This window comes from Miscanthus floridulus, chromosome 6 (assembly GCF_019320115.1).
Source record: "Miscanthus floridulus cultivar M001 chromosome 6, ASM1932011v1, whole genome shotgun sequence".
NCBI classification, from domain to species: domain Eukaryota; kingdom Viridiplantae; phylum Streptophyta; class Magnoliopsida; order Poales; family Poaceae; genus Miscanthus; species Miscanthus floridulus.
This window is the reverse complement of record NC_089585.1, coordinates 4,767,050-4,838,898: the sequence shown is the minus strand read 5'-3', so window position 1 is coordinate 4,838,898 and position 71,849 is coordinate 4,767,050. Positions and strand designations below refer to the sequence as shown.

The 71,849-nt window shown below is 44.6% G+C and overlaps 4 protein-coding genes, 1 non-coding gene and 1 pseudogene across 12 annotated transcripts; 4 read left to right on the top strand and 2 right to left on the bottom strand.

The window, feature by feature from the left end:
- Positions 1–4,498: 4,498 nt before the first annotated feature.
- LOC136462099 (small nucleolar RNA Z247) lies at positions 4,499–4,635 on the bottom strand. The gene has a single exon (XR_010760619.1). It is a non-coding gene; the product is annotated as a small nucleolar RNA Z247 (small nucleolar RNA).
- Positions 4,636–36,449: 31,814 nt separating this feature from the next.
- LOC136457465 (RING-H2 finger protein ATL39-like) lies at positions 36,450–37,380 on the top strand. The gene has a single exon (XM_066457494.1). The coding sequence runs from the start codon at positions 36,520–36,522 to the stop codon at positions 37,201–37,203; it is 684 nt and encodes a 227-aa protein (XP_066313591.1). The 5' UTR covers positions 36,450–36,519; the 3' UTR covers positions 37,204–37,380.
- A 2,027-nt stretch (positions 37,381–39,407) lies between these two features.
- On the bottom strand, positions 39,408–46,703 carry LOC136457464 (vacuolar-sorting receptor 4-like). 8 transcript variants are annotated; one of them, XM_066457490.1, is made up of 8 exons: positions 45,456–45,824; positions 45,224–45,330; positions 45,050–45,135; positions 44,870–44,952; positions 44,411–44,543; positions 42,106–42,905; positions 40,326–41,376; positions 39,421–39,740 (listed from the first exon to the last, which is right to left on the bottom strand). In XM_066457490.1, exons 3-6 carry the CDS (start codon positions 45,054–45,056, stop codon positions 42,820–42,822), a joined length of 309 nt encoding a protein of 102 aa, XP_066313587.1. In that variant the 5' UTR covers positions 45,057–45,135; positions 45,224–45,330; positions 45,456–45,824; the 3' UTR covers positions 39,421–39,740; positions 40,326–41,376; positions 42,106–42,819. The 8 variants fall into 8 exon arrangements, 5 of the variants coding, with proteins under 5 accessions (XP_066313586.1, XP_066313587.1, XP_066313588.1 ...); XM_066457489.1 differs by adding an exon at positions 40,099–40,179 and having other exon boundaries at positions 39,408–39,740; positions 40,326–40,404; positions 44,407–44,543; positions 45,050–45,824; XR_010759731.1 differs by having other exon boundaries at positions 39,418–39,740; positions 42,106–42,448; positions 42,555–42,905; positions 44,407–44,543; positions 45,050–45,824.
- On the top strand, positions 46,688–47,587 carry LOC136457463 (RING-H2 finger protein ATL39-like; annotated as a pseudogene).
- Positions 47,588–49,697: 2,110 nt separating this feature from the next.
- Positions 49,698–50,159, top strand: LOC136457462 (E3 ubiquitin-protein ligase ATL41-like). The gene has a single exon (XM_066457488.1). The coding sequence runs from the start codon at positions 49,698–49,700 to the stop codon at positions 50,157–50,159; it is 462 nt and encodes a 153-aa protein (XP_066313585.1).
- An 11,358-nt stretch (positions 50,160–61,517) lies between these two features.
- LOC136457460 (RING-H2 finger protein ATL39-like) lies at positions 61,518–62,740 on the top strand. Its single transcript, XM_066457487.1, has one exon. The coding sequence runs from the start codon at positions 61,791–61,793 to the stop codon at positions 62,316–62,318; it is 528 nt and encodes a 175-aa protein (XP_066313584.1). The 5' UTR covers positions 61,518–61,790; the 3' UTR covers positions 62,319–62,740.
- The last annotated feature ends 9,109 nt before the right edge of the window (positions 62,741–71,849 follow it).

Sequence of the window (71,849 nt, the reverse complement as noted above, 5' to 3'; positions counted from 1 at the left end):
GGAATACCTGTGCATTGTCAGTTGGCCTAGGGACCATGTTCAAAGAGTTCCCTGCCATCGATCTCTAGGATTACTTGAGCATTGTCAGAGGGCCTTGCCACTTTGTTCAAAGCACTCCCTGCCATTGAACCATTTTTGAGGTGCTCCATGGAATAAGAATCTCCAGAATCTGGAGGTAGTGCTGGATTTCCAATAATATCACATTATGTAGCAAGAACCTCCATGTTTAGAATAACAAATAGCCCTGTGATAACAATCAGCTTATCAGAAAGAGCAAATAGAAACCTGAAAATCCGTGCATAACCACAGCAGTAAAAGTGCAATGATCAAATCCCATCACATGATAGGGTAATGCTGTAGTGGATTGCATTTTCTTAGGCAATTTAAGTGTTATTCATTAGGCAACAATCTCTTCTTAAATGTGTGAAAATGGTTGGAACGTGATGCCCTCTCAGGCTCACGGCTTCGTGTTAATATAGCCAGGAAGAGCCCCTGGCGTGGCGGTACAACTTGTACAACAAGAAGAAGCTAACTACTTTGGTAACTCTAAATTACATCACAAGATTACATCAAACAGGAGATACCTATCCCATCTAACCGAAGCCGTGATACTTGCCTTCACCCGCAATCCAAGCCTGAGCGCACAACCAATCTTCAGGAGATATCAATCAACCATCAATCAACCATATATTGCAGTCATGTGATCCTATTGGATATTCTTAACATCACCCCTCAATCATAACTTATCAGCGAGGTTGAGATTGTCTCTGAACATGACCATTTGCTTCTCTAGAAGAGGCTTAGTAAAGCCATCGACGATCTGATCTGTAGTGCTAATGAATCTGATGTCTAGGCGCTTTGCTGCAACTTGTTCGCATACAAAATGAAAATCGATCTCTATATGCTTGGTGCGTGCATGAAATACAGGGTTAGCCAATAGGTACTTTGCGCCAAGATTATCACACCATAAACATGCTGCCAAAGGATGTGGAATACCTAACTCATCAAGTAATTTTTATACCCACATTACCTCTGTAGTAGCGTTGGCCAAAGACTTGTATTCAGCTTCTATACTTGATCTTGAAACCGTAGGCTGTTTTCTTGCGCACCATGACACTAGGTTGCAACCTAGGAATATAGCAAAGCCGCCTGTAGATCGTCTATCATCAGGGCAACCGGCCCAATCAGCATCTGAAAAAGCACTTACAAGCATAGAGTTAGATTTTCTAATTTTTAACCCTAGGCCGAATGTTCCTTGTACATATCTCAATATTCTCTTCACAACTTCCCAATGAACGGTCGTCGGCGAGTGAAGGAATTAACAAACTTTGTTGACCGAAAAAGACAGAACTGGTCGTGTGAGGGTGAGATACTAGAGAGCTCCAACAATGCTCGTGTATTTGGTTGAGTCCTCCACTCCTAACCTGAGTGCCACTAGTGACTGAAAGCTTTTTGGTAGTAGTAAGGTGTGTTTTGATGGGTTTACACAGCTACATATTAACTCTCTTGAGGATATCAGAAGCATACCGTTCCTTTGTCAAAAGCAATTCACCTTTCTTTCTTTGAACCTGTATGCAAAGAAAATAGTAAAGGTTCCCGAGATCTTTGATTGCAAAGTCCTTCTCTAAATCTCGAAGAAGAGCATCCACTGCTTCCTGTGATGAACTGGCCACAATTATATCATCAACATATACAAGCATAAAGATGACATGTTTTCCTTTCCGATAAAAGAATAATGATGTGTCAGCTTTGGAGGGAACAAAGCCTAGACTCTAAAGTTTACCACACAACTTAGAATACCAGGCCCGTGATGCTTGTTTTAAACCATACAGGGATCTATCAAGTTTTGCATAAGTGATGTGGTTTGGTCTTATCTTCATAACCTGGCGGCTGTTTCATGTATACCTCTTCTTCAAGGAAACTATGCAAGAAAGCGTTCTAAACATCGAGTTGCCTCAAACACCAATCCTTAGACATAGCTAGAGAGAGCACAAGACGAATTGTGGCTGCTTTCACAATAGGACTAAAAGTATCCTCATAATCAATGCCATATCGTTGTTTGAACCCCTTTGCTACTAGGTGGGCCTTATATCTATCAATTTTCCCATCTGATCTTCTTTTGATTTTATAGACCCACTTGCAATCTATCACATTTTTACCTTTTTTGAGGTAGAACTAGATGCCAAGTTTTATTCCTGATCAATGCATCAAATTCAACATCCATAGCACGCTTCCAATTATTATCGACTAAGGCATGTTGCAAATCAATAGGACCTTCAGTGGTGGCTGCTAACTGACCATATCGAATAGTTCCATCAGTGTAAATTTTTGGTTTGCGTATACCTTGTTGTAGACGTGTGGTGGGTCGCTGGAGAGCCGGTGCTGTAGGTGATGTAGAAGATCCGGTGGGTTGATCTGTGGCTGGCGCAGAGGATCCAGGCGAGCAAAGATCTGGTGGGTTGATCTGTGGCTAGCGCAGAAGATCCAACGAGCGGCAGACCCAAGGGAGATTCTCCACCACCGGTTGAAATATCATGTCCCCCCATCCACGGAGCCAAGCGAGGTGACTTCTAGACAGGTGGCGCACGCGGAGAGGATGCTGGTGGAGCTGACGCGTTCGTCATAAGCGCAGGAGCTGATGCCGTCGGATCCAAGACCGATCATGTCGGCTCCGTAGTGGAAGGTGTAGGTGAATCAGCCTGGGGATCGCCGCCTGTTCCTGCCAAAATGGGAAATTACTTGGGGAGCATGAAATGACGCCCGTCTCCAGCCAGATTTAGTTCGTTTGACACCAAATTTTTTTCATGTGTTGCACGCTTAGACATAGGGTTAGTATGTAGGGAATCATTATCAAAATGATCTGAAGAATTGTCGTCCCCAAAATCATGTGAAGGATTTGTCAAAGTTGGATGAAGGAGGAGAATTTCATATCGTAATCGAGCACCGACGTTTGGGTGGAGTTTGGCAAAGGGGAAGACTTCTTCATTCGAAGACCACGTCTCGGGAAATATAGACACGCCCTTCATTGACATCCAGACACTTGAACCCCTTATGTATGTTACTGTATCCTAGGAAGACACAACATTTGGAGCGGAATTGCAACTTGCGAGTGTCAATAGTACAAAGAGAGGAGTAGTCTGGTGTTTGATGAAACGGGCGTTCAAGAGGAGTTTGGTTATTGATAATTTTACTAGGGAGGCAATTAATAAGATAGGTGACAGTGATGAAAGCTTCATCCCAAAATTTTAAGGGCAGAGAAGCATGGGTTAAAAGCGAGAGACCTACTTCAACAATATGGCGATGTTTGCGTTCAGCGGAGCCATTTTGTTGATGTGCATAAGGGCATGAGACATGATGCGAGATGCCAATGCGCTGAAAGAAGGCATTCAACTTTTGATATTCCCCTCCCCAGTCAGTTTGCATAGCGAGAATTTTTCTATCAAATTGGCGTTCAACCATAGCTTGGAAATCATGAAATTTTTGAAAAACTTCAGATTTATGACGAAGCAAATAAATCCATGTAAACTTGCTGAAATCATCAATGAAACTAACGTAATAACTAGTTTTTGCCAACAAAAGTGGGCGTAGGACCCCATACATCAGAAAAGACAAGTTCTAAGGGACTCAATGAGATACTCGTGGATCTAGGATTGGGTAGCTGATAACTTTTGCCCTTTTGGCAAGCATCACAAATAGTTTCTTTATTCAAATTGGCAACAAAGGGAATACTATTTTTGCTAAGCACTTGCTGCACGACTGCAAAAGAAGGGTGGCCGAGACGACTATGCCACCTGGACAAAGGAGACTTGACAGCACCAAATGCCCCTTTATTCGATGACGGCCTAGACTTCAACGGGTATAGGCCGTCTTCACATTCCCCTCTAAGGATGGTTTTCTTAGTTGCCTAGTCCTTAATCAAAAAATAGTTGGGATGATATTCAATAAAAGCATGGTTATCGGATGTAAGACGATGAACAGATGCAAGGCTTTTGTTAGCTTCAGGAACATGAAAACATTGTTTAGGATGAGATTTTGATTTGGGGTACGAACAAAACTTCGACCAATTTGATTGATTCTCATACCTGCGCCATTAGCAGCATGAACCTTGTCGTTTCCATGGTACTTGTCCCTCACGGTGAGCTTCTCCAGCTCTCCCGTGGTGTGGTCAGGTAGCACCAGTGTCGGTGTACCAGTTGGTGTCGATCCCATATGACGCAGAGGAGGTAGATCAGGATTGCTCTGGTGGGCCGATGAAGGATGCATCAAAATGCTTGAAGCAGCAGAGTCCGGTGTGGCCCTCCTTGCCGCTAGAGCTGGCAGATGGGTTTATCGCCGTTGTAGTTCTACCGGGGGCACCCGCTATTGTTGTTGTTGCCACAGTTGCAGCCGCGCCCTGTGTCCTCGACCACCACCACCGTGGTTGAAATCGCCACGGCCGCCACATGTAGCCATGTTAGCAGATGAACCGGATCCACCGTGCAGGAGATCCATCCGATGTTCCCAGCTCACTAGTTAGGTGTAGAGCTCGCCCAAAGATAGCGGCTCCGTACGTGCCGTGACAACCGAGACAATCGGATTAAAATCCATGTCAAGTCCAGCTAGTACATAGGAGATGATCTCTTCATCTTCAAGATGTTTGCCGACAGCCACCATGTCGTCAGCAAGAGATTTCATCTTGTTGAAGTAGTCGGCGATTGTACATGAGCCCTTCTGCGCTGTGGCCAACGCCATGCGCGTGTTGATGATACGGCCCCAAGACTGGGAAGTCGTCATATCTGAGATCACTTTCTAGATCTCGGCCGATGTGGCATAATTGGAGACTTGCACCTGGATCTCCTTGGACATATTGGAGAGCAGATAGTTAATGATATGCTGGTCCTTCGCAAGCCAAGTTTCATACTCAGGGTTAGGGATGAGCTCCGTCGGCTTGTCGGATGCCTTGGGGATTTGCTTCATCGGTAGGCTCAAGACAGTGTGCTATCTACGCACCACGAAGAGTAGACAGCACCTGAGCGCTCCATAGGGGAAAATTCCCTTTGCCCAGCTTCTCGGTGATGGGACAACCGATCAGAGAGAATGATTGTTGAAGCGCGGAAGAGGAAGCCATCGAGAATATTGTGGACTAACCTAGCTCTGATACCATGTGAAAATGGTTGGAACATGATGCCCTCTCAGGCTCACGGCTTCATGTTAATATAGTCAGGAAGAGCCCCTAGCGTGGCGGTACAACTTGTACAACAAGAAGAAGCTAACTACTTTGGTAACCTAGATTACATCACAAGATTACATCAATCAGGAGATACCTATCCTATCTAACCGAAGCCGTGATACTTGCCTTCACCCGCAATCCAAGTCTGAGCACACAACCAATCTTTAGGAGATATCAATCAACCAGATATTGCGGTCATGTGATCCTATTGGATATTCTTAACAAAATGGGCAATTTATGTATTCTGAAAAAGCAAGTATAGTGTCTATGTTCATTTGCAACCCACAGCTCCACCCCACCCCCGATTTAAAAATAAGCAGAGACATATGACTGTATGAACCATCATGATTAGCATTGCTATAGAAAAATGACCCGTAGTACATATTTGGCATGTAGATCTCTCATGAATGTAGAACTGTTAAAACCTAGGACTGACTGTGGCCTCAATGCCATCAGGCCACCTAGAGCTGTCTAGGCAGGCTGATCCTTTAGCACAGGAATCCGCCATGCAGGGAAATGACAGATTAGTAGCACAAAAAGATTGGAGCAAGGGGCACTAGTTCATCAATCTGATGGTACCATGATGGTCTACCAGATAGATGGGTTGGTTAACAACAATTCAAGCCAGCAACATGTGTCTAAGTTCCTAGCTAATTCTGAAAACCCATTATCTAGTGAAAAAGATATGGGTATTGCCACCGAAAGCATTGACTTGAAAACAACGAACATGAACAAGGAGTAAGCATTGACTTTCCACTGAAACCCCATGATCTAGCGATCAAGACATGCTGGTCCGTTCATCGAAACTTAAAATATTGTAGTTGTTCTTTCACAATGCATCAAAAAATATTAAGTGATGGGAAGTAAACTACTACTACTACTAGAAGTTGCTAGACTAGAAGCTAAGGACCCCTGATCTATCTATCAGTAAATCATACATATATCAGTCTCTCTAAATCAGTGTACTCGCTTGTGGTGCAATTCAGTAATAGGCCAGTTAGTTCAATTCAATAGTAGCTACGCTAGTTCAACAAACTAGATTCAGCACCATTTAATAAATTTGTATATAAAAACAACAATCAAAGCAGGCAATTCTAGTGTCTGCTAAAAACAAGTTTAAATCAGCTGAAGATCTTACTTAGTACATATCTGCCACAATTTTCAATTCCTAATAAGATTGTAGTATGTCAACAGAAGTTATAAAGTGTTTCTTTCTGCAGGGTTTTCTACCTTTAGAAAGTTTCAAACTTGTAGTATGCAGATTAGTATCTTTAGCATGTTGGCTGATGACTGAAAATAGAGAAAACAGGATACAACAACAACAACAATATAGCCTTTCAGTCCCAATCAAGTTGGGGTAGGCTAGAGTTGAAACCCACCAAGAGCCCTAAGTCACGGTTCAGGCACTTCAATAGTTGTTTTCCAAGTACTCATATTCAAACATAGATCTCTAGGTATATCCCAAGCTTTTAAATCTCTTTTTATTGCCTCCCCCCATGTCAATTTCGGTCTTCCTCTACCTCTCCTCATATTATTAGCTTAGCTTAGGACTCCACAATGCACTGGTACCTCTGGAGGTCTCCTTTGGACATGGCCAAACCACCTCAACCGATGTTGGATAAGTTTTTCTTCAATTGGTGCTACCTCTAGGCGATCACGTATATCATCGTTCCGAACTCGGTCCATTCTTGTGTGACCGCAAATCCATCGCAACATATGCATTTCTAGAACACTCAGTTGTTGAACATGTCGAATCTTTGTAGGCCAACATTCTGCTCCATACAACATAGCCGGTCTAATCGTAGTTCTATAGAACTTGCCTTTTAGCTTTTTGTGGTACCCTCTTGTCACAGAGAATGCCAAAAGCTTATCGCCACTTGATCCACCTTGCTTTGATTCTATAGCTAACGTTCGCATCAATATCTCCACCCTCTGTAGCATCGATCCCAGGTACCGAAAGGTATCCTTCTTAGGCACTACTTGACCTTCCAAACTCACATCTCCCACCTCCTATGTAGCTCCACCAAAGTCGCATCTCATGTATTCGGTTTTAGTTTTGCTCAGTCTAAAATCTGTAGACTCAAGGGTCTGCCGCCATAACTCTAGTTTCCTATTTACTCCCGCCTGACTTTCGTCCACTAACACTACATCATCAGCGAACAACATACACCAAGGGATATTCCCTTGTATGTTCCAGGTAACCTCATCCACTACCAAGGCAAAGAGATATGGGCTGAAGGCTGACCCTTGATGAAGTCCAATTTTAATCGGGAAGTAATCTGTGTTACCATCGTTTGTTCTAACACTAGTCACAACATTGTTGTACATATCCTTGATGAGGGTCACGTACTTTGATGGGACTTTAAGTTTGTCCAAAGCCCACCACATAACATTTCTTGGTATCTTATCATAAGCCTTCTCCATGTCAATGAAAACTATGTGGAGGTCCTTCTTCTGCTCTCTAAACCGCTCCATAACTTGTCTTATTAAGAAGATTGCTTCTGTGGCTGACCTTTCGGGTATGAAACCAAATTGGTTTGTTGATATATGAGTCGTTCCTCGTAGGCGCTGCTCGATGAATCTCTCACATAACTTCATAGTGTGGCTCATCAACTTAATTCCCCGATAATTAGTACAACTTTAGATATCTCCCTTGTTCTTGTAGATTGGTACCAATATGTTTCTTCTCCACTCCTCAGCATCTTGTTCGATCGAAAGATATTGTTGAACATCTTGGTTAGCCATACTATAGCTATATCCCCAAGACATCTCACACCTTGATTAGGATACCATCAGGGCCCATCGCTTTGCCCCCTTTCATCCTTTTCAAGGCTTCTCTGACCTCTAATTCTTGAATTCTCTGCACAAAGCGCCTGGTAGTGTCATCAAACAAGTCGTCCAGCTAAACAGTGGTGTTCTCATTCTCACCATTAAACAATTTATCAAAAATACACTTGCCATCTATGTCTGATCTCATCCTCCTTCACTAAGAGCCGCTCCCTCTCATCCTTTATGCACTTGACTTGGTTGAAGTCCCTTGTCTTCCTATCGTGAGCCCTAGCCATCCTATAAATGTCCTTCTTTCCTTCCTTCGTACTCAAACGTCGGTAAAGGTCCTCATAGGCCCACCCCTTTGCCTCACTCACCGCTTGTTTTGCAGTCTTCTTTGCCACCTTATACTTCTCTATGTTGTTTATATACCTGTCATGATATAAGCGCTTATAGCACTCCAACTTTTCCTTAATAGCATTTTGCACATCTTCATTCCACCATCAAGTGTCTTTTGAGTTGCATCCACTCCCTTTGGTCACTGCAAGCACCTCTGAAGCAACCTTCCGAACGCATGTTGCCATCTTCTCCCACATGATGTTTGCATCGCCTTCATCATTCCAAGGGCCCTCTTCAATGACCTTTTCCTTAAAGACCTTTGATGTCTCCTCTTCTAATTTCCACCACTTCGTTCTAGCAACCCTAACTTGTTTGTTCCAACGAGCTTGCACCAGAAAGCGGAAGTCAGCCACCACCAGCTTGTGTTGAGCGACCACACATTCTCCCGGTATCACCTTATAGTCCACGCATGTTCATTTATCCCTCCTTCTTGTAAGGACAAAGTCAATTTGACTAGAGTACTAGCCGCTACTAAAGGTCACTAAATGGGACTGTCTCTTATGGAAGAAAGTGTTAGCTATCGTCAGATCAAACAGAGAAAACAGGATAGAGCTAAAATATTTATATACGTAATCTGATGACTGAAAAAGAAAGAACCACAGGTTGTCTGTAACATCAGTTTGGAAAATATATCCTAGCCATCCAGCAAAGGCAGGCACACACTAGTGACAGACACCCTGACTCAGCCTTTCAGTAGGGTTCCAAGTAAAAGTAAAAAACAAGTATATTCTACAAAAGCAAGTATATCGTCTGTGTTTATTTGCAACCCATAGCCCCCCAGATGACTAACTCATTGCTAGCGGGCAAAAAAAAGTACACCAATAATATAAAGAGAAAATTGGTTTCATAGCACTTAAAGATTACGACATCCGGAAAATACCATCCAAAGTTCGCCGTTATATAAAATATCCTCGCTGTTAACGGCATCCACCAAAGCCCACTCCACCTCACGCAGACAAAAGGGCCCCACTCCACCTCACCGCCGCTGCCGAGCACTTGGGATACGGCGCGTTGCTTTGTTTGGATAGTGGCCACACCCTGCACCGGGCTCGTCATGTCGGGCATCCGCCGGAGGAGACGGCCGTGGGAAAGAGCTACTGCACCAGGAGCAGCTCCTCCCAGATGCGGAGGAGGGCGGAGTGCTGATGTGCCACACAGGAGAGGCCACGGGCGACACACACGCCATAGCTTCTCGACTAGCGCGCACCCTAGGCATCATCGTCCTTGCATGCCTCGCATAGGCCCCCAGTGGCCCACTCGCATCAGGGCCACGGGGCCCATCTACAGCTGCTGCAACAATAATGCAATGGGTCATCGTGTAATGCGACAGCTGCCGCTGCTCCGCCGCGCTCCTCGGTGTGCCCGCGGCGGCGCCGTCTCCCAGTAGCTATGATGGTCGACTGTTTGAGGTTCATGACTAGCTTCAAGCGCACGTGAGTGATCCCTCTGCACATATATCCATTCATGCTCGAGTATATTGGTTCAAATTCGTGTTTACTTTCCATCGATTCATGTGCTTAGTTTTTTAGTTCATATGGATGTATCACAGGAATCCCAAAAACTTCTCCATCGCCTCCACGATCATCAACTAATTGATAGCTGTGCTGCTGCAGTAGTGACATTGCAGCTGGAATGGGAATTCCAGGCATGCAGGAGAGCCGAGAGCGTGGACGCGGTCACGCGGAGTGCGACATGCCGACACTCAAGCTACTCATCCCGGGCGGCAGGCGGGTCCGTCGATCTTCTTTTGGTGAACGCAGTGACGAACTGGATTAGAAGCTAGTAAGCCACTGGTTCATGGAGGTACCTGTGCATGGTGATGGTGGTCGGCGACGAGTACAGGACCAGCTGTCACATGAAGCCCCAGCCGAGCAGCCCATGTGGTGGCCGGCCGCCGGCGGTTGTCGCGCCGTTCAGCAGCAGCAGGCCCATGGGCATGTCCTTGTTCTACTACTGCTGCGCTGCGGGCTTGCCTAGGTTGATGCGGGCGTACAGGTTGTTCTCCACGTCCTCCCATGGCTCCTGCTCGATTTGGAGTGAAGCGGATGCATCGGACGAAGGCCAACAAACGACGTTAACAGCAAAAGTAACAGAGTGCTAGATTTCGGAACGGATGCTCACTTTCAATGGTATTTTATGGTTGGATGAACTTTTAATGGTATTTTTCGAATGTCGTGTTCTTTCGGTGGTATGAAACTAATTTTCCCTAATAAAGATGACTCACTCATGATGAGCACAGAGGAAAGGTTAATGCAACTGAAGCCAATAGTAATAACAAGGTCTATTACCTGAACAGTATTTTCTCCTCTCCCCAAAGCATACACCTACAGTGACCAAACAACAACAAAGCCTTTTAGTCATAAGAAAGTTGGCGCGGGTTAAGAGAATAAAAAACAAAATATGTGTACAATATGGATCAAGTTTGGAATTCTATAATTTGCAGAGTAATTCAACCATAGAATAGATATATAATCCTTGATACTAGCCGACCCCTAAGATGACTACCTTCTACCTGATCAAGTTCAGGCAGCAGATTACCAAACAAAGTGACAGCATGGATATGATGCAATTTGCTAAACCTACCGAGCACAATATGGATCAAGGCAGGACTAGCAACAGGCATCTAAGCATGAGCACCGATGTTTCGAGTCTATTTTTGTAAATCGCCCGAATTTGAGTGGGAGGTGTGGGGGTGGGGGAGAAACGGATGGGGAACGAAAGGACGAGGAGGGGATAAAAAAATGGTCGGTCCTCTCACAGGCTGAGCGTGGTGCACTCCATAGATGGTAGATGGACGCATGTGCGTGCGGTTGGCCAACCGCACGGCGTGCCAAGAAGAAGTCTTTACCTAAAATTGTTCTTATTATTATGTTTTATAAAATAAAAATTAAATCAACACAATATGTGATCGTAACTTCAAATCAAAATAAATAAACAGCTCAGAACCTTTTTGGAGTATCTGAACAAAGCCTATAAATGAACGAATGAATGACATGGAGGCTCTGTGTCTTGCTCCGTTCTCCTGAAACAACAGCTACGGGAATTGAACGATCCACATTTACCGCGGACCTTGATCTAAACTGCACTGGCCGACGATATTATTTGATGCAAAACTGACAACCAAATTGTTAAAACTATAGAATTTAGGGTCTATTTAGCATAGCTCACAATAGCTTTATCAACTGTTTTTTTTTACCAAACACTCATTTCCAAAACAGCTTCATAAGTGAAGCTGTTTTTCTCCTCTTTCACAAAGACATGAGTTGGGACGAAGCTAAAAAAAAATAGTTTATCCCAGCTCTCTCCCTCATTTCTCTCTCCCATCCATACGTGAAGCTATTGGTGAAGCTGTTTTATCAAACGGGTTTTCCAAAACAACCTAGCTTCATCTGAAAAGTTGATCATGAAACTCTTTTAAAAGAAAACAACTTTACGAGTGAAGTTGAACTGTGTCAAACAGGGTCTTACATCCTTTATTTGGACCAAAAACTTTGGGCTTATTTAGCACAGCTCACTGAGCTTTTTTTTTTGCGAAACGCTCATTTCCAAAACAGCTTCACGAGTCAAGCTGTTTTTTCTTCCCCTCTCACAAAGTCATGAGTTGGGATAAAACTGAAAAATAGCTTATCCCAGCTCTCTCCTTCATTTCTCTCTCATCTATGCATAAAGTTATTGGTAAAGCTGTTTTGCCAAAACAGCTCAACTCCACCTAAAAGGTTACTCATCAAGCTGTTTTGCAAAAAAAAAAAAAAAAAAAAAACTTTACTAGTTAAGGTAAGCTGTACCAAACAAGAACTTTATCAGCACAAGTACTTTTTCCTCGGTGCCCGAATTAAGGAAACAATATCGTGTGCCAGTTTTTTTATTCCTTTGGGTCGATAAACCAAAGCCCGTTAGATCTTCGTCTTGCAGTTACCGAGTCTTATACAAGCACAATGCGTCATCTTCTTCCAACGGACGAGGATCCAACGCTCTCCCCTCCAGCCCGCCTCGCGTTGTGTGACCTCCCGGCCTGCCTCCAGGGCCAGGCAATTACAGCCGAAAAAGTCCATATTACCTTCCTCAACTTCAACGAAAGTCCGTTTTTTCTCTCTAAACTTCAAAATCAGGCAAAACACCTTCCTCAACTTTTAAAACCGTTCATCTTACCTCTTTGACCCTGATATAAACAGTTTTGAATGCGGTTTTATCTTTTTCTTTTTTATTTATTTCGGCTGAATCTTTGAAAAATCATAGTAAAATAAAGAAAAATCATAAAATGTAAAATCTAATTTTGTTGGACTCCTAATGAGTAGATCTATACAGTGAACATATAATATGATATGCTTTAGTACAAAGTTTTTGCTATGGCTATAGATCTATGCTTTTCTATAATTAAATGGAATAATTCATAACTGCAGTTTCTATGGTCCAATTATAATGAATTTGTTTATGGTGGGCTAATTATTATATGCTTAAATTGTAGTAAAATTTTCAAACTCATTGGATTATGTATAACTTAGTTGTAGATTTTATTTATGTTTATGCTTGTTAAATATAAATAAATCTATAACTAAGCTATACACGATCAAATGAGAATGAAAATTTTACTACAGTTCAATCATACAATAATTAACTCATCATAAAAATTTCATCATAATTGGACCATAGAAACTGTTGCTATGAATTATTCTAATTAATTATATAAAATAATAGATCTAAAGCCACAACAAAAACTCTATACTAAAGCATACCATATGTGTCAGAACCGTCTAATCTAATACCCTCCCAAGAGTACTGATCTTCCATAAGACACTAAGTGTTGTTCCGTCAAGCAAACCTCAAGGGAGAACTCAAAAATCTATATTTTCCATCAGGATCATAAATAAGAGAATAAAGCTTACAACATTCTTAAGCCATTTCTTACATTACTTGATTACAATAACAAAATATTACTTCAACTGATTATAACATAGTGGACATTTTTATATAAGAGATGCTAGCAAATTTTATTTCTTTTCTTATAAAAATCTTTAGTGAGGGTTATAAATAAACACTACGGTCGTAGCGTAAAAGGAATTCTCTCTGAGCCTATCCAGGAGATTTCCATACACAAGAGTCAGCTCTAAGTATCATCTGATCACCTGTAACAGAGGGAATAAAATCCTGAGTACTCAATTGTACTCAGCAAGACTTACTCGACAGGAGGAAAGTAAAAGACTCCAACGATATACAAGGCTATCTAGATTGTGGGTTATTGCATCTGCGGAAGCATTACTAAACGTGCATCCTTATATTCAATTTTATTAACAGTTATTATTAGTTCATTAACTAATCATTCTATGTAAGCACCTATGCTACTTTCAAGCAGGTGGTAAGCAATCAGAACCATTTTATCACCTTTTAAATTCTAGTTCTTACTACAGTGTTAGACCATAGCCAAGTCGTATCATCTCACAGAAACGACGATTCATGAACCAATGTATCATAGCTGGGTACCCTAAAACACACGCCCCGTTTATACCCCAGACACAAAGAAGACCAACCCATTCCACTCCTATCGAGGAGTCGAGGTCCTCGTCTAAACTTGGACTTCAAGCCCCCACACTTGAGACCCGATCTCAGTATGGTGCTTAGTCCTCCACCTTTTCTCGCCTCTAATCAGTCAGTCTGAAAAGAGTCGGAACCCACGACAAGAGCGTAATGACCCTTCCCGCTCCCATAAGCAAGTATGTGCTTAGGATAATAAGTCTATGACATGGCTACCATCCACAGCAACGGACAGTCCTCAATCAACACAGGGGAACAAGTGTAATCCGAGCCTTGCTCGAATGCCTAACCAAATCCAAATCCAAAGTACCATTCCATCCGATCTCCAATTATTATTCATATATATTCTATGTGATAGTAATATAATAACAACAATAATATCTTTTATATCTCTCGCGGGTGATAGATAATCACTCGACTTCTACCGGATCCTATAGCATAGCAATCTACACGATCCTGATATACTAGTAGGACTCATAGGATAAGAATATATATATATATATATATGCAAGTGATTTTCATTCAACTCCTTAAAACTTAATGCACATGCATAAAATAAAGTGCAGAATAATAGGAGTTATGCATCGGGGCTTGCCTGGGTAAGATATTACCAAAAGTTTGCATTCCATCGTGGTGACCCGATCATCAAGGCACCATCCTTTCTGCTACTCTAGATGACTCCATGATCTATCGTTGTTCCTATTATAATATACGTAGATGCAACGTAGAAAACGTAATTAATCAACGGCACCCAAAACTCTTAGAAATACGATTACTCTCCACAAGCTAACGAGCTAGCTTTAATGACTAATGTACTAGTCTATGTATCCACATTGCCAAGTAAGGCTTCATTTCCAAAAAAATGTTTTAGTCCTATAATCCCAAGGATGTTTCAATATTTTATTGATTAAATATATATTCGAACTAGGGCTCATTTAGCTACCTTAACAAACTAATTATTTTGAAGCTACAAAAATTATAGTGAATACCTAATAATGTTAGGAATTTACTATGAAAGTTACAGAGCCAACACTATCACCAATTTATCATAATAATTCCTACAAATTTATATCTTACAATATTAAGCACCTAAAATTAATTAGATCACTCTTGAAAATACGTATGAACCAATTATACTAGTAGATAGATCATGATTTTAGGAACCTAATAAATTTAGTTTCACAATTTTTGGCCAAATACACAAATTTATATTTAATTTACAAGTTTGCTTAGAAACTAAATTAGGAATTGCTTAAGAAAAAAGAAAAAAAAACTAGCGGCAACTAATTTGGCCCAGCAGCCCAGCGTGGCACGACCGCACATGCGTCGCAACGGCCCAACGTGGCCCAAAGTCGAGGAGCCCACGCGCGACGATGGTTTTGCAGAGAAGCCCCCGAGCTTCAAGGTAACAGTACGACTACCATGCGTACTGTTCCTATCGACAGTAGCTTTGCGACCAAGCCCTCGGACTGTTTTCGTCCTTGCCACGGGTAGGTCCCTAGAATCCCCACGCTCGCCAGTGGTGGCGACCGACGGCATAGGGTAGCTACGCCAAGCAACCTAGGTTCGCTAAGACAGGGAGTAAGGGGTCAACCACCATCTATGGCTAAATGCGCACTATAGGGTGTCGGTTAGGGGCTCGGGGATGTACTAACACGAGCTGTAGCGGCAAGCGGTTATCCACGGTGGCGGCATGGCCATTTCGATGACCTAGAGCGCTAAGACGGAGGGGAAGCATCGGGATCTCACTAGAGGACCGTGCTGCGATGACAGTTGAAATTAGGGAGTGCTGAGGTGATCTAGCCACACACGCCCATACCGCGCGGCGGTGCTCCGAGCGTGGCATCGATGCGTCACCACACCGTTGTCGAGCATCCTAGCCAAAGTAGCGTGAGCACTAGATGGAGGGAGTCAAGGCGAGTTCACGGTTATGAGCAATTGCACTGCTACCACTCCTACATGCCATACCTCCCAACCTACCAGTTCGGCGGCGCCCATGACCGGCGGTGGGGAGAAACCAAATTCGACCATGACAGACAACGACTAGACTTAGTGTGAACGGGGCACCTAGCTAATTTCCTCTACTACTCACTGACATGAGGAATTGGACTAGGAAGCCTCAGGCTGGTGATTATGAAAGGGGAAGGGAGAGTGGTGCACTGCCACTGCCACATCACGGGAAGCGGCCCCAGCAGAGGTGGCCTAGCCACGACACGATGAGACACGGCAGCATGGGGATATGATCGCACGAGCGAGGGGCAGGCAATGCGTCGGTTAGCGCTTGGACGGAGCCATTGAAGGTGCGCCTACGATGGCCATGTGCAAGCAGTAGCAAGGCATCGCGATGCAGTAGACTACGTACGACATCGAGCTCGGGCTTGGTAGGTAGGTTGTGCGGCTAGGAACAACTGCTACAATGGTCGGGTGACTCGAAGGGCGTGGGATAACGCCAAGAGCAGCGACATGGCTTGAGATAAGGAGGGCAGCGGGTGGGGCAGCCACATAGCAGGGCGGCAGCGGTGGCCGAGGGGAGAGTGCTGAGGCCATCGGCCAGCAGCAGGCATTGCAGCCGAAGGTAGCCAAGCCACAGCTACGCTGAAGCTAGGCCAAGGGTGGCCGCCATCAGCCTACCCATGCACACACGTGGCCAGAGGCAGCCACGACGCGCACCGAACGCAGTTACCATGCACTCCTGGCCGAACAGCCAGACACATGTGAAAGGATCAAGATGCATAAGAGGGAGGGTGAATTGGGCTAATTCTAAAATTCTTTGCAATAATTAAACCCTATGGTTAGCCCACTTCACCCCTTGTGCCTAGAAAGTGTTTTTATTGTTCTACCGCATAAAAGTTTAGCAACCTATGTTCCAATTGTACTCTAGCAAGGTAATTCTATAAACGTAAAGACAAGAATTGAATTGCTCAAAGTAAATGCTTAAAGTAAATAGAGAAGGAGGAACACGGTGATGTTTTGCCGAGGTATCGGAGAGTTGCCACTCCCCACTAGTCCTCATTGGAGCACCCATGCAAGGGTGTAGCTCCCCCTTGATCAGTGCAAGGATCAAGTGCTCTCTACGGGTTGATTCTTTGACACTTCGTCACGGTGAATCACCCACAACCGCTACAACTTGAGTTGGGTCATCCACAAGCTCCGCCGGATGATCACCAAGCTCCCAATCACCACCAAGCCATCTAGGTGATGGCGATCACCAAGAGTAACAAGCACGAACTCTTACTTGACCACGACAAGCCTAATGAGAAGGATGGATGCACACTTTGCTACTCTTGCTTTCACTAATGAGGTCTCTCTCTTTTATTCTCAAATCTCAATCACCTCACTAGGACCTTGCTCTTCTTAGCACTCTCAAGGGTGTTTATCAGCTGTTGGAATGAGTAAAAGTGATCCCTTGAGTGAATAGAGGAAGTATTTATAAGCCCTCATTCAAAATGAACCGTTATGTGCCTCTGCGGGGTGACCGAAACGCTCCGGTCAAGTTGACCGAATGCTCTAGTCAGTTCTCCTCATCACCCAGTGTTTAAGTTGTGACCGGATGCAGGACAGCGTCCGGTCAGCACTGACCGGACGCATCCGGTCATGATTTTCTCTCTCTGGAACCTTACTGGAGTCGACCGGACGCTGGCACCCAGCGTCCGGTCACTCACCTCTCAGCGTTCGGTCGCACCAGACGATTTTACCTTGATCAAATGAACTAATCGGACTCTGCGCCAGTGTTTGGTCAGCATTTGACCCTCCATTCACTTCCAACTCGCAATCATATATGAATGAAGTTTGCTCCAATTGATCTAAGGGCTTTTTAGAAGCTACCTAGTGCTAGATTTGACAAGTGTGCACCACACTTAACCCACTAGACTCACCTAGGTCAAGCTACCTATCCATACCCCCCTTAATAGTATGACCAAAGAAAAAACAAAGTCCTAAACTACTCTAAGTGTCTCTTCAACTCTAAACGACACTTAGAACTAGTACATCCTTAACCTTGTTGTCCATCCTTTGAAAATCAAAATGATTTCCATCGTAGGGGCATGACAACTATGATTACCCAATCAATTGCCATTACCATGACCTAACTTAATTGTCTCTGTAAAACACACATTAGTCATAGTAATCACGTATTGTCATTAATCACTGAAACCTAACTAGGGGCCTAAATGCTTTTAATCTCCTCCTTTTTGGTGATTGATGACAATACCACCTCGAGTATATGAAAGAGATGAGGTTTTCAACATGCTTGATTCATATAAGCTTTTGACAATAAGAACAAAGGAGTAAGACAAGCTTAATATGACCCAAGCTAACATGATGTACTCAATAGATATGAAATAAGCATGAGTACAAGTAATAAAGCTCATTTGCATCAGAGTAAAACACGGAAGCAAAGCAAATGAGCATAACATAAGTGATATGACATATAAATAATTCAAAGTAGAGAGCACACATGTCACATATCACATAAATATCACGATCGCGTAGATATCACTATCACATAAATATAGTTCAATGCATGAAAGTAAACACATGAATGCATAATAGTGTATCACACATAAAAAGCCAAATATAATAGATAAACTCTCCCTAAATGAATTGCTCCCCCTAAGTCTAACATACTCGATCCCTCTCCCCCTTTGGCGTCAAACACCAAAACATAAGGGTCGATCGGTGGGGCTGCAGTGAACGAGTCAGGCGCTAAGGTACGAGGAGTGAGCTAGAACTGTGTGCCATCATCATCTGTGCTGTATGACCCTCTATAGCTGGAAGCAATGCTGAAGCGGTCTGGGTCGAATCAAGGACTGGTGCGGCCTGTGACTCTGTAGGTATGACTGTAGTAGGTGGCTCTGATGATGCAACTAAAGAAGGGAGCATCTCTGTAGTCCTGGTAATAGGTGCAACTATGGAAGGACCTAGGACATATAGATATGGCAGAGTAGGCTACCCTGTCAACTCACTAAAGGTAGCACCAAGGCTCCTAGAGACTATAGTCTCTGGCACAAGCAGCGAGTAAGTCTGAGCCAGTGTGAAGCCCGTCTGAAGAGGTGTGAACTGTGGGGCTAGCACTGGCGAGGCAAACCACTGGGACACCTGCTCTGTAGGTGAAGGAAACTGTGTCGCTGGCTGTCCCTGACTCTGAAGCCCACTAGACTGTAAAGCCGGAGTCATAGAAGTGGTGGCAGGCTGGCCGATCTGGGGTGAAGGCTATGGCGGTGGAGCCCCAATAATAATAACTACATGCTGCATAAATCTGAGTAACTACTGCTACATGAGGAGCTGCTGCTAATGCATGGCCTACTGTTGCTGCTGTATAGCCTACTGTTGCTGTTGGATCACTTGCTGCTGTCGCTGAAACTCATCCTGCCTAGTCTAAAACTGTGCAAATGTAGCGGCAATCTCTTGGGCCTAGTGAGCCTGATCCTACCTCATCTACTCAAGTATAGCAAGGAGAGCAGGGTCTGTCTATGGTGCAGGTGGAGCTGAACTAGAGCTACCGGCCTCATGGTCATATCGTTGGGGAGGTATCTAAGGGATATCCTGGTAGTCATCATCTGTACTATCGCTGAGGTCGCTCTCGACCATCCCCTCCTACTGAGCATCAAACTACTCCTCCTCTGTAGTTGCAATGCCCCTAATAGTCTCATCCCACTAGGCTACAGTCTCTGGCACCTCTAGACGACGGCGTGGCTAGCTAGGTGTCCTCACTGCACTATGGTGGAGCATCTGAGTTATATTATATGTAGGGAACTCTATAGTAGCACCACTGTATTCTGCTAGCATCTCAGGTGGCCTCACAGTAACTACCCTATGAATCAGAAAATTAATCTAGTGGGCATAGGGCAACTATCGATGACCTCTAAACCCCTCTATAATAGTATCCTCTATTTCTGATAGTAGGAGATCACAAATATCAAATACAGTCTGCTACATTAGAGAGTTCAGTAGCCACAACTGAATGCGAGTCAATCCCTCAGCAATATCCCAGCATCGGAAGTAGTGTCCTCCTCATGATAGCATCAAGCACTCTAGTTGTAGGAGTAAGGTCACTGGGTGTCCTGCTCGACCTCTCACCGAATGGCTCTATGAAGCAATGGCGGACCAAATCTATAGGAGGTACCATATCACCATAGGGGCATCTAGGAGGCACTGCCTGTCCATAGCAAACCTCATGTAGCCGAGGCTTCTCCTAAAGCCTAAGAATCTCCCTGACCCTGAAACTCATCGGCCTGTAATCTCTACCTCTGAATACAAAGTGTATAAATTTGTGATGTGGGTCAATCCAAAGTGTAGCATAGAACTCATAGACCCAAGATGGAACATATAAGCCTATCCATCCAAGTAAGTCTATCAGCCCTGGCAAGTAAGATAGGTAAGGGCAAATATGCTCTCTAGCTACTGTTATAATGGACTCAATGTTGCACACCCTCTAAGACCTGAATGCTGCCCCACTGTTAAGATATGCATTATAAAAATCTTCCTATAGTAGTGTGTAGAAGCCCTCTAATGCACGCTCATCCCTCCTAGGTGGGAACCACTCCTCAAACTACACGAACTTGAGCCGCTACACCTGCTTGGCCGTGGCAGCCCTCAAATCTAGATGAGTCACTAGAGGCAGACCCTGTGGTCTAGAAGGTGGATGAGAACCCCTCCTCTGTGTCTCTAGCCTCGGTGTCACCTAGGTACGAGTACGACCAGAGCGGCAAAGCTATGGCTGAGGTGCCTGCTCTGTCTCCTCTGACTGCAATCCCTCCTGAGTCTGCTCTGTCTGTTGTGCCGGCTACTGTGGCTCCTCCTAAGGCTGACTCTCATCAATAGTGACACGCCATCCTCCCACCATGGTTGTCCCAGCTAGACCACCATGACAATGCTCAACCTCCTAGACAGCGGCCCTCTGAGCTGGTGAAAGCTGATCTGCAATGACAACATCACTCCGAGCACCTCCTCTCTCTGCATGGTCTGCGGCGGCTACAACTGCTGCTGCTCTCTCTGTGTCAGCATCTAGATACTTTCGCTTCTTCGTTGCAAGCTTCTTCATCGCCTTGCATTTTGCCTCAGAAGGCAGGCGAGGTGGGGGCCTCGAATCCTCATCACCAGGACCACCTCCGACGTTCTTGACACGAGCCATCTGATGGAGCTGAGAAAAACAACTGCACTGATAAGAAACAACATGAGGTTGGCCCTGAGTTTACTGACAATTGCCAAAGTGACCTTAGAAACACCGACTTGCTGCATGTTAGAATAGATCGGATATATGAATAATTTTAATATACATCTAGAGATACGAAACCCTAAAAAGCAAGCAATGGGTATGAAATTAGAAATGATGACTTGCTACCTGACAAACTGGTGAACCGAAGAACAAGGAACGGATCACAGAGAACCACCGGGTCGGCACTGTGAAGCTATGGTTAGGGTTGGTGAAGTGCAGCGAGGAATAGACCGTGGAGAGGCAATGTGGGCACTGGCGCGTGAAGCAATGTGGCAGGGGAGGCATTGGCGCAAGCTAGGGCACGAGCACGGCGTGGGCGAGCTGCGGTGCAGGCATGGGCATGGACGGCGCAGGTGCGGTGGTGCAGCACGGTGGCACGTAGGCATCTCTGGCGTAGGAAGGCAGCGCTGGCACGGGAAGTCTTGCACGAGTGCGGGGCGAGGTTGCGGTGGCGTAGGCGTGGGAGCAGGGCGGCGCGGTGAGCTATGGACTCGGTGACTAGGGCACGGTTCTGGCGATGTTGGGGCAGGTGGTTGCGATGCGGGCTTAGGTCACGGTAGTTATATGCGGTCCTCGTGACGGAATAGAAAAGGAAAGAGATAAGAGTTCAAATTCCGCACGATTTCTATTGATCGGACGCTCCGGTGGCAACAACCAGACGCTGCCACCTAGAGTCTGGTCGACTCCAGAGAGGTCCAAATCCCCTAGAGTCACGACCGAACGTGTCCGATCACAACTGACCGAACGCAGCCAGAGTCCGGTCCAACCTATCTCCATCGTCTTCGCTTGGCTAGACGTAGGAACACCATCTGACCGGATGCTAAACAGCATAGTCCGGTCACTCCATCACAGCACTGGTTCACCTCCTGTGAACTGACCAGACGTTGGACTTCAGAGTCTGATGTATTATCCGGTCACTCTTTTCCAGCAAATCTTCAAAGTCCTTCGTGCTGCCTGTTCCCAATCAAGTCCCAACTTTAATAAGATCCAAATAAACACCAATTAAGACTGATATGAGTGACCTCTCTCAAACTCTCAAATTTTTCAAAATATTTTGCCTTAGTCTATAATTTTTTTAAGAAAATAGGCAATAAAAGGGTGATTTGAAGAGAAACAACCAAAACAACATTCATGCATATGCAATGCAATACTTGAAAGTAATTCTAGATGCTTGTCAAGTTTGATCCAAGGTTAAGCTTCTTCACACGCTTTTCGGCGGTTATCTTAACCATGTTAGACAAGCCCTAAGTGCATTACCATAAAGTAAACATGTTGTATATTACAATGCAATGCAAGGGACAACACAAGCTTATTTTCTAGTGAAGTTGCTGAAATCAAGAACATTGAGCTCATTCCGTAATCGACAAAAAGTCACCTCATCTAGCGGTTTAGTGAAGATATCCGTCAATTGATCCTCGGTCCTTACATCTTCTAATGATATATTATTCTTTGCAACATGATCTCTAAGAAAGTGATGGCGGATATCTATGTGCTTGGTGCGAGAGTGTTGAACCAGATTATTTACAAGTTTTACTGCACTTTCATTGTCGCATAAAAGAGGTACCTTTTCTAGAACTACACCATAGTCTAGCAAAGTTTACTTCATGTAAAGTATTTGTGCACAACAAGCACCCACGGCAATGTATTCCACTTTGGCGGTGGACAAAGCCACACTATTTTGCTTCTTGGAGGATGAAGGGTCGAGATGGTGACTAGAGGGGGGGTGAATAGTCTTTTCTAAAACTTAATCGTGTCGGCTAACCGATACAAATGCAGAATTAAAACTATCGGTCTAGCCAAGACTATACCCCACTATATATATGTTTACTAGCACCTTGCAAAGATAATAATTATGCAACAAAGGTGCCGGGCTAGCTAGAGCTCTCCTAAATAATTCTAGGAGCAAGGTTACACAAACCTATGCCACTAGTACTTTAAGCGACAAGGGAGCTCCTACACATGCTAGTAAGCAAAAGCACAAAGCTAACTAAGCTCACTAGCAATGCTCAATAACAAGGCAACCAATGCCTAATTAGAGAGCGCAAATACTTAGCTACATAAACTAAGCAATGTGACTAACAAGGTTACTAAAACCAAATTAGCCACGCAAGGGAGTTACTTCTATGCTACACAAGCAAGAAGGTAATTAGCAAGCTACGCAAGCTATCTAATTACAAGAGCAACTACACAAGCTTAATATGTATAAAAGTAATTGCAAGCTTGTGTAATGGGGATGCAAACCAACGGGAAGAACAAGGTTGACACGATGATTTTTCTCCCGAGGTTCATGTGTTTGCCAACACGCTAGTCCCCGTTGTGTCGATCGCTCACTTGGTGGTTCGGCGGCTAATTAGCATCACCCGCTAAGCCCGCACGTCGGGCGCCGCAAGAACCTACCCCTTGAGTGAGGGTAGCTCAATGACATGCTTTACTAGAGTTTCTCTTCGCGGCTCCCACGGGGCGAGCACAATGCCCCTCACAAGCACTTCTCCAGAGCGCCGCACAAGCTTCTTGCGCGCTTCGACGGAGACCACCACCAAGCCATCTAGGATGTGGCAACCTCCAAGAGTAACAAGCACCACCGGCTTGCAACTCAATCACCTAGTGCCACTCGATGCAACCTCACGATGCAATCGCACTAGAATCGCTCACTCACATAATCGAATGATCACTATCAAGTATATGTGTGATGGAGGGCTCCCAAGCACTCACAAGCATGGACACTAAGTCCCTTGAGGTGCTCCGCACTAGCCATGGCCGAAGGCCACTTCTCTTTATAGCCCCAAGGGCTAAACTAGCCGTTACCCCTTCACTGGGCAACGGTCGGGCCGACCAGACGCTCCGGTCGTGTTGACCGGACGCTGGACCTCAGCGTCCGGTCGCCCACAGACGACCACGTGTCCCGGTTCCAACGGTCACTTGACTTGACCGGACGCAGCAGCTCTCAACTGACCGGACGCTGAACCCTCAGCGTCCGGTCGTTTCCAGTAAGCTCCCGAGCTCGACCAGACGCGTTCGGTCACACTTGATCGGACGCATCCAGCGTCCGGTCACACTCTAGCTTCTGCGTCATCGTACGTCAGCCTGACCGGACGTAGCCTGTCAGCGTCCGGTGCATTCAGATCCAGCGTTCGGTCAGTTGACCGACGCCAGCATCTTCGCGACCAACTCATTTTCACTTCTAACTTCTTCACCCTTGCTCAAGTGTGCTAACCACAAGAATTTGCATCCGGCGCAATAGAAAGTAGGCATTCTATTTTCCCAAAACCCATCTCACCCCTGCAAACACCACCTCCTTTGTAAATGTGCCAACACCACCAAGTGTACACCATCATATGTATATGTGTTAGCATTTTCACAATCATTTCCCAAAGGATGTTAGCCACTCAACTTGCCACGCCACTCGATCCTAGCGACAATGCAAAGTTAGATCACTCGAGTGGCACTAGATGACCGATATGCAAACAAGTTTGCCCCTCTTGATAGTACGGCCATCTATCCTAAACCCGGTCATAAACTTCTCTACACACCTATGACCGGTGAAATGAAATGCCCTAGGTTATACCTTTGCCTTGCGCATTCCATTCCATCTCCTTCAATGTCGATGCAACACATGCACCAACACGATCAACAATGATATGATCCACTTCATATCACCACATGATCATATTGGTTCATCGATCTTGACTCTACTTGCTCTTCACCGTTGCCATCGTCCATCGGCGCCAAGTCTTGCTCAAGCTTCACCGCCACACGGTCCATCACTCCAAAGCCTTCGACTTGCCCTTCACGCTTGCAACCGGTCCTATCAAGCCAAGTCTTGTCTTGATCTTCTCCACCTTGATCACATGACTCAATGTCATGTCTCATGTGCAATAAGCTCCTTCATCATCACATGTGTGAGCTTTGCAACATCTCCAAGCCATTTTCACCTTCATGGCATATGTTGCTCACACACATGTACCTGTGGACTAATCATCTGTGTATCTTACATAAACATAATTAGTCCACCTAAGTTGTCACTCAATTACCAAAACCAATCAAGGACCTTTCAGAGGACCAAGACACAAGTCATCTACCAAGCAAATGGCACCCCCCGAATGTGCTTTTTCTATCAACTTTGCAACCGGCATAATCCGAATCAAAATAGCCAACTAATTCAAATCTAGCTCCTTTGGGATACCAAAGGCCAATGCTTGGTGTGTGTGCTTAAGATACCTAAGGATTCTTTTAACGTCAATCAAATGAGTTTCCTTAGGATTAGCTTGAAATCTAGCACACATACACACACTAAACATGATGTCGGGCTAAGATGCAGTTAAATATAACAAGCTACCAATCATAGAGCAGGTAGACAGTTTGATCAACCATGTTACCTCCCTCATCTAGGTCAAGATATCCATTAGTTGACATTGATGTCTTGATTGGCTTACATTCACCCATCTTGAATCTCTTGAGAAGATCATTTGTATATTTCTCTTGAGAGATGAAAATCTCTTCTCTCATTTGCTTGACTTGAAAACCAAGAAAGAATGTAAGCTCTCCAATTATTGACATCTCGAACTCCTTCGACATCAATTCGCCAAACTCTTTGCAAGAATCTTCATTTGATGATCCAAAGATGATATCATCAACATACACTTAACAAATGAAGATATATCCATTAAGCTTCTTGGTGAATAGTGTGGTATCGACCTTCCCAATGGTGAAGCCCTTCTCAATGAGGAAGTCCCAAAGGCGCTCATACCAAGCTCTTGGGGCTTGCTTAAGCCCATATAACGCCTTGGACAACCTAAAAATATGATTAGGATATCTAGGGTCTTCAAACCAGGGAGGTTGATCAACATAGACTAGTTCATTAATAAAGCCATTTAAAAATGCACTTTTCATATCCATTTGATATAGTTTTATTTCATAATGTGATGAATATGCAAGGAGGATACTAATGGCTTCTAGTCTTGCAACCGGTGCAAAAGTCTCTCCAAAATTTCAACCCTTCCACTTAAGAGAACCCCTTTGCAACTAGTCTTGCCTTGTTCCTCACAACAACGCCTTGATCATCTTGCTTGTTGCGGAACACCCACTTTATTCCAATGACTCTTGCACCTTGTGGTCGCTCTTCAAGAGTCCAAACTTCATTGCGGGTGAAGTTGTTCAACTCTTCATGCATGGCATTTATCCAATCCGGATCTTGAAGAGCTTCTTCTACCTTAGTAGGTTCAAAGCAAGAGACACGAGAGTGATGTTCAATAAATGAAGCAAGCTTTTGAGGGCGAGTCATTACTCCCTTTAATGGACTCCCTATGATGAGATCTTGTGGATGAGCTTGTAGTAGAGGTGAATTTCTTCTATCAACCACTTGAGGGGGAGGTTGTGGAGCATCAACATCTTGTGCTCGTGTCACCATTTGCTCATGGGAGACATGAGTGTCTTCATTTTCTACTCTCCCATCTTTATCACCATCTTGTGGCATATTTGATGAAGAAGGGGGATTAATCACTTGGACATCATCTTCATCATCATTAGGCTTGATGTCTCCAACCGGAATATTCTTCATAGCCTCCCTCAATAGTTCATCACCTACATCATCAAGATTCTCAGGTGCTCCTTGGGAGCCGTTAGATTCATCAAATTCCACATCATATGTTTCTTCAACCAAGCCGGTGGAATGATTAAATACTCTATATGCTTTGGACTTTGATGAGTAACCAACAAGAAAACCAATATCACAACATCTTTGAAACTTCCCTATGTATTGCTGCTTCTTGTAGATGTAGCATTTGCAACCAAACACCCTAAAGAAGGAGACATCCGACTTCTTCCCATTGAGCAACTCATAAGGTGTTTTGCCAATAAACTTTTAAAGGAATAGGTGGTTGATGCATAGCATGCGGTGTTGATAGCTTCCACCGATAGAGCTTCGGGAGTGTTGTACTCATCAAGCATTGTTCTTCCTAGTGTGATTAATGTTCCGATTCTTTCTCTCAACTACACCATTTTATTGAGGAGTATATGTTGCAGAGACCTCATGCTTGATCCCAACTTCATCACAATAAGCTTCAATGTTTGTGTTGTCAAATTCCTTTCCATTGTCACTTCTAATCTTCTTGAGTTTCACTTCAAACTCATTTTGTGCTCTCTTGGCAAACTTCTTGAAGCATGATGCAACTTCGGATTTGTCATGAAGGAGGAACACCCATGTATATCTTGAGTAGTCATCAATAATCATAAGACAATAAAGATTTCCTCACAAACTCTTGTATGTTGTAGGTCCAAACAAATCTATGTGTATGAGCTCTAGCACTCTTGTGGTTGACATGAAAGCTTTTGTAGGATGAGTATTTACAACTTGCTTGCCGGCTTGACATGCACTACAAAGCTTGTCCTTCTCAAACTTCACATCCTTCAACCCTCTCACTAAATCATTCTTTATTAGCTTCTTGAGTGAGCTCATTCCAACATGAGCAAGTCTTCTATGCCATAGCCACCCAAGTGTTATTTTAGTGAATAGGCAAGTCTCTAAATTAGCATCTTCGGAGGTGAAGTCCACCAGATATAGGTTGTTGTATCTAAATCCCTTGAATATCACTTGATCATCATCTTTCTTGGATACAACCACTTCCTTCTCGGTAAATATGCATTGAAAGCTAAGATCACACAATTGTCCAACAGATAGCAAGTTGAAGCTCAATGAAGCAACATATAGCACATTTGAGATTGAATGATCATTTGATATTGCTACTTTACCCAATCCTTTAACCTTGCCCTTTGAATTACCTCCAAATGTGATTCTTTCTTGTCCATCTACTTCTTCATCTAGTGAGGTGAACATACGAGGATCACCGGTCATATGTTGTGTGCAACCACTATCAATTATCCAATGACTTCCACCGATCTTGTAGTTCACCTACACACAAGAGATCAAGCTTTAAGAACCCAAACTTGTTGAGGGCCCTTCACCTTCTCAACAAGTGACTTTGCTACCCAAATTTTCTTAGGCCCATTCTTGTTGGAAGATACTAAGAACATAACTTTCATCTTTCCACTAGAGTCCTTTCTAAGCATATAATGAGCACTGAAAGCAAAGGGTCTAGCATGCTTAGGCAAGGGTTGTGGTGGTGGAGTTTGACACTCATGGGCAAAGTGGCCTTCTTGTCCACACTCAAAACACTTCTTTGGCTTTGACTTTTGTTGTTGTTGTTGAGCTTGAGCCTTCTTCTCTTTATTTGCTATGTACCCAGTGCCACTTCTATCTATCTTCATGACGATGTTCATTAGTAGCTCACTTTGAAGATGCTTGCCTCTTGTGAACTTGCTCAATCCAATCTTGAGATGCTCTTTCTCTAACTTGAGCTTCTTGTTCTCTTCCTTAGTGGATCATTATTTTTCTCTTCCTTGAGTTTCTTGTTCTCTTCTTTTAGCTTCTCATTCTCAAGAATCAAATCACCATCATGATCAAGAGTTTCTAGCATAATAGTATTGTGGGTTTTGATCTCTTCAACATCTTTATTGAGCTTTTCATTATCATTCTTGAGCTTAACAAACTCATCATGATTATCGGTCTCAACCACTTGCTTGCCCTTGCTACTAGAACTTTGCTCAATGCTCTCAATGATCAAATCATCACATGATGTAGCTATATCAATCTTAACAACATCGTTAGTAGCATCATGTGGCTCATTGGATAAAAATTCTTGAGCAATGATAAGATTATCATGATTAATCTTAAGAGTAGTATATTCTTCTTTTAGCATGTTGTGGCTAGTGATGAGCTCATTGTGTATCCTCTCAAGTTTATCATATTTTTCTTTAAGCTCTTTTTAGAAGATTTGAGCTCCTTGAGTTTGGATGTTATAGCATCATTTGCTTCTCTAAGCTCAACACTAGCCTTTTTCGCTATATCATATTTAGCTAAAAGAGAATCATTCTTAGCTTCTAGCATGTCATTCTTAGCTGTAGTCTTTCTAATGATCTTAGTATATTGATTTAGCAATTTAACAAGATCATCATATGAAGGTGAGTCATATTCATCATCATCACTATCACTATCATCATTATTAGCATGATCATCACGACTACTATCATCATCATTTGATACCTTTCGTTCACCCTTGGCTATAAGGCATAGGTGTATAAAGGATGATGGCGGTGGTGTCGGTGAAGATGAAGAGTCAATCACAATGGCGGCCACCTTCTCATTATCACTATCATCATCGGATGAGCAACTTGATGAATCAATGTCCGTGAGCCAATCACTGATGATGTATGCCTTCTCATTCTTCTTCTTCTTGTAGACATCCTTCTTCTTGCCATCTTTCTTCTTCTCATCTTCATTGCTTGAGTCATCTTTCTTGACCTTGTACTTGTTCTTGTGCTTGTCTTTCTTGGGCTTGGTACATTGATGTGCGAGATGACCAAGTTCTCCACAATTGTAGCAATCCATCTCTGAGATTGACTTCCTTCTTGTGCTAGTGAAGAACTTCTTTTTCTTGCCATCAAACTTGATGCCACTCTTGTTAAGCTTCTTTAGCATCTTGGCGGTTCTTCTCACCATGAGAGCAAGACTTGCATAATCAATTTCATCATCACTTGAGCTCTCATACTCAAGCCTTGCTTTGCCCTTCTCTTGGCTAGCTTTGAATGCTAAGTCCTTGTCTTTCTTCTTAGTAGAGGATGAGCCATCTTGTGGTGTGATGTGCATGTACATCTCATGAGCATTGATCTTTCCCAAGATTTGTGTTGGTGTAGCGGTGGAAAGATCACCTTGATGAAGCATGGTCACAATATGCCCATATTTATCAATGGAGAGGACACTCAAGATTTTTCTTACAATATTGGATGGTTGCATTTGAGTGAGTCTAAGCCCATTGACTTCCTCTATAAGAACATTCAAGCATGAGTACATTTCACTAGCACTCTCTTTGGGAAGCATCTCAAATGAATTTAGATTTTTCATAACAAGATGATATCGTTCCTCATGCTCGCTCTTAGTTCCCTCATAGAGCGCACAAATATCCGACCATAGTGTATGGGCGTCTTTGTGGTTCCTCACCCGGTTGAACACATCTTTGCAAAGGCCTCTAAAGATGGTGTTTCGAGCCTTTGCATTCATTTTTTTGTAATTTACTTCATCACCTTGAAGGTGCGTGGGATCCTAAGGTTTTGGGAATCCTTGTGAGGCAGCTCTAAGTATTCCAACATCTAGAGCTTCTAAATACACCTCCATGCGGATTTTCCAATAAGAAAAATTGTCCTCCTCAAAGATAGGAGGAGGTCTATCCTCGTGAGACATCTTTCTCTAGGCGGTTAAGCCTAAATACGTGAGCACAAGGCTCCGATACCAATTGAAAGGATCAAGATGCCCAAGAGGAGGGGTGAATTAGGCTAATTCTAAAATTCTTTGCAATAATTAAACCCTACGGTTAGCCCACTTCACCCCTTGTGCCTAGAAAATATTTCTATTATTCTACCGCATAAAAGTTTAGCAACCTATGTTCCAATCCTACTCTAGCATGACAATTCTATGAATGTAAAGATAAGAATTGAATTGCTCAAAGTAAATGCTTAAAGTAAATAGAGAAGGAGGAACACGGCGATGTTTTGCTGAGGTATTGGAGAGTCACCACTCCCCGCTAGTCCTTGTTGGAGCACCCATGCAAGGGTGTAGCTCCCCCTTATCCGCGCAAGGATCAAGTGCTCTCTATGGGTTGATTCTTTGACACTCTATTGCGGTAAATCACCCACAACTGCTCACAACTTGAGTTGGGTCATCCACAAGCTCCGCCGGATGATCACCAAGCTCCCAATCACCACCAAGCCATCTAGGTGATGGTGATCACCAAGAGTAACAAGCACGAACTCTCACTTGACCACGACAAGTCTAATGAGAAGGGTGGATGCATACTTTGCTACTCTTGCTTTCACTAATGAGGTCTCTCTCTTGGATTCTCAAATCTCAATCACCTCACTAGGACCTTGCTCTTCTTGGCACTCTCAAGGGTGTTTCTCAGCTATTGGAATGAGTAAAAGTGATCCCTTGAGTGAATAGAGGAAGTATTTATAATCCCTCATTCAAAATGAACCGTTATATGCCTCTACGGGGTAACCGGATGCTCCGGTCAAGTTGACCGGATGCTCCGGTCAGTTCTCCCTGTCACCCAGTGTTTAAGTTGTGACCGGACGCAGGACAGTGTCCGATCAGCACTGACCGGATGCGTCCGGTCATGATTTTATCTCTCTAGAACCTTACTGGAGTCGACCGGACGCTGCCACCCAGCGTCCGGTCGCACTAGATGATTTCACCTTGATCAAATGAACTGATCGGACTCTACACCAGCGTCTGATCACACCGGAACCAGCATCCGGTCAGCATTTGACCCTCCATTCACTTCCAACTCGCAATCATATGTGAATAAAGTTTGCTCCAATTGATCTAAGGGCTTTTTAGGAGGTACCTAGTGCTAGATTTGATAAGTGTGCACCACACCTAACCCACTAGACTCACCTAGGTCAAGTTACCCATCCATACCCCCCCCCTTAATAGTATGGCCAAAGGAAAAACAAAGTCCTAAACTACTCTAAGTGTCTCTTCAACTCCAAACGACACTTAGAACTAGTCCATCCTTAACCTTGTCGTCCATCCTTTGAAAACCAAAACGAATTCCATCGTAGGGGCATGACAACCATGATTGCCCAATCAATTGCCATTACCATGACCTAACTTAATTGCCTCTGCAAAACACACATTAGTCACAGTAATCACATATTGTCATTAATCACCGAAACCCAACTAGGGGACTGATGCTTTCAACGTGCTAAGCACTGAATTTTAAAGCGTCAAAACCAACCGCTTAGAGCCCAGTTGAGATTAAAACAATAGTTCAAGATTCTAGTAGCCACTAAGGGCTTCTCGTCCGAGCAACAAGCATGGCCGGAGAGTGAGCATCAAGGGAGATAGAAAGGTGCCAACAGGAGCTCGTTGCGTTGAATGCCAGTTCACGACCGAAGCCCGAAATAAGATCGACAACGCGTTCTAACAAAGTTAGGGCAATTTCTGCGACGCCACAGGCAACTCCAACTCAGTCCATGGACTTTACCATGCTAAAGTACTCACTTAGAGGCAACCAACAGTACAAAAACATGGATCTAGTGTTTAAACATTTTATTTAGAATTTAAATACCAAAATGGCATTGTCTACAACCCTTCCATACTTAGAAAAGTTAAGGATTTCAATTGGGGATAAGTAGCCATTAACTCTTTTATCGTAATTAATAATAGGTCTAAACCTTGTTAACTTCAACCAACAAATACTTCATGCAATAGCCCATACCTTATACTAACCCATATGAGCAAGATATTTAAGCATCATTTAACTATTTTGCTCAATATAATTCGTCAAAAATGGTATTTTAACAATAGTTCAAGTGTTTGCCGACTTAACGAAAAGAGTTTATCTTAACGTCAAATTTGATTTTTGAGCTCTCAAGAACACTAGTTAACAACATTTATTTTTCAAAAGTTAAAGTTGCATTTCCATCTACTAAACTTGTACTTCAACTTTTATTAAGTACTAAATACAAGTTATGTTTTATTTTTGTTTATAGAAAATGTTTTTCGTGCCAAACAATTAAAACTACTTTTCCTATTTTTCTTGTTTGGATTTTCATTAGCACATTTGCGCACCGAGTAAATTAACTTAGATATCTATTTGATTTTTTTTCTCAACCACAAACGTGAGTCACATAGAATTTGTTTATCATTTTACGTGCGTTATAAATTTTTAAAACCCGAAAACTTGTTAGGCTAATTCCTCTTGGATCTAAATCTCGATGCTAAGTAAGCTCGTAACACCAAGGGTGTTACACCATATTATATATTCACTGTATAGATCTACTCATATAGGAGTCCAACAAAATTGAATTTTCTATTTTATGATTTATCTGTGATTTATTATAATTTTTCAAAGATTCAGCAAAAATAAATAAAAAAGATAAAGATAAAACTGCCTTCAAAACTACTTATAACAGGGCCTGGGAGGTAAGATGAATAGTTTTAAAAGTTGAGGGAGGTGTTTTGCCCGGTTATAGAGTTTAGAGAGAGAAAACGGACTTTTGTGAAAGTTGAGAGAGGTAACGTGGACTTTTTCCATTACAGCCTGCTTAAACCTCGGGCATCCGCTAAGCCCGTCACAGCCCGAGCCAAGAGCGTTTTGCGACTTGGTCCAACTTAAGGATGGCAACGGTGATGTACCCGTCGGGTATCGCCAGAACGTTCTCTTCCCCGCTACGGAGAATTCATCCCGTCTCCGTCCCCGTTAACTGTCTCGGGTATAGATTCTTGCCCATCCCCGTACGCATCGGGCATCGGTCAGGTAACAGATACCCGACGGGTACTGCATACCCGATAAACAAGGACACTTGGGATCGCAGCTTTGCAATCAGAGACGTTTCTTCTTCACCCGGGTATAAGTGTCGGAGTCTCGAAGATGCTGAGGAGAAGGAGCGATGTTGTGAGGAGGACGAGCAAAGGTGGCAGAGAGACCGAACTGAGGAAGCGAGGGGCACGAGATCTCGTGAGGCAGGCGTGCTTGTGCTGCTGGCGGAGATGGTGAGGAAAAATTGAACTAGGGTTTCTAGAACATACAAACTATATATATGATTGTTCAGATTTGGGCTAAAATACCTATATTGAGCTTCTTTGGGCCTAATACTCGCATGACAGCTCAAATAGTCGGGTTCCCCAACGGGTAACGGGGACGGGTAAACAGGGAACGTTCCCGTACCCGCTATACCCGTCGGGGATGGATTCTTGCCTATTTAGATGCCCGCGAGTAAAGATATGATCCTATCCGGCTATCCCCATCCTTTAATGAATCAAATACCCGTCGAGTATTGGATATCGGAGCCCATTGCCATCTTTAGTCCACTCCTCCTTGACTTGAGCCTTCGGCCTATACCCCACGGCCCATCGCGAGCGGGAGCATGCGACTCGGTCCGGTGAGCCGCCCTCCTCACCTTCATCTGTCTGGTACTCTGGTTTTCTCAACACAAAAAAAAAAAATCTTTCTGATTAGTACTCCAGTGATTGTTAATTAAGCCGAGAAGGGTTCGGTGAGAAACAGCGACACTTGAGTTGAGGCAGGATTTTTTCTAAGGGCTTCTCCATCGCAACAGCGTGGAGTACTGCCCCAAAGCCACATCCGCTTTGATTCTCCATGTCACCATAAACTATAGCTCCGCAGCGTGTCAGAGTCTCCTGCAGGAGATACAGCCGCTCTATCTGACAAAAGTTGGAGACAGCAGGTAGGAGCGCGTTGTATGCTGCTGGATAGTGGGGCGTTGTTTAGATTGCCTCAAAATTCCAAATTTTTTCACTCTCTCTATTACATTAATTTTTGGACATATGAATAAAGTATTAAATATAGATAAAAAAAATAACTAATTGCATAGTTTGGTTGTAAATCACGAGACAAATCTTTTAAGCCTAGTTAGTCCATGATCGGACAAAGTTTATCAAATACAAATGAAACGTGCTATAGTGTCCAGATTGCAAAAATTTGCAATCTAAACAAGGCCTGACTTTGCTCTGTAAGAAAACACTGAAGAAAAGTATAGTAGACGTCAGTGCACCACATTTTAGTACTGCAGCAGGTGGATTAGGCTTGTGGTAGTTTACATTGAGGGCTTGGGAGTCTAGGATCTTCCATGCCTACATGTACTTCTGCTTTTTGTTCAAGCTAAGGTGGTGTTTAGTTACACCTCCTAAATTTTAGTCGCTGTCCCATCGAATGTTTAGACACGTATATAGAGTATTAAATATAGATTAATTATGAAACTAATTGCATAGTTTGCGGCTAATTTGCGAGACGAATTTTTTAAGCCTAATTAGTCCATGATTTGACAATGGGTGCTACAGTAAACATATGCTAATGATGTATTAATTAGGCTTAAAAATCGTCTCGTAGAGTACTGACGGATTATGTAATTTATTTTTTTATTAGTATCCAAACACCCTATACAACATCCTATCGACACACCTCCTAAATTTTAGTCACCAGATCCAAACACCACCTAACACACTTGTTAGCCAGCGTTAGGGGTGGCCTAGGCCTGAAGCCGCCTGCACACAGCATCAGCAAGGACGAGGGCACTGTGCACGACACGTCAACCAAGCCAAATGCCAAAAGCACTGGATCTTTCTGCGGTGTCTACTATCCAGAGCTTCCCAGCTCGATCGTCATCTGAGTCGAAAAAAAGGCTCCATCGTCATCAAACCCAACCCCACGACGGAATAAGCCACACACACGGCTCTGTTCGATTTCCTGCGACATTGCGGCTACGCATTTTTCTGTGGCATATATTGCATCGTTCCTTTTTGTCCAAAGTAGCTTGCACAAGTCAGTCAGCACAAGCAAAATAACATGGTTGACTCCTGATCAAACTTCCTTGCCCCTTCCTACAAACCAGAGGCGGAACCAGAATTTTTAATTAAGGGGGGCAAACAATATAACAACATCCTCGTAAATCGTAATATGACAAATCTATACACTAAGTGTATGTCTCAATAGTTTTTCAAGGTTTTACACATGCATTTAGTATTCATAGCGAAAAAACACAATATTATTATAAAAAATGGATGAAATAATATTTTCATGGTGTTCAATTGAATTTTTTTACAGGGTACTAAAACTATTTCACTGTGTGTGGGGGTGGCGTGGGGTGGGGTGGGGTGGGGGGGGGGGGGGGGGCGGGTCTGGTTCCGCCAGTGCTACAAACACTATACTGTGCTATACATAAGCAAACTCGAAATCCAGCACGTTGAGAGATGTGTGTGCCCGTGTGGGTCAGAGACTTGGACTTTAAGTAGCAAAACTACTTTGAGCAAGTTTCAGTGTTTATTGCTCATTTAATCTGCTCGTTGTTTCAAATTTTATATTGAGTTGGATCAGCCTAGTTTAAAACCTGCCTACGCTAGTGATCACGTCCATTTGGCCGCGCGACGATCGTTCTCGCGCGCACTAGTACAGAAATGGGCGTTGTGGAATTATCGGCACGCCATCCCTCCTATTTCCATTCCATCACACAGGTCATCGTCCTCGATTATCGCCATGGACACAAAACATTTTTTTTTTCTAACATGCGCCGGCGTTGACCACGTCACTACCTACGACCCCTCAGCGTATCCTACACTCCGTCGCTTTAAGTTATCAGTCCGCTTATAAGCGAATCTAAAATATTTTTCTCTTATAACAAATCAGTTTCAGTTAACTCATCCACCGACTTTAATACCAGCCGAACGTGCCCGAGAATCACTTATCCCTCCGCGTCCTGCAAGTTCTTGATTACAAAAAAAATTCCAGTTGGCCTTGTTGACCCGTGCGGCCGGCCGTGCCCATCCATGTCGAGCCCTCCGCCGCCGGTGCCCTACGGCGGGCCGAGCCCATTCATGCAGCGGCAGGAGCCGGGCTATAGCTTCAGCGGCCGCGTCCTGCTCACGGCCGTCGTCATCCTCGCCATGCTCACCGTCGTCTTCGTCCTCATCCGCCTGCTGCTCTACCAGTTCGTGGCGCGCGGCCGGGGCAGCCTGGCCCTGGGCGTCCGCCGCTCCTTCGGTTCCTTCAGCAGGAGGAGTGCCCGCCACGGCCTCGACGCGTCCGCGCTCGCTACGCTGCCGGTCACCACGTATCGCGTCCGCAAGGCGGACGGCGGCGGCGGCGGCGACGGGTCTAGCTCTGCCTCCGGCAGCGCCGCCGGGATGACGTCGGCGGCGGACTGCGCGGTGTGCCTGTCGGAGCTCGCGGACGGCGAGAAGGTGCGCGCGCTGCCGGGCTGCGGCCACGTCTTCCACGTCGACTGCGTCGACGCGTGGCTGCGGTCCCGGACCACGTGCCCGGTGTGCCGGGCCGAGGTGCGGCCCAAGGCGACGGCGGGGGCGGACGCGCGCCCGTCGCCGCCTCCGGCGTTGATCGGTGCGGCGGGGGGGACGTTGGTCGTGACCGTGGAAGGCGGCGCCGTGGGGACCGGGGACGCGCGCCGCACGTCCTTGCTGGGCTTCGGTCAACCGTCCGGTGCCGTAGGGTAGAATCGGCGAAAACGACGTCGCGACTGATTAGCCCTTGTTTAGTGTATTATATATACGAATCAAATACATGTAATTAGAATCATTGTGTACTACTTTATCTTGTGTGAAGATGCATGATACCTTGTTAGAGCACTTCAACAAAATTAATTATCTCTCGTCTCCGAAAATTCTATATAGGTGATAATCCTATTATTGACAGTGTAGTTTTTTCTTGTTCTTATCCAAAATATTACCAATATTTTTAAAGTGGATATTGAGAGGGATTGTATTTCCTACATTTAAGAGAGGGATGGGGGTGGATTTTGAGCAATTAGTAAAAGTAACTTTAAGACGTTGAGAATATGATTCGTAATCTGTTGGAGCAATCGCAATCCTTTATATTACATTTTTTGTATCAGCATGAGATAAATAATATATGTTGGACCAACTACAATCCCTTATACTGTGTTTTTTTATTAGGATGAGATGAATAATATGTTGGACTTAGATTTCTCTGTAATAATTTTGTGCTTACTCTTCACATATTATGCACGAAAAGTTGGCGATATAGAATTACTTAAAAACTCAACACTCTTCGGTACCGTAAGGACCCATTGGCCCAAGAGGGTTCAATTGGGTTAATAAAAATTTAAGCAAACAAGTCTTAACTTGTGCAACAACTAAAAACCTCTAAAACTTTTGAGCTCCTAAGATCTTTCTAATTAATGCTTAACACAGCATATTTTGTAGAGAATTTAATGAAACTATTTGATGTTGCAAATATTGGTGTAAATTTTTATTAATAATTTGCTAGAGTTAGACGTAGTTTGACTTAGGACAACAGCTAAAGCTAAAGGAGTGTAGTGAACAAAAATTTAAAACAAAGTGAAGTTACAACAACTGTGTGGTCTTCGTCAACTAATTATAATGAGTAGAAGACAAACAGATGATCCTCGCATCATGGGCACTAGAAACCAGGCGCGGCGTTTGTGGGCCCATGGGATTGAGCTCCATATAAGATAGACACAAACAGATGATTGTGGACTAGAAACCAGGCGTATTGTGATGTATGTTATATATATAATATATATAGATATAATATATATATATATATATATATATAATATATATATAGGGAGAGGCTATTCAGCAGCCGGCTACAAAATAAGTTATTCTGTAGCTACCTCTATTTACCATAATTTTATATACTAATTTACCATAATATAAATACATATTTACGATAGTTGGGTTACTATAACACATGGAGATATTTACCATAACGTTATATTAAACCACTTAGTAAGGAGTTACTATAATCTTGTAAAATAACATAGTAATTATCGTAACTCAAAGTGGCTACAGAATAAGTTATTCTGTAGCCAGCTATAGGATAGTAGTTCTATATATATATATATAGAACTACTATCCTATAGCTGGCTACAGAATAACTTATTCTGTAGCCACTTTGAGTTACGATAATTACTATGTTAATTTACGAGATTTACAGTAACTCCTTACTAAGTGGTTTACTATAACGTTATGGTAAATATTCCCATGTGTTATAGTAACCCAACTATCGTAAATATGTATTGACATTATGGTAAATTAGTATATAAAATTATAGTAAAATGGAGGGTGGCTACAGAATAACTTATTTTGTAGCCGGCTACTGAATAGTCTCTCCCTATTATATATATATTATATATATTATATATATATATTATATAATATATATATATATATATATATATATATATATATATATATATATATTCTATATATATATATACTTATCTGTGCCCTTGAGTCGTATATATGTTATATACTATTATAGTACTCCTACTAGTGCTGGTAAAATCCCTAGCACTATCGTAAATATTATTGACCTTTTTTATATTAAATTATGTAGGGCGTACATTTAGTATATACGATACTGATATATATATATAATATAATTTACGAGATAATTCTACTGTAGCTGGCTACAAATTTACTAAGTTGATAATTACTATAACGTTATAATAAGTTATAACGTTATTATATCCCATGTGTTATAGTACCCAATATCTAAATATGTATTGATATTATTGTAAATTAGTATATAAAATTATCGTAAATGGAGGTGGCTACAGAATAACTTATTTTATAGCTGGCTACTGAATATACTCTCCCTATATATATACTGTTCTGCAGCTGGCCATAGAATAACTTATTCTGTGGCCACTTTAAGTTACGATAATTACAATGCTAATTTACAAGATTATAGTAACTCCTTACTAAGTTATTTACTATATATATAAATATATATAAATTCATGTACAAAGTTTTAAGTACAACACTGTATGCCTACTATTTGAGTCCATCTCAATTTATTTTGCATAGTTACGTTTGAAACTTTATGTAGTTATCGCGCTCTCACTGGAGGGAACAAGGCCATGAATTTAAGTCGTTTAATGTGCTGTTGATGTTTAGGCACCTTCAGAAATGATTCTAATGACTTCAAAGCTGGCCTATTTGTGGATAAGGCTTAAAAACTCCTGGTGCTTCATGGTAACAGCCTGCAATCAAAGATAGTAATCAGTTTGATCAGTAGACCACTGGAATAACGAGTAAAAGGTATCTTGAACATGCCCTTCTTTAGACATATACAGAAAACTCTCTGCGGGATGCTAGGTTTTTAGAAGAGAAAGTGAAAAATGAGTCCTCATTTTGAAATTTTTAAATAATACCGTACCAGATATAAAGTACAAGGACTCTAGCAAATATGCAACTTTTGGTTGACCTACAGAATAACTTAATTTTAAGTTAGTGTCACACTGATGTGAGACTCTTTCATGAATAGTGTGATACAGGCTATGGAGCTATGGAAAAAATCGTAATATTGCAAACCAACAAAAGTTACTGGAAAATAGTTACTCGAAATGATATGATGAAATTTCCACCCATTGCCCTGGTTTTTTTGCAATCAACTCCTGTGGTGGGGCTGCTGGTTGAAATCTGATAGGGTTAATAGTGGATATTTAGAAGCACTAATGGTTTGGTTTATTTGAGCTCGTATTGCATAGTAAACCAAACAAAAGCGTCTTTGATTAAAGAAAACAGAAATATAGAAACAGATGGGAAAATAAAACAAAGTTTGTTACCAGGTTTAGTGGCTGCAGTGTCATATGTGCATAAACCTCACTCGTCTCAGCATCAGCCTTAAGAATAAATGTAACAGAGCTGATGAAACACAGAGGTATCAATAAACCTGTTCGTTTGGCTATGGCTTGTCGTAAACGATCGTAAATTTTCAGCCGGAACAATATTTTTCTCTCACACAAACCAGCCAGCAGTACTTCTTCACGAACCAGCAATGATACGAACCAACCAACCGAACAGGTTGTTACTTGTATTGGTACGGTTGTGCTATTTAACTCTAAAGTTACATGCATAATCACATGTAGTGTTCATGGAAGGTGAACAACTTTGTTAAAGGACTTGAGTTCTTTCAGCTTGTTGCTTCTATCACTGAGGGAGAAGGTCCTTTATTTCTTCATATTAGCTATTGTCTTTATTTCTTTGGCCAATAGTCTATGCATTCACCTATATATATATATATTCTAAAAATTAGAATCAATCCAAGCAACTGCAAGTCCAAGTGTCCAACTGTTTCATCTGTAGAATCTAGTTTGCTAACTGCCTGTTCTGCCGAGACTGTTATCTGAATAACATAATGGACAGGAGGACCATGAATCCTACTCAAAAATTGGGGAACTATTCTAGAATTTGTAAAAAGGAAACTGAAACATTTCATGAGATAGCTATCCTCTCATAAATGCAAGATGTCAGAACCAAGCTACTTTGCATTCATGTACTGTGCATGGTGAGTTGCATAGTTACACACGACAATTATGTAATCTATTTTGATTGCTAATACCATGATTAAAATCTTCAGTAAACTGGCCTAAGTCTTCATGAAGGCGTTCAATATGGCTCTGTATCTGTACAGTAATGCTCAAAGTGCTTACAATTAGATATCCACACAAGCAGATGACACCGAATAAAATGGCGGGCGTACCCAGTGCAGAGAGCTCCCGCTCTGTGCGGGGTCTGGGGAAGGGTGTCAGTGGCAAAGCCTTACCCTCGCATGTGCAATGAGAGGAGACCGCGACTTGAACCCGGGACCTTCCATTCACCAAAATCGTTTTATTTCTACACGGGGTATAATAGCTGTTAGGCTTATGCAACATCTAATCTTAGATATATGGTGGCATATCAAACAATATGATCATGTCTCTTTATATTCAAATTTAATTTCATCTTGCTGAACATTTTCTATTAGTTTTCAGTTAGTACTCATATTTGAATCTGTGGAGCTTATAATACAGAACATATTGGTAAGCACAATGATTTAACCCTAAAAATTTTGTTTAAATTTGAATGTGCTGTTGGAGCTCATTGGAGAATAAAAACAAAACAGGAACTAAGATAAGTACCAAATATGAAATATCAACTACCAAATATGTAATAATTTGTGTATCGTTGAAAACAACATCAAAAGCTCCTTAAGCCATTGGATGAAAGGAAACAACAAGAAGGTACCAGTACCAAGTTATACACTTGGTGTGCCATCAAGACTTTCTAAGTGCAGAGGCAAGTATTGTCGAAAATATCCTAAGATTTTTACATGACCAGATGTCTTGTGAAAGCATGACAACTATCCCTCTTGGACTAAATATATGCTGTTTACCAGACCACTGTAGGCAATGAAATGATGGGGCTGTTCACCGTGCTCTTGAAAATCCAAGAGCAAGTTCAATTCAAAACCATGCTATGCTTATCATTTTCAATTTCTCTTTAGTTATACCCATATTCAGTATTCTAATACCTATATTCAGATGAAAAAGAAGGTAGGAAATAAGTAACATCTTTTGTACTTACCAACACAGAGGTAGATGAAACCGAGTGTTCCAAGTCATGGCATTCTGAACAGGCATTTCATCAAACAGCCTAGGGGCGTTCCTCATAAGCAGGCGAGGCAAGCATGGAGTCGGCACCATAGAGCGTGTCATTGATCCAGGCTAGGCATCGCCCCATGCCCCACCTCCACCGTCGTTGTCCCAAGTCGCGCTGGTCTCCCATCACCTTGGTGGCGCGGCCAATGGCGCCTGGGTGTGGAATCAGCCTTGCGGTGTGCTACGGGCTTCGGTCCTTTGCGGTCGCCGCCAGTTGCCTCCGCTTCCACTGTATAGCCCACGCCCGTCACGTGAGCATGTGGCTGATCCTGCAAAGAGGGAAGTGGCGGCGCCCATGCCTGTGAGGGAGGCGGCAGGCGGGGCATGCACGTTCGACGCGGCCAAAGGGCGAGGAAGAAGGGATGGGTTGCGCACTCGCTTCCAGCGTCGCACATGCCTGTGAGAGCGGCGGGGTAGGAGTAGCTAGCACTATCCTTCCTCAAGCTTCACTGCTGCTACCCGTGGCAGGTGGAAGCGGCGGCGGAGCGGCGTGAGGAGGGGATGGCGGCGACGGCTTTGTCTCACGCCAGAGACGAAAGCTCTGGAATCTCTAGCTGCTGCACCGTGGATGGTCCGATCAAGATCCAACGGAGGATGAAAAACGGGCGACTTGGCCCAATGAGGGGGCAGAGCTTGGCCCTCATTTCGTCTTATAGAGATGGCAGATCAGTGTAATCCTACGGAGAGGAGGAAGTCCTGCTATATGATCCTCCTCCGTATGTTCAGCTGACAAAAAATAAAAAAATAAAATAAAAAAAGTAGCCATTGATTGACATTGGCAATGGCACTGCTTATGTAAGGCAATTTCAGCATAATAGATATTTCTAGCTCGAAACAAGTTACATGCGAAAACATTTCTCTGCAATAGATAAACAAAATTGAACCTTTTTTTACCATAAATTCTCTGATCCATTAGTAGTACAGGGAGATTAAATAAACTAAGCTCACCGGTTGAATCGATTATTATTATTTAAGACTAAACAAGATGGTCCCTGCAAACAATTACCAAGGAGCAAGCACATCTTCACATCGATTTGGACAAAATACCCTATGAAATAGGACGACATGGTTATGATCCACGTATTTTGCACATGATTTCCTCTTCTTTTGTTTTTTTGTCTTGGTAGATGCACAGAAGTCAGAACAGTCTCCCTCATCTTCAGCTTCCTTCATTGATGCCAACCACCCTTGAGCTTCTCAGCCTGTTCGTTGGTTGGTTTCTGTGCTGGTTTGGGCTGACTGATGCTGGTTTGTTGTGAGAGGAAAATACTGTTGGCTAGCTGGTTTGGGCTGGCTAAAACCAACAAGCGAACAGGCTGTCTGTCGTGACACTGCATGGCCACAAGCACGAACACATGGAAATGACAGGTAGATCAAAAATAATAATTATAGGGACCCAGAAATTTCTTTGGCAAATGGGAAGCATGTACAGGTCCTTGTGGCTGCTGGGTTAGATGTACTAAAATCATTAATCAAGATACATCCGATTTTCTTGAATAAGAAAAAAAAAATAGGCGACTAATAGTAACCATCATGCTGCAAGGTTCTTAGTATGTTATTTCCCTGCAAGCATTGCAGAAACTGTTGCTCCAAATGGGAGTGTATGGAACAGAGTAAGAGAGTTTAAAATTTAACCATACATCATTAGAAGAGCCAGTGCATGACAAAATTATTTTCTTTGCAAAAAGTTCAACAAAACAATTAATGCAGCTGTGTAATGGAAAATATGGAAGATATTGATGGGATGGGATAAGGGCAGAATGTTCTCGTATTACCAAACATGATCCACCACCTATTAATTCATTAATCTATTTGTTAACTTATCAACAGCTGAGGATCTGAATTTCCAGATGTAAAACTCGATCAGATTGATCCAACCACAAAAATCAGTGTGTTAGTTTCAACAGATAGCAATTCTATACTAAGTACTGAGCCCAACCAAATTGAAATACCCACCATTTCATTCCCCCTACCCCCCCCCCCCCCCCCCCCCCCCCCTGCTTGAGGCCTAGCTGCTCATACTATGGATGCCCCAATTCGAACTTCACCTCACATTTAGCACCTAACAGATGATTGGGAATAGTATTTGCATCATTTAAAAGGAATAAGATCAATCATCTCAAACAAAAGAGAGAATTTTGTACTTCTCATCGCTAGAAAAGGTGCCTGCAAGGAAAATACAAAGAGACAGAATTAGATGGCTATGTAAAAATGCAGGTTCACCTACTCACTGATGCAAGTGTCATGCTCCCTCATGTATAGCATATTGTCATCACCACAGCTGCACTCATAGCTTTCCCATGTATTCTTGCAGCTTGCAACCCTTGCACTGACAGTAAAGTTTCTCTTTGCATTCTTCAATGCCTGCAAATAAGAAGTAGATTCAAATAGATCATAAAAAAAACATCAATTTAGTTCATGGTATTCAAAAGTGAAATTAGAGAACTATCCTTAGCAGGTACATTTTAAAACTTGATCCACTGGTATGCATGAAAGCATTTAGATTTATAACATGAAAAGAGTACTCAAGATTTATCATCAAAGTGTTTTCATATAGTTTGTTTTTATTAATAATATTAGTAACATGTAATCAGGAAAAGAATATTGAATAGCAATAATTATTATCTGATCAGAAAATTTTCCAATATAACTTATGTCGATGTAATGCAATAATTAAATTCATAGCGTACCTTTACAGCGGGTATATCCAATCCAACGACAACAAATTTTAAACCTTCCACAATAGGGCAGTCACAAACACGCTCAAGGTATCCTGCATTCTCACGTAAATGCAATTAGAACCTCTTACCAGACAAGAATTGAGGGATAATACAAGCATCAGCAGCATGCATGGCGGTTAAAAAATGTACCTTGCATGTAGTAACATTGTTACTTATTAGCCTTGTCTAGCCAGCAACCCCCATTGTTCTTCAAACACTCATTTGCTCGAACCTCTCTATGAGATAAAAAGAAGGAAAGAAAAGAGTAAATGCCCCATCAGATAAGATCTACTAAGATACACCTGCAGTAAAATGAAAGCTCACAGAAATTCGCTCAAACAAATAACAAATTTAGTTGTCTCCTCAAATCCTGAAAAGATCACTTTCAGGACAGCAACTTTGTCCAGCTTACCTGAAGAGCAAAACGAAACCTGACACAAACAACATTGGACCACAAAAAGACAGGCACTACAAGATTAGTAGGGTTGGTGGTATTGTAACATCTCCCCTTTTACCATGACCAATCTATACAATAGAAGAAGAGAACTAAATATACCACAGCTTGATGAAAATATGTATAGTTGGATCCAATCGATTCGACACATAATCTTGTCCATGGGCTGAGGAAACCTGCAGTCGCATCCATCGCAGCCGCCTTCATCATTCGCGATGGTGGCGCACGGGGCCTAACCCTATGCTTAGGGTTATGCTTTGAGGCCTCCGCATCAGTGCCCAGCGAGAGGCGATGCTTTGTCGCCTTCTTGTAGCCGGGTCGAGGACGGTACTTGGAGGAGGTCGTGCTGGATCGCAGATTCGCAGGCCACCCCGTTCCTGCGAGGAGAGCCGCGCCGCCACCAGGGTCTGTGCGAGTTGCAGATGGGAAGGAGAGAGGATTGGGGTAAATCGGGTTTGGTGGTTGAGTTTTTTTTTTTTTTTTTTTTTACCGTTTGGTGACCGAGGGACTGTTCGGCTGATATTAAAACCGACTGAAGCTGTTTTTATTATGAGAGAAAAATAATGTAGATTCTAGCTGATAAGTTTAAGCGAACAGACCATTGAATTTGCTGTAAGCGGAAGTCCGGTGGTCGCGGTGGACTTCCTGATCTTCTTGCTGCGCGTAGGTGACTCCGTGCTGCCGGAACCTAGCGAACGTGACGCCGATGACAGGTGACTGCGTTAGGACAAGGTGATCGATCGGGAGATGGGACTCTATGGGAGAGGTGGGCCTCGTCTGCCCACGTGCGTGGCGTTGGAGGTGCGGGCGGGTAGACTTTTGTTTCAGTGAAAAAAAAAACAACGAGCGATGAGGGATTGAATGGCAGGAACGCAAAATCTCACGTTTTGTAAGATGTGCCCCACTTGTTAGGAGTTAATGATGTTTAATATCCCTTGGATCAAGATCTTAAATCACATCTAAGGGTTAAAACATACGGTGGGTATGAATTTTCAGGTGACATGTATTTTTTAATTCATTCGCTCTTTTATAGTAAAAAAAAATAGATAGATTTGAGAATATATATGCTTATGATAAGTAATTCTCTAATTTAGTCAACGCTCGTATATACACACGAATTCCATCTGCCAAAGCCCATGAACGGCTAGACCGTCCAAATGTGGAAGAGGCGCACCAAACTTTCAGCTTGAGATTTGACAGCTACCTTATTTTTCAAAAAACAATTTCTGCAACAACTAAAACTAAGAAAAAACAAATGTGACTCTCTTTAAAAAAAGGAGAGGGGGGGGGGGGGGGGGGGGGGGGGGGGGTGGGGGTAAACCACCTTTGGTAAAATAGCCAAATAATTCGCTCGCGGCTTACGAATCCTCCTATACTCCACCACCACCACCGCGACATGTCCTACAACAGCCCGACCTCGCCTCGGTGCTGCAAAGCCACGACGCTGGTGGCCGTGGCCGCCACGTCATTCGTCTGCTGCTTCGTCCTCGTTGTCGCCTTCCTCTTCGTGCGCTTCCTCCTGCTTCGCCAGCGCTGGCGCCACCGTGCGAGAAGGCTCCTGCAGGACCAGCATCATCGGTCCAAGCCCGGCCTCGGCGCCGCGGCCATCGCCATGCTCCCGTCCTTCCCGTACTCGGCGGGGCTCGACCTCAGTGCCTGCCACCGCCGCCGCCGCCGCCGAGTGCGCGGTCTGCCTTGGCGTCCTGGATGAGGGGCAGATGGTGAGGCAGCTCCCCGGCTGCAAGCACGTGTTCCACCAGGAGTGCATCGACGTGTGGCTCGCGTCGCGCGCGTCGTGCCCGGTCTGCCGCGGCAAGGCCGAGCCGCCGGCGCCGGCGCGGGCCGAGGACGACAGGGCCGCTGCAGCTTCCACGCCGGCGCGCGTCGCGGCGGTCGAGATGTTCGGCGACGAGGAGCTCGCCTCGTCGTCAACGCCGCGAGGCGCGAGAGGCTGAGAGGGCACCGTGGACGACGCGGCCGGAGGCCGGTGGCGGCTTGGCTTGACTTGACGGCGTCCCGCCAACTTGTGTACAACAATGGCCAATCGTAGTGATTGCCTGGTACAAGCTTTGATTTGTTGGTCAAGAATCTAAGATAGCAACATCTTCAGGTCGTCGCTCTGGAATAATTTTGTATATTTTGACAATTCTCTCCTGTCTATATTACGTGTCCATCTAAAACTCTGTATTACTTGTGAACAACGAGTGGATTAAATTTGCTACTCCTCGATTGCTATAATCGTTTAGAAATATTAACTTTGATTTAATATTGCTATGGTCGACGCCACTACTCTCTCTCCGATCCGTCTCAAAAGTATGCAACTCTATAGTAATATTAAATCAAATGATTTGAATTTTGATCAAATTTATATTAAAAGATATTAATATTTTTTTTAAAGATCCGGAACCTGCACTTGTCATCCTTCACTTAGCCTGTTCGCTTGTTGGTTTCAGCCAGCCCAAACCAACCAGCCAACAGTGTTTTCCTCTCACAATAAACTAGCACCAGCCAGCCCAAACCAGCTCAGAAACCAACCAGCGAACAGGCCGACTAATGGGCCGTCCAGTCTTCACAGTAGCATCTACAATAAATTGGCCTCCTATGCAATGACAACAGAGCTATATATTCGTCATTGAATCACTATGTTTGTGAAGTTTTCCAAGAGTTGGTGCAGCTTAATGACGAAAATGTATCGTTTGTTACTGATAGCAACCCAAGATTATCATTACCTACTTCGTTTTATAACTATGATTATTTTGTCTGTCATAATTGTTTAATGAGTGAAATCCACTAGGGGTCCTTGAACTTGTCCCGCATTCTCAAAGGAAAAAGTCTACTTAACCCCCCACCTTTTCATACATGGTCTACTTCACCCCCAACTATGAAACCGTCTGTTTTACCCCCCGAATTTTCCAAAACCATCTATTTTACACCCCCCGGCGGTTTTTGACAGCGGTTTGCTACAGTAACAACGGGTTTGCTATATTACCGGTGGGTTGCTACAGTAACGGTGTGTTTGAATTTTCTTTTTTTATTTTCGGTGAATCTTTGAAAAATCACAGTAAATCATAGAAAAATCATAAAATAAAAAATCTAATTTTGTTGGACTCCACATGAGTAGATCTATATAGTGAATATATAATACGGTATGCTTTAGTACAAAAGTTTTACTATAGCCTTAGATTAATTGGAAAATCTAATTTTGTCTGTAATTAATTGGAATAATTCATAGCTGCAGCTTCTATGGTCCAATTGTGGTGAAATTTTTATGGTACGCTAATTATTGTATGCTTGAACTATAGTAAAAATTTCGTACTCATTGGACTATGTATAACTTAGTTATAGATAAATTCTAATTAATTGCAGACAAAATTGGATTTTCCAATTAATCTAAAGCTAAAAAAAAATTGTACTTAAGCATACCGTATTATATATTCACTGTGTAGATCTACTCATGTGGAGTCCAATAAAATTAGATTTTTCATTTTATAATTTTTCTATGATTTACTATGATTTTTCAAAAATTCACCGAAAATAAATGAATGCCGCGGGATGATGATAAAATAAAACCAAGAGTAAGTGGCAGTCCGCCGAGCGGCGACCGCGTTTACCTGGCGGCCGGGATGCGAACCGTTGTGCAGAGAGCAGAGTCCAAAACCCACAGCCGCGCCGCTTGCCGAACTCGGAGTCTGGGGCAACCCACGCAAAAAAACAGCAGCCATATGGTGGTGATTTTGGACTCTCAAAATCCACTGCACCGATTTGTGTGCGCCTTCGCGAATCCGGAGCACGAGACACGTCGATAACCTACGTACGTTGCACCCATACGGGATGACGGATACGGCGATACGGTGTACTTTATTTTTAAAATACAGGATACGCCAATACGAAAAGTATATATATTATGTATAATAAATAGCTATATTTAATAGTAATATAGAATAGAAAACCAAAAAAAAAACTAAAGCCTAATGGTATGTAGGTCAGCATCCAAGTACTCCATTAGACACAAATCACCTCTGACAAACTATATATTTATGTGCTGAGCTTGCTATCTTCTTCGATTTTCCTCGACAGATTGGGTATATCCTAATACTATGTGTGGAACTCGGGAGTATCGGTGGTGTATCGAGATGTATCGGCGAAGTATCGTGATTAATTTTATTTATATTTTCGGCTCGATTTTCTGATATACGGTATCCGCGTCGGAGTATCGGATCGTATCGCGATACCGGTATCGCACCTAGTCGATAACTAACCGTGCCAGCATGTGCGTAGCACTCCGTATAGCGGCTCCTTGTTGCCAGTGAAAGTCCAAGCCGCCTCTCCGTCCATCCGCGCTCAATGCCGGCGGCCACCGGATCGGACATCGTCGGCGCGGGAACGGCGGCCGTCGCCGTCGTCTGTGAGGACGACCGCGTCAGCGTGGTCCTCGAGCTCGCCGCGCTCTCCGCCTTCGTCCTCCTCCTGTGGTACGCTGCGGCCCTCTACGCCAACCACCGGCTCGCCACACTGAGCGCCGCCGACGACCTCATCCCGCCGGCAGCACGGAGAGACGGCGCCTCATCATCAGGTCTCGACGACGCCGCCATCGCGCGGCTGCCCTGCTTCGTCGTCGTGAGCCGTGGGGCCGGTGCGGCTGCCGCCGCGACCGCGACGGAGTGCGCGGTGTGCCTGGGCGCCGTCGAGGAAGGCGAGACGGCGCGGGCGCTCCCCAGCTGCGCGCACGCGTTCCACGCGCGCTGCGTCGACGCGTGGCTGCACCTGCGACCGACGTGCCCCGTGTGCTGGGCGACGTGCCGCTGAGACACCGGAGGCAGGGCACCTGCACGCCGCGCCGCGACCGCTGGTGCTCAAGATTCGTCCATGTCGATTCAAGTAGCCGTCCTTCGGTTCACTGAGATCAAGTGTTTTTTCTCCATGTCTTTATCATGCGAAATGATATTGACGATTCTGTTTTTTTTATCTCAAAGAACACATTAAGTACAGTACAGCGTTGTGAAGGAAGATAAAAGAAGTAGATTTCACCCATCGTACAGCAAATTGTTTTTATACCACTTTACTTTAGTCTAACAATACGCAAAATGACCAAACAGATAGCATCAATTTGTCATGTATGCTCATATACAGTGCGAATATGCTCACTAGCAGCATGATGTGGAGGTGCCGTATATCGGCGGCAAGCCTTACAGTGATCTGCATCAAACGGAGACGGTAAATGTGAATAGATGACAGACGAGTGCACGGTGATCTCATAGAATACGGTGAATAGACGAGGCTTTTGTTAACTAGATCAACAGGGGCGAATCTAGCCGAAAAATTATGTGTCATCAGGATAAATTTCATTATATGACACGGATTTTTTAAGGGCTACTCCTTCCGTCTTAATATATAAGGCGTAAACACTTTTTTTTTGTTCAAGACCCATAATATAAAGCGTGCTTTTTCTAAACAAGCGTACATCGATATAATAGTATTAGTATTGAGAAAGAAAATTAAATACGTTCCTTGGTTTTTGAACAAGAGGTCACTATGCCTTATATACTAGAACAGAGGAAGTATTTTCTAAACCCAAATTCCAACCTGGATCCCATATTTTTCCCGAGCCAGAAACAAGCGGACAACCTCCCCAAGTCAATTTGTTGCTGACTTTGGGAGCCTAGTGGATGTGAATTTGAAGCCCGCTTCCATGGGGAACTAGCCCAGCCAAATGACACCAGACGTTGATCCCCATTTTGCATTTCTCTCTCTCTCTCTATAGAAGAATCGTGTTGTGGTGCTCCTCGCCTCACATCTCTCACTCTATTGAGAGGTCGTGGCCGCCGCCACTCTGGCTTCTCATCCGTCGACTCCATCGCTGAGACTCACACCACCAACATCTCCGGCTCTGGCTCTGGTTCTGGTTCCGACTCTGCAGGTGAGCCTACCTCAACCCACCTCATATCCCCATCTCCAGCTATAGGGTTTCTTGGTCCTCTCCTCACTGCGATGTTTCTAGTAGATCGAGGGACCACTGCCTCCACCTCAGCACCTGGCTAACCGTCCTGAGCATAGACACGTCAAAATAACTACCAAAGGTTTATAAGCCAAGCTAGTTGATTATTTTGTTGTTATGGAGGAGGAAGGAATAAGAGAGGAGAGCTTGACTTTCATACAAGCAACAAGTGAATTCGGGTACAAAGAGCCTATGTAGTGGTGCACACATATTTTCTCTAGGAGTTTTTTTTTTGCATATACGTTTTGCTCACATAAATACTTTTGAGTGATTTTGCGTGCATAAATAGAAAATAAATGATTTTTGCATATATGTTTTGCTCACATAAAATTTTTTAATGTGAGGAGAATCTACAAAGAGATGGTGGGAAATGGATCAAAGTAATAATAAAAAAAAGTGTTTTTAGATAAACAACCAACAAATGTCGTATAGTTTAGCTTTTACCACTTGACTTATAGCCAAATAGCTGGCTCTTGCTCTCATGTCCATCTCTGCAAGTGTCAGCTTGCATCACATACCGGGAGTCCGGGACTCTTATGGACAAGTTGTTCGGTGTTGTCTCCTCTACTGGTGTTGTATTCTGGTGCCAACTAGCCTAGCCTGCTTTGGAGCTGTAGTAGAGGTGTTGGGTCCCGTCATTAGATGAGCTTGGCAATTGGGTCCGTTTGATTCACCAACTAAACTTTAGCCGGCTAAATTTAGCCGCTAGGGATCCAAACAACGACCCAGCTAAAAGAGCAGCTAAAGTTTAGTTGTTTAGCTGTTTTATCTGGCTAAACTCAGCTAAAGTTTAGCTGAATCTATTAGCTAGAGGATCAAAACAACCTAGCTAAAGTTTAGGTAGGAGAACTTTTAGCTAGCTAAAATTTAGTTGGGTGGATCCTTGTAGTCCGCAAATCTACTCATGAGTTGTGGGTGCCACGTTTCGAGGCAGTTGTTCAGCTTGTTCGTTTCGTCGTAAACGATCGTGGATTATTTACTGCTGGCCGGTTTGGTGTGAGAGAAAAATACTGTTCCAACTTATAATCTACAATCGTATACGAGCAAGCGAACAGGCTGATTATTGTTGGTTGTGGAAGTTGGAGCTGACGGTTCACGGTTTGTGTGGCAAGTTCGCCGACAATGACACCCATATTTTATGTTATGTTATGTGCATAATTTGTTGTTTCAAAAATATATGTGAACATATTTTTTAATCGCATAATTTATGTTCACAAATCATGTGCATATTTTTTTACACAAGTAGGATATGTGCTTGAATTCATAGAGAGAGACGTGTATATATATATATGTGAGGATCACTACCCCAGTTTTCGATATCACTGCCGGTTCAAAATCTCCTTTACTGCCGGATTTTGAACCGGCAGTGGCATACCCGCAGTGATGCTCGCTGGCTACTGCTGCCGGTACTTCACCTGGCAGTGATAAGGTTTAGAAAAACAAAAAAAAGTAATCCAACAAGCATGCTGGCTGGAGCATGCTCATTACCGCCGCCACCGCCACCATGCTCGCTGGCTACCGCCGCCACTAAAGGACGGATTCAACACATCAGAAAAACTCATCCATAGATCGATTCGTGCATCGCAGACGAAGGAGAAGGGTTCAACACATCACAAATCAACCCATCCACAAATCGATTCGTACATCACAGACAAAGGAGCAGGGTTCAACACAAACAAAATAACTCATCTACAAATTGATTCACACAACATAGAGGGAGGGGAGGGGAGGCTAGGAGGGGGAGATTGGGGATGCCGCCGGGTAGGCCAAGTCGCTCCAACGCTAGATCTGAGGCCGCGCTTCCAGGTCACACCTTTCTGCCACGCAGCAAGACGAAACGCCCCCAAGATTGCCAGGTAAGGCTGGCTCACCCAAATGGCAGGAACCCATGGGTCCAATCGACGCGATTACCTGAAGAACAGAGGACGAACATTGGCGGTAAGAAAACAAGTGAGCGAGTAAAGAAAAATGGCAGAAATGGCAAGCAGTTAATTAAACCCACATGCATCAGAAGTGCCACAATAAATCAACAAGGACCTCAAATCGAGAACCCCAACAAGCAAATCCCAAGAAACAGATCTGAGGAGAAAGAGTGTGAGAGAGGAGAAAGAGCACCGGGAGGTGGATCCACGCGAGCCGCCCGCGCTTGCGCCGGTCGCCCGAGCCGCGCTCGCGCCGGTCGTCGGGAGGAAGAAGCTCGTCGTCGGGTGGATCCGCTCACCGGCGCCCACGGTGGCCTCGCGCCTGTGGCGGCCTCATGCCTTCGCCGCGCCGGCGTCCCGACCGCTCATCGGCGGCCGCAGCGAGGTGGATTTGGAGAGGAGATTTGGGGGAGGAGGAGGTCTGAGGAGCGGCGGAGAAATATCAGCACTGGCGGTCTGTGAAGAAAGAGAGGAGAGAGAGCGGGAGAGATGAAGAAAGGTGTGTACGGATGAGTTAACCAGGATGAATAAAAATTTTGGGTCCGGAGCCTATAGATTACTATCGGTCTGTGAAATGCAACCGACAGTGATAGACATCACTGTCGGTTTTTATTACGAACCGGCAGTGATAATATCTATCGCTGTCGGTTTGTTAGAAAATCCGGCAGTTTGTTAGAAAATCCGACAGTGATAGCCTTTTTTCTTACGGTGCTGCACGCCGCGCCGCGACCGCTGGTGCTCAAGATTCGTCCATGTCGATTCAAGTAGCCGTCCTTCGGTTCACTGAGATCAAGTGTTTTTTCTCCATGTCTTTATCATGCGAAATGATATTGACGATTCTGTTTTTTTTTCTCAAAGAACACATTAAGTACAGTACAGCGTTGTGAAGGAAGATAAAAGAAGTAGATTTCACCCATCGTACAGCAAATTGTTTTTATACCACTTTACTTTAGTCTAACAATACGCAAAATGACCAAACAGATAGCATCAATTTGTCATGTATGCTCATATACAGTGCGAATATGCTCACTAGCAGCATGATGTGGAGGTGCCGTATATCGGCGGCAAGCCTTACAGTGATCTGCATCAAACGGAGACGGTAAATGTGAATAGATGACAGACGAGAGCACGGTGATCTCATAGAATACGGTGAATAGACGAGGCTTTTGTTAACTAGATCAACAGGGGCGAATCTAGCCGAAAAATTATGTGTCATCAGGATAAATTTCATTATATGACACGAATTTTTTAAGAGCTACTCCCTCTGTCTTAATATATAAGGCGTAAACACTTTTTTTTTGTTCAAGACCTATAATATAAAGCGTGCTCAAGCGTACATCGATATAATAGTACTAGTGTTGAAAAAGAAAATTAAATACATTCCTTGGTTTTCGAACCAGAGGTCATTATGCCTTATATACTAAAACAGAGGAAGTATTTTCTAAACCCAAATTCCAACCCGGATCCTATATTTTCCCCGAGCCAGAAACACGCGGACAACCTCCCCAAGTCAATTTGTTGCTGACTTTGGGGAGCCTAGTGGACGTGAATTTGAAGCCCAACTAGCCCAGCCAAATGACACCAGACGTTGATCCCCATTTCGCATTTCTCTCTCTAGAAGAATCGTGTTGTGGTGCTCCTCGCCTCACATCTCTCACTCTATAGAGAGGTCGTGGCCGCCGCCAATCTGGCTTCTCATCCGTCGACTCCATCGCTAAGACTCACACCACCAACATCTCCGCCTCTGGCTCCGGCTCCGACTCCGCAGGTGAGCCTACCTCAACCCACCTCATATCCCCATCGCCAGCTAGAGGGTTTCTTGGTCCTCTCGTCACTGTGATGTTTCTAGTAGATCTAGGGACCACTGCCTCCACCTCAACACCTGGCTAACCTTCCTGAGCATAGACACGTCAAAATAACTACCAAAGGTTTCTAGCCAAGCTAGTTGATTATTTTGTTGTTATGGAGGAGGAAGGAATAAGAGAGGAGAGCTTGACTTTCATACAAGCAACAAGAAGGGTACAAAGAGCCTATGTAGTGGTGCACACATATTTTCTCTAGAGTTTTTTTTTTTGCATATACGTTTTGCTCACATAAATACTTTTGAGTGATTTTGCGCGCATAAATAGAAAATAAATGATTTTTGCATATATGTTTTGGTTGTATAAAATTTTTTAATGTGAGGAGAATCTACAAAGAGATGGTGGGAAATGGATCAAAGTAATAATAAAAAAAAGTTTTTTTAGATAAACAACCAACAACTATCGTATAGTTTAGCTTTTACCACTTGACTTATAGCCAAATAGCTGGCTCTTGCTCTCATGTCCATCTCTGCAAGTGTCAGCTTGCATCACATACCGGGAGTCCGGGACTCTTATGGACAAGTTGTTCGGTGTTTGTCTCCTCTACTGGTGCTGTATTCTCGTGCCAACTAGCCTAGCCTGCTTTGGAGCTGTAGTAGAGGTGTTGGGTCCCGTCATTAGATGAGCTTGGCAATTGGGTCTGTTTGGATTCATCGACTAAACTTTAGCTGGCTAAATTTAGCTGCTAGATATGCAAACGACCCAGCTAAATGGGCAGCTAAAGTTTAGTTGTTTAGCTGTTTTATCTGGCTAAACTCAGCTAAAGTTTAACTGAATCTATTAGCTGGAGGATCAAAACAACCCAGCTAAAGTTTAGGTAGGAGAACTTTTAGTTGGCTAAAGTTTAGCTAGCTAAATTTTAGTTGGGTGGGTCCTTGTAGTCCGCAAATCTACTCATGAGTTGTGGGTGCCACGTTTCGGGGCAGTTGTTATTGTTGGTTGTGTAAGTTGGAGCTGACGGTTCACGGTTTGTGTGGCAAGTTCGCCGACAATGACACCCATATTTTATGTTATGTTATGTGCATAATTTGTTGTTTCAAAAATATATGTGAACATATTTTTTATCGCATAATTTATGTTCACAAATCATGTGCATATTTTTTTACACAAGTAGGATATGTGCTTGAATTCATAGAGAGAGACGTGTATATATATATATGTGAGGATCACTACCCCAGTTTTCGATATCACTGCCGGTTCAAAATCTCCTTTACTGCCGGATTTTGAACCGGCAGTGGCATACCCGCAGTGATGCTCGCTGGCTACTGCTGCCGGTACTTCACCTGGCAGTGATAAGGTTTAGAAAAACAAAAAAAAGTAATCCAACAAGCATGCTGGCTGGAGCATGCTCATTACCGCCGCCACCGCCACCATGCTCGCTGGCTACCGCCGCCACTAAAGGACGGATTCAACACATCAGAAAAACTCATCCATAGATCGATTCGTGCATCGCAGACGAAGGAGAAGGGTTCAACACATCACAAATCAACCCATCCACAAATCGATTCGTACATCACAGACAAAGGAGCAGGGTTCAACACAAACAAAATAACTCATCTACAAATTGATTCACACAACATAGAGGGAGGGGAGGGGAGGCTAGGAGGGGGAGATTGGGGATGCCGCCGGGTAGGCCAAGTCGCTCCAACGCTAGATCTGAGGCCGCGCTTCCAGGTCACACCTTTCTGCCACGCAGCAAGACGAAACGCCCCCAAGATTGCCAGGTAAGGCTGGCTCACCCAAATGGCAGGAACCCATGGGTCCAATCGACGCGATTACCTGAAGAACAGAGGACGAACATTGGCGGTAAGAAAACAAGTGAGCGAGTAAAGAAAAATGGCAGAAATGGCAAGCAGTTAATTAAACCCACATGCATCAGAAGTGCCACAATAAATCAACAAGGACCTCAAATCGAGAACCCCAACAAGCAAATCCCAAGAAACAGATCTGAGGAGAAAGAGTGTGAGAGAGGAGAAAGAGCACCGGGAGGTGGATCCACGCGAGCCGCCCGCGCTTGCGCCGGTCGCCCGAGCCGCGCTCGCGCCGGTCGTCGGGAGGAAGAAGCTCGTCGTCGGGTGGATCCGCTCACCGGCGCCCACGGTGGCCTCGCGCCTGTGGCGGCCTCATGCCTTCGCCGCGCCGGCGTCCCGACCGCTCATCGGCGGCCGCAGCGAGGTGGATTTGGAGAGGAGATTTGGGGGAGGAGGAGGTCTGAGGAGCGGCGGAGAAATATCAGCACTGGCGGTCTGTGAAGAAAGAGAGGAGAGAGAGCGGGAGAGATGAAGAAAGGTGTGTACGGATGAGTTAACCAGGATGAATAAAAATTTTGGGTCCGGAGCCTATAGATTACTATCGGTCTGTGAAATGCAACCGACAGTGATAGACATCACTGTCGGTTTTTATTACGAACCGGCAGTGATAATATCTATCGCTGTCGGTTTGTTAGAAAATCCGGCAGTTTGTTAGAAAATCCGACAGTGATAGCCTTTTTTCTTACGAACCGGCAGTGATGCATCTATCAGTGTCGGTTTTAAAATTCCGGTAGTGATAGAGTCAGCAGTGATAGCTTATTCTGTAGTAGTGGATCTGTGTTTACACTGTGTTAGAAAAAAATAGCTGACTAAGTTGTGTGTCTGTAATATTTTTTTTCTCAGGAGTTTTTGTTGCATACTCCTGAGAAAAAATACAAAATAAATATGTGCCTAAGCTTTTATGTGAGTATACTTTTGCGCGCATAAAAGCTTTTGAGTGATTGCGCGTGCGTATAAAATAGAAAATAATGATGCGCGTTTTGCTGCCTTCCTCCCTAGCGCTTGCTGACCAGAATGGAAAGAGTTGGCTGGTTTTCTGATTAGCCCAGCCCGCAGAGAGATTGCGGCGCAACAAATTTAGTCCCAGCCCAGCAAGCACAACTCTTGAGGTGGGCCTTAAACGCAGCCATAACCTGAAGGCCCAGCGCCCTAAAATAAGAAGCCCACTTGTCTACAGTGAATCTACTAGCCCTTGGGGACTGGACAGGACAGCTGAGCTTCTTTTAGCCTGGCCGCCTGTGCAGCACAAGACTTTTAAACCCCCGCCGTCAAATGGCACCAATGTTGTGCGGTTCCTGATTGTGACGTGATCCAACAACAAAAGACGAGAGGAAAGCTCTCGCTGCCCGCCGCACTCCAACTCCAACTCCAACCAACCTCAGAGTCACTGCTCGTAGTGGCCTAGTGGCCGCTTCAGAAACGAAACTGGGGGCCGTGCCCCCACAGTCTACCAGGGCAAAAGAAAGAAAGGCCTTCGATTCTGAACGTGAAGGAAAAGCTGGAGACATGCAGGGGCAGCCTGGGATCTCTTACCTCACCCTTGTTTTCACGTCAGTTAAATCACTGCCATACCAGCCTTAGTTAGTTTTGCTTGTGGTCTGTATTAGCCGAACGGGAATTCTGCCGCAGCATCTGAATCTCGAAAACCAGCGTCTAGCGGAAAAGAATCGTCTTGTAAGCCCTACTTTTTCAACGAACGAACAATATTTTTCTCTTTTAATAAAATTTTCTCTCATAATAAATAAACCAACAGTATTTTCAGCCATGGCTTTTACTCCGAACTGAACCCTTTCCTGTCTTTTCGCAAACAGCAAAACTGGCAGGGTGTGCAATGCAGGCTGCAGCACACGACCAAAGCATGACTGCTGGTAGGGTATCCCTGTTGGGTAAAGGCGTAAAGAGGATTGCTACAGGTTTTATATACAGGCATAAATTCCGAGTACCGACCATGTCATGATTCATCGTTCGTTTCTTTATGGAACGCCCACATCATGAACAGTTGTAGTAGGCACAGTATCGTTAAGGGACGTAAGAATGTAAAACCTGTTAGTCAAGCTGGCTCAAGTTTAACTAAATTTATAATAAATAGTATTAATATTTATACCTCTAAATAAAATTATTATGAAAATATATTCTATAATAATTTAATAGTATTTATTTTGTCCCATGAATATTATTAATTTTTATATAATTTTAGTCAAACTTTAAACTGTTTGACTTTTGAAATATGATAATTTTATTTTTTTTACGGAGGGAGTACTGTGTGAGCATTTCTTTGTTCTTTTTTCTGTTCTCTTTTTCATGCATAAGGCCTTGTTTAAATCCAGGATATAAGTTTTGGAGTGTCACATCAGGTGTTATATATGGGTGTCGTATAGGGTGTTCGGATACTAATAAAAAAATAAATTACAGAATTCGTCAGTAATCCGAGAGACAAATTTATTAAGTCTAATTAACCCGTCATTAGCACATGTGTTACTGTAGCATCACGTTGTCGAATTATGGCTAATTAGGCTTAAAAGATTCGTCTCGTAAATTAGTCACAAACTGTGCAATCAATTATTTTTTTAGTCTATATTTAATACTCTATACATATAACCAGACATTCGATGCGATGTGGAGTAAACTTTAGGGAGAAACTAAATGAGGTCTTAGTTTATTTCACGCCTCGTACAGTGACAACGCTAGCAGTAGCACAGATCATGGAGGCCTTCCATATGCACTTTTGCAAAGGTCCGGTGCCAACTTGTAGTAGATTCTTTTTCAGGTGAACTGGCAGCAGAATCTCCCGGTCCCGGTGACAACTGAGCCCTTGTTTAGTTCGCGAAATTTGGATTTTGAGGCTACTGTAGCATCTTCGTTTTTATTTGATAAATAGTGTCCAAACATTGACTAATTAGGCTTAAAACGTTCGTCTCGTAATTTCCCACCAAACTGTGCAATTAGTTTTTCTTTTCGTCTACATTTAATGCTCCATGCACGGGCCACAAACATTCGATGTGACAGGTACTGTAGCAACTTTTTGGATTTTGGGGTGGAACTAAACAAGGGCTGACAAGCCCTTTGCACTTTACCAATTCTGTGGGCTGGTAAGAAAAGAGACGAAGTGCGTGTTTAGTTCGTGAATTTTGGGAATTTGGCTACGGTAATATTTTTATTTTTATTTGGCAATTAGTGTTCAATCATAGACTAATTAGACTCAAAACGTTCGTCTCGTAATTTCCAACCAAACTGTGCAATTAGTTTTTTTTTGTCTATATTTAATGCTCCATACACGTATCGCAAGATTCGATGTGATGGCTACTGTAGCATTTTTTGAAAAACTTTTTGGAACTAAACAAGCACAAAGCATGTAGTGCCTGACTGTGACTGGCTTTGTGCACCCGGAAACTTGAGACGGCCGGCCGGTCCAGTTCCACCTGAACTGGCTAGTGCTTCAATGAATTTCCCCACCATAACACACACACAGACACACTACACAAACACGCTCATAATGCACCTAATCATTCATCACTGGTTTATGGCCACTGATCAGTCATAGATTAATTACCGCTGTGACCACCACCATCTTATCGTGATCGTTAGCCGAAACACCGTGATCAAATCTCACTCATCAGTACATGATGAGCACGAGCGGCCACGAGCGCACGCATGCACGCCGCGGTGCCCAATTCCCACACGAGAAGAAGCGAAAGCACCAATGGAACCAGCTCCTCCAGGCAGCCTCCAGCTAGCAACGCACGCAAACTGCGTTTGGCTTCGAGTTGAGTTAAGCATGCGTTTGTCTTCGAGTTGAGTTAAGCATGACGACGACGCACTACTGAGTACTGACAGAGTGTGAAGACTCGTCACGTACTACGCAGGCCAGATGTCGGGCGAACGGAAGGCACCGCCTGCCAAGAAACGGGAGCTCGATGATTGCCACAACGCCACGACAAACACCCGTACGCACGCACAGTAAATTAAAAAGTCTCAGGTGATTGTTACACACAAATGGTGAAATGACCCAACAGGTGACGTAGTCGGAGTGGTAGACCGGTCGGTATGTCTAGTGCGAACACGGGAAAGGGATCGGTGTGAACTGTGAATGAAGAGAGGAAAACAAAGGAAATGACCGGTGGCATGTGTAGTCACACCACACCATCCCGCTTTATATACAGGAAGAACCACAGGCAAAAACTTCAACATGGCCAGCCCGTAAAGCACCGAGAGGAAACTTCGCTTCGCTTCATGGTTCAGTAGTTCACACGATCGCAACGCACTTCAGCGGCAGTCCGTCGCTTGTAGAGGAGAGCAGGGGACCCTGGCCCGGTGAGACTCCTTTCGTCGCGCTCGCTCGCACCGCGCCGCTTTCCTCTGCCGCGGGCCGCGGTCGGCTCGGCGGGGTCCCGTCGGATTCGTTTCCTCAAATATCTCGCGCGCGCGCATCGCTCGCGCACCCGGCACCCAGATTCAACAAACAGAGCGGACCCCGCCCGCCACGCGCGCCGTGTCCTTGAAGCCTCGCTCGCCCGCCCGCGGCTTTATATATTGCCGCGGCGCCCCTTTGCCCCAGCAGCAACAGCTCACTAAACAAAAGCAGAGGAAACACCACCGCGGGCAACACCGCCAAGCAAAGGAAACACCACCCCCGGCGCGTGCGTGCACCGTACTCCGCCCACGGATTCACCCGCGCCCATTCTCCGACCGAGTCGCGGGTGAGCAGCGGCGTGGAATCCGGGTCCGCGGCCAGAGCCAGCCAGGGCCAGGCTGCCGCTTCCGGCGCCGACGAGGCAAAGCATCCAGGAGCAGCAGCAGCAGCTCTCGCGCGAGTTGGTGGGCGCGGGCGGGGAGGTATACAGCCAGCAATGGGGATGGGCACGCCCAACTCGTGGCTCTTCGCGTCGGACAACTCGCGGTACAGCACCCGGGCGCGGCTGCTCCTCATGGGCCTCTCCTTCGCCATCGGCATCCTCACGTTCCTCCTCTACCTCGCCATCTGGTACCTCTGCAGCCGCCGCCGCCGCGGGGGCCAGCGCGGCGCCTTGTTCGTTCCCGGGAACGGGGAGGGTGACGGCGACCACGGCATGAGCGCGGACGCGATCGCCGCGCTGCTGACGTTCGCGCACGACGCCGCGGCGCCGGCGCTCGACTGCCCCGTGTGCCTCGGGCAGGTGGTGGCCGGGGAGAAGGTGCGGCGGCTGCCCAAGTGCGCGCACTCGTTCCACGCCGACTGCGTCGACGCCTGGCTCCGCGCCCACTCCACCTGCCCCATGTGCCGCGCCGCCGTCGGCACCGCCGCGGCCGCCACCGCCACCAAGCAACAGGCCGAGCCGGCGGCCGTCGCCGTCGTCCCCGTCTCGTCCTCCCCGGCGGAGGCGCTGCCACCTGTGTAGTGTGGCGTCTGTGATCTGGCGTGGAACGATGCTGAGGAGGGGAGAGGGCCGCCGCCGCCTGGGAGGCTGGAATGCTTGAAGCTGACTGACCGCATGCATGATTGGAGAACAGCAACGGCGAGCTACAACAGTGACAGCCAACACAGCAGTGCTAGCTTAGCTAGAGTGGTAACGTACTAGGATCGTGTCACCATCGTACATATCTGGTGTTCAAATATAGAGGCTTATTATATTATATTATATTATATTATATTATACGAACAGCAACGGCGAGCTACAACAGTGACAGCCAGCACAGCAGTGCTAGCTTAGCTAGAGTGGTAACGTACTAGGATCGTGTCACCATCGTACATATCTGGTGTTCAAATATAGAGGCTTATTATATTATATTATATTATATTATATTATATTATATTATATTATATTGGAGATTTATTATTGGTTCGTCATGCGTACTTGTACTACAGTGCTACAGCGATAGTATGTGTGAGTGTGATGTCAACAGTCTGTTGCTACATGCTGCTGTTCCGGCGAGCTGAGCTGTTTGGACGTTTTGATGGAAGGAAACGTGCACAAGCAAGCGAGAGCTGTCAGCTATGCGAGCAAGCGGTTCCGTTGCACGGTTCGGGTGCGCGTACATCCTGTTCCGCCGCCAGCTCGTCTCGTCTCCGCGCGGCACTCCTTGGATGCCATGCCATGCGCTGACCGCTGCTGCTGATGCACCAGCCACAGCGGCCCAGCTGCAGACGGACGCCGCCTCGCCCGGGGCGCCCCGACGTCCGTCCGTTTTTGCCATTCCATTCCGTCCGTGTATCCACCCACCGGCACCGGCACCAGGTGCGATGGAAACCGCGTGCCCGGTCCCGTCCGGGGCCCTTGCACTTGACTTGGAGTGCCGGCTCTTCGTCCCCGATTGGCCGATTCCTTCCTTCCTTTCTTCGCCCCGGGACGAGAGGCAAAACGGAACCGGCCGGGCGGGCACACGACTTTGTTCTCCTCCCCCGGCACTTCCCTTCCCTTGTGCACGCCCCTGTCGTCCGAACGATAATTCGGCTCGGCGTCGCGTGAAATCTGCCGATGCAGATGCAGAGTGCGGAAATGGGAGGGGAATCATATCACACATACAACAGGCAGCAGGAGTCGCGTGGTGACCCTCCCGTTTCCATCTCTCGCAAAGCGATGGATGGACATGGACCCGAGTGATCAAAGCTTTCTCGCGGGCGCTCCTCGCGGCTCTGGGGTTTCGTTCCGTAAAACGCCGCCGCCCGGGGCTTTTGGCATCTCCGTCCAGCTAGCTGTGCTGCGCGTACGTGACCGCGTGCTGCTCCTCGCCGTGGGGCACGGAAGCTGTGTGCCTATTTATGGCCGATTGTCATCTCGTAGCTGGATATGGTGGATCGGATGCATACACGACCACACGATGGGAGGCGGTAGCTGGGTACGTATTGAACAGAGCTGCACGCGACTCAGCCTGTACGTAGTGTATGTATATACGTACGCCCGGAGACCGGCCGTGCCAGACGATCGTCCTTTTCCGTGCCAGACAAGTGAACATACCCCCATCGAAGCTTTGCACGGGGCCGTCTGCGTTTGCGATCGCAAACCGGGGCATCGGATCGTCCTAGTTTTTTAGGACATGGCCCCTTTTTTTTTAAAAAAAATTACGATTTACCTCCTGAAAGACTTAAACTCATCTTTGTATTCTGGGGTCGACGCCAGGAATCATGGTGCCTAAGTAACACGTCTCGGCGCCACAGATCTTGACGCCAAGGTGCCTGGCCGAGCACAGCAAGCCATCTTAGGTGACGTTCACGAGGCCGGCACGGCGCCACAGATCTTGGCACCGAGCTCGACGCCATGTATTCTAGCGTTGAGCATTGATTTAAAATCCAAAACCAAGTTTCCTTTGCCGACACTGCTCTCATTTCTTCATCCCCCTCAGTTTCTTCCTCTCCCTACCCCGCCCAATCTCTTGAATCAACGGATTTAACCTTATATACTTGGATTTGATCCATACATCTTCGCGAGCAAGGTATCCTCTCTCTCCTTATCAATTTTTACGCATTGATTTGGTATATATTACGCCTATTTTGCAACCCTAAATACGTTAGTACCTAATGTTTGAGGTGATTTTATTTTTTTAGATATCACAGGCACCCTTTGCATTCCAATAAAACTGACATTACCAAACTCATCTTTCCTCCACACTTCCTCCATGATACAGGATGACTACATTGTCCATCTAGTTGGTATGCACATCAACCAAGTTATTACGGATATATTATTATAAGATAACTAACCATAATATCTAACTACATTTGCTAACTAAATTACCTAACTATCGATCTAAACAAATAAAGTATCTAACTGTCTAACTATCTCTATAACAAGATAAGAGATTTGGTAACTACACTTACTAACTAGCTAACTAAATCAATAGGTAACCAACCCCCTAATTATGTCTCTAGCAATCTAATCTTACTAAATAAGCTACAGTACATATATCCCTAAGTATATAATATAACTAAATAAATAAGCATCTAACTTTCAACCTATGTAATTAAATTTGCTAACTAAATTTGCTAAATATTCTAAAAAAATACTAACTAAATTATCTAAAGTACATTAACTAATTTAAGTTAACTAAAAAATTACTAACTAATCTAAGTTACTTGGATGGCCTGCTCGCGCATGGCCCGTAGGGACAGGGGGGCGCAGGTATCCGGAGGGGTAGGGGGCGCAGGGCCCGGAGTCCAGCCGGCCGGTGGGAGCTTCGGCAAGAGGTGGTGGGCCGTCCTTGCCGCCGGACAGAGATGAGGAGGAGGGAAGGGGCGACGAGGGTGGTCGGGCTTCGCACGACGACGGGGGCGCGGCGGCGGCCTGCTGCGGGCGGTTCTGCGGGGGCACATGAGCCGAGAAAGGGAGGGGGCGCACGGCCCGGACGGCCGCCAATGGCCTGCTACCGGCGCAGGAGGCACGGTCGACGGCGGCGCGGACAGGGAGAGCTGCGTTCGACGGCGGGGCAAGAGGCAGAGACAGAGCGCGCACAAGAGAGAGAGAGAGAGAGAGCTGCGGCTGCGGGTTTTGAATCAATGCTCGGCGCCATAGATCTTGGCTCGACGCCAAGATCTGTGGCGCCGAGGTGTCGACCACGTAAACGCCACCTAGGATGGCTTGCTGTGCTCAGTCAGGCACCTCGGCGCCAAGATCTATGGCGTCCGAGACATGTTACCTCGGCGCCATGATTCCTGGCGCCGACCCCTAGGGTCCAAAGACTGAGTTTAAGTCTCTCAGAGGGCCAAACATAAATTTTCTTCAAAAAGGGCCAAATTATAAAAAAATTAGGTCAGGATCATCGGACTCACTCACTCGACCCATGCGTGCTGGCTCTCTAGCTTGGCCTGGGTTCCTTGATTCACCGACTGCCACTCGCCAGGGACCTAGGGCAGACACGAGCATGCTGTTGCTTGTCATCGGCCGACCAGTACAGCTCTAACCCTCCGAAGTCCAGCTCCATGAGCACCGGATCCGCACCATCAGCGAATAGCGCCTGAGAGGCCTCATGCTTGAAGACCAACAACGGAGCAGCATAGATAGCCTGAGAGCCCCTCCATGCTGTGGTGTCTCCATGTGAAACTATATTGGTCCCTGCTCGCTTCTCTTATAATCTATCTTTTCAGCTTGTTTTTTCATGTCGGAACGGTGTTTTTCTCACAACAAATCAGTCGGAATAGTGTTTTGGTTTTTTCAGCGAAGTGAACGGGGCCATTATACGCAAAGGAGCGAGCCATTAAGCAAGCTAGGAGAGAGGACTTCACACGACTAGTGGCTGACATCATCTTTAACGCTCCTCGCCATGCCAAAGTGCAACTTCTGGCTAGTCCCCATCGGCACGCCAACCGCTGTCAAGTCTCGACTCTCGAGAGTAGCTGGGGCCAAGCCGACTTCCGCGACCTAGCTGCTCACCTACAGGAAGCTGCTGGTGACCATAGTCGCGCTCCCACGGACCTCGACGCTATCATCGTCACCACTGTAGACGCCTCTCTCGTCATTGTCCGCTCGCCGGCGCACTGTTGGAGGTTTGGTTCCCGCATGCTTCGGTGATGGTGCAATCGTGGTGCAGGCGAGGGGCTATAGAAGCTATGTGTAGCGATAAATTTTTTGGCCAAGATGAGGTCACAACTCTGACGACTCTGCCTTCAAAGACAAAGGATTTTAAGGCAGCAATCAATTTGTTACAGTCAGGTGTGTTAGATTGATCTCCACCAATTGGCCCAACAACGGTTAATTGGGGCCTTGGATCCGCGCCCTGATCGGGGCGCCCAACCGCTCCATGGTTGGTGGACCCCCATCGCACAGCGCCATAAAAAGGGAGATGGGGGTCGGGGCACAAGGCACGAGGTTCACCGGAGTCGCCAGGCGCCCCACCTACATCCTAACCCTAGCCGATCAAGAGAGGGGGCGTTGTCAGCGACGAGAAGCTCCGCCACCAGCCACCACCACCTCTGCACCATCGTCACCGCGGCAGCGTCTTCACCGCCGGGCTTCATCGCGCCACCGACAAGCGACTCTATGGCCAGCTCGTCTTCTATGAAGGCGGCCGATGGTTTGCATCTCCGCAACCCCTCTCTCTCACTCTATCTGTAAATCCCTCACTACTTCATGTTCTAGGACTCGCTATTTATCCCAAATGTCAGTATACATGCTAGATCTATGGATAGATGATCCAGTCAATTCTATCAATGGTATCAGTCGCCTAACTAGACGTAGATCTAGCTTATCAAGATAGAAATTCGAGTAGAAGAAATTAGAAGGTGGTGATTCAAATCGGATAGAACTCCAACCCGAAACCCTAACCCTAGAGTAAGGACGAAGGAGGGGAGAACCTACCCGGACTCTCCGTTGCGCGTCACCACCACCGTCACGTGGGTAGAATCCCACCATCGTGAGGGAAGGAACTCTACCACCGCCTCGTCGACGTGCGGGGAGAAGCCAAGCCGTGCCCGCCACCGTCCGCGCGAGCCCTGATCCAGGGCACCGTCACAGGACCGCTCGACGGTGCCGCACTCACCCACTGGGGAGCGCGTGCTCCGATAAGGAGGCCTGTGGTGGTGCCAGTAAGATCTAGGGTTAGGGAGAATCTCGCCGCAGCGCGTGTGGGGGATTAGGGCACCGTTGCCCAGACCGCTCGACGGTGGCGCACTCAGCCTAGGGCGAGTGTGCGCGTCGGCGAGGGGACCGGCGGCGGTGCCGCTCCACTGCTCACTCCTTTTTCCTCTCTGTGCGCGGCGCTGAGAGGGAGAAGGCGAGCGAACGAATGAATTAGGGTTTGGGCATCCGCGCCGCGTCGGGCCATTTTGTATCCTCTGAGAACGACGGACAACCGTCCGATCACGTTGTACGACCGAGAACCATCAGACTAGATTTGGCCCAAGTGGGATCGTGAATTCCTGGCCCAGGCCCAGGTTGTGGCCTGGGCGCGGGGGAGCGAACGCGCGCGCGCTGTGTTGTGCCGAAGATGGGCCGCGAGCATGAGCGCGCGGACAGTATTTCGCTGCTGGGCCGAGCACTGTTTCAACGGGCTGGGCCAAATGAACAATAGGAACACAGTTATTGTTTTACTCATTTTCAGAAGCAAATTTTGATGATTTTGTCCAGCTTCAATCTCTGTCAAAATTTGAACCAACGGGATAATTTTTTCCAGTGAGTAGATTAGTATAGTTAAATGCTTCTAAAAGTAGATAAATATTTTTTCATGTCTCTGCTATAATGTTAAAGTTTATTATCTTCTAATTAAATTCGAACCACCGGAAGAATTTAATTTGAAGAGTAGTCATTTTTAGTTAGTAAATTATAATATTGTTATTTTTTTATCAACGTTGATAATAGCAATATTATAAAGTTTATTCATAACTTTTCCATACATTAATTCTATTTCTGCCTAACGGTGATGTAGAATTAGTGTATAAGAATGTTGTATATTTTAATTTTGACCAACGTTAAATTAAAGCATGCAATTATGATGTCATATTTTCTCACTATCTCTGACGATGTTTTTCATGACTCAACCCAATGGCTTTTATCTCGCACGTACTGTCACTTGAAGGGGGCAACTATAGGGTGAGAAGTATGAACTAGCACTTACGCTGTCTAAAAATGACCTAGCGCTTACCTCCCTGTGTCCTACTAAGCCAGTGGACCCGATGAGGGAAGATAATGAGACTGATGCTGATTTCACTGCTCGGCAGTGAGATCATACAGAAGTGCGGATGAAATATGATCTCGAACGCAAGAAATGGGACATTTCACACCACAAGTGCTTGATGGTGGCTAAGTCCACTATTTCAGATGCGATAAAAGGGTCTATCCCAGATTATGATACCGCCATAAAGTATCTTAAGAAGGTGGAGAGTCAGTTCACTGGCTCTTCAAAGGCTTATGCCAGTACTTTGATCAAGAAATTGTTCAATAAGAAATACACTGGTGGCAGTATCAAAGAGCACATACTAAAGATGAACAACACGGCTTCGAAGCTAAAACCAATGGATTTATGGCTCAAGGATGAGTTTCTTATTCATTTGGTTTTCGCTTCCTTGGATAAAGAATATGAAACTTTTGTTGTGAACTACAACGTGTAGCCCGATGAATGGGATATAGAGAAGCTCATTGCAATGTTTGTTCAAAAAGAGGAGAGGCTAAAAAGCTCACAAGATGACTCTACTAACCTTGTGAAGGACAATAAAAAGAAGAATTTCAATAAGAATGCCAAACCTTAAGGGAAAGCCACTTAGAATGACCACCATCAGAAGAACAACAACGCTCAAGTTGAAAAGGATCAGTGTAAATGGTGCAAAAAGCATGGACATTACCAGAGGGACTGTTCAGACTTTCTAAAGAGCCTTCTAAAGAGAGGTGAGGATTTTATTATATTCATAGATGAATCCTTGTATTTAAGTTATATATGCAAAATCTATTTGGTGGATTGATTTAGGTGCAACTGTTGATGTTGCAAATTCATTACAGGGATTCCATATAAGGAGAACCCTACAAAGAGGAGAAAGAAGGATTAAAGTATCAAATGGAGTTAAAGCTGAAGTTGAAGCCATATGAGATCTTTCTCTAGAATTAGATGATGGTTTTATATTTCAACTTTCAGATATTCTTTATGTACCCTCTTTGCGTAGAAACTTGATAAGTGTCTCATGACTAGATGATGATGGATATGATTGTCATTTTGGTAATGGCAAATGTCGGATTGTGATTAATAATAAGTGTGTTAGTCTTGCCTTCTGACATGACAAGCTTTATTTATTATCACTTTTCTGAGAATGTGAATGATGTGAACACTGAAAATAAGAATGCTTCCTTGTCTATGAATGCAACAAATAAGCGAAAGAGAGTGCATGATGTATCTTTAAAATTATGGCACTGTCGTTTAAGCCATATTTTGAGGGAAAGAATAGAGCGATTAATTAAGAAATCAATTCTTCCGTCTTTAGAATTTTTAGATTTAGAGCAATGCATTGATTGCATAAAAGGAAAATACGTTAAGAAAATAAAAAAGATGCCAAACAAAGCGTAGGAATTTTAGAAATAGTTCACATAGATATCTATGGTCGTTTTCCTATAAAGAGTGTAGATGGTTATGATCCATTTATAACATTCATAGATGACTATTCTCATTTTGGCTATATTTATCCAATTAAGGAAAGATTAGAAGCATTGGATAAATTTAAGATATTCAAGGCTGAAGTAGAAAATCAGCACAACTTAAAGATTAAGGTAGTAAGGTCCGACCGTGGGGGAGAGTACTACGGTCGACACATCCCATATGGCCAAGTTCCTGGACCCTTTGCAAGGTTCTTATAGGAAAATGGCATAGTTGCCTAGCATTTTACATCGGACGAGCCTCAACAGAATAGAGTAGCTTGAAGGCACAATCGTACCTTAATAGATGGGTGAGAAGCATGATAAGTTACTCTACTCTACCGATAAGTTTATGGATGGAGGCGTTAGAAACCGCCATTCATATTCTTAATCGAGTGCCAAGCAAGTCGGTGCCCAAAACACCGTATGAGTCGTGAAAAGAAAAGGAACCCTCACTTAACTATTTACGTATGTGGGGTTGTCCAGCTGAGGCAAAAGTCTTTAACCCAAACATAGGGAAGCTAGACTCCAAGAAAGTCAATTATCATTTTATTGGCTATCCAAAAAAGTCAAAATATTATCACTTCTATTGTCCTAACAGACAAACAAAGTTTGTAGAAACAAGACATGCTGTCTTCTTAGAGGATGATATGATCAGGGAGAGCATGGTAGCGCAAGAAATTAGTTTTGAAGAGAAGCGGGTATACGTGCCCACTCCTATGGTTCAGGAGCCATTCTTCATACTACCTATTGTTGCTGTACCAATAGTATAAGACACTGTTGTAACAGCACCCGTTATTAGTTCTCCTAAGGCAACAATGAATAAACATGAGGAACCTATCCTTTAGGATCCCCTAAAACCCGTTGTCGCACATGAAGGAGAGCAACAATAGCCTCATATAGAATAAGCATCATCTAATGAGGTGAAAGGTCCTAATGGCTAGAGGGGGGTGAATAGCCTAATAAGAAATTCTACAACAACATTTAACAAAAATAGTTAGATAATTATGAGACAAACCAAGTGTTGCGCTAGCCTACTTAAAATGCAAGCCACCTACCATAATTCTAGTTTAAATAGTGTCTATTCACACAAAAGCTATGACACTGCCCTATGTTAGTGTGCTCTCAAAGGCTAACTAAAGAGCCACACCAACCAAGCAAGCAAGCTCTCACAACTAGCTACACTAAAGAGCTTGTCAACTAGTTTGTGGTAAAATAAAGAGAGTGATCAAGAAGGTTATACCCCTGTGTAGATGAAGAAACCAATCAATCACAAGGATGAATAACAATGAAGACCAATCACCTCGGAATCAATGATGAACACAATGATTTTTACCGAGGTTCACTTGCTTGACGGCAAGCTAGTCCTCGTTGTGGCGATTCACTCACTTGGAGGTTCACGTGCTAATTGGCTTCACACGCTAAACCCTCAATAGGGTGCCGCACAACCAACACAAGATGAGGATCACACAAGCCATGAGCAATCCACTAGAGTACCTTTTGGCTCTCCACTGGGGAAAGGTCAAAACCCCTCACAATCACCATGATCGGAGCCGGAAATAATCACCAACCTCCGCTCGACGATCCTCGCTGCTCCAAGCCATCTAGGTGGCGGCAACCACCAAGAGTAACAAGCGAAATCCGCAGTGAAACACGAACATCAAGTGCCTCTAGATGCAAACACTCAAGCAATGCACTTGGATTATCTCCCAATCTCACAAAGATGATGAATCAATGATGGAGATGAGTGGGAGGGCTTTGGCTAAGCTAACAAGGTTGCTATGTCAATGAAAATGGCCAAAGGTGTGAGCTTCAATCGGCCATGGGGCTTAAATAGAAGCCCCCACAAAATAGAGCCATTGTACCCCTTCACTGGGTATAGTG

Excerpts from the sequence above, each read along its gene's own strand:
- LOC136457465 (XM_066457494.1), top strand. The coding sequence starts at position 36,520 with ATGTCGAGCCCTCCGCCGCCGGTGCCCTACGGCGGGCCGAGCCCATTC.
- LOC136457460 (XM_066457487.1), top strand. The coding sequence starts at position 61,791 with ATGGGGATGGGCACGCCCAACTCGTGGCTCTTCGCGTCGGACAACTCG.
- LOC136457462 (XM_066457488.1), top strand. The coding sequence starts at position 49,698 with ATGCCGGCGGCCACCGGATCGGACATCGTCGGCGCGGGAACGGCGGCC.
- LOC136457464 (XM_066457489.1), bottom strand. The coding sequence starts at position 42,236 with ATGACACGCTCTATGGTGCCGACTCCATGCTTGCCTCGCCTGCTTATG. Across the intron at positions 40,405-42,105 it reads TTTCATCTACCTCTGTGTTG|CTCTGTTACATTTATTCTTA; the intron begins GTAAGTACAAAA and ends GTGTTTCATCAG. Across the intron at positions 39,741-40,098 it reads ATTTCATCATATCATTTCGA|GCTGTTACCATGAAGCACCA; the intron begins GTAACTATTTTC and ends CTTTGATTGCAG.